This window comes from Oreochromis niloticus, linkage group LG14 (genome assembly GCF_001858045.2).
Source record: "Oreochromis niloticus isolate F11D_XX linkage group LG14, O_niloticus_UMD_NMBU, whole genome shotgun sequence".
NCBI classification, from domain to species: Eukaryota; Metazoa; Chordata; class Actinopteri; order Cichliformes; family Cichlidae; genus Oreochromis; species Oreochromis niloticus.
The window spans coordinates 28,600,766-28,672,854 of record NC_031979.2 but is presented as its reverse complement, the minus strand read 5'-3'; the positions used below and the strand labels follow the sequence as shown (position 1 = coordinate 28,672,854).

At 41.2% G+C, this 72,089-nt stretch overlaps 7 protein-coding genes and 1 pseudogene across 7 annotated transcripts; all 8 read left to right on the top strand.

The window, feature by feature from the left end:
• Positions 1-49: 49 nt before the first annotated feature.
• On the top strand, positions 50-1,000 carry LOC100710087 (odorant receptor 131-2-like). The gene has a single exon (XM_019367233.1). It carries the CDS (start codon positions 50-52, stop codon positions 998-1,000), a length of 951 nt encoding a protein of 316 aa, XP_019222778.1.
• Positions 1,001-6,930: 5,930 nt separating this feature from the next.
• On the top strand, positions 6,931-7,869 carry LOC106096571 (odorant receptor 131-2-like). Its single transcript, XM_013264527.1, has one exon. It carries the CDS (start codon positions 6,931-6,933, stop codon positions 7,867-7,869), a length of 939 nt encoding a protein of 312 aa, XP_013119981.1.
• Positions 7,870-15,138: 7,269 nt separating this feature from the next.
• LOC100709548 (odorant receptor 131-2-like) lies at positions 15,139-16,163 on the top strand. Its single transcript, XM_013264526.3, has one exon. The coding sequence runs from the start codon at positions 15,139-15,141 to the stop codon at positions 16,069-16,071; it is 933 nt and encodes a 310-aa protein (XP_013119980.2). The 3' UTR covers positions 16,072-16,163.
• A 5,563-nt stretch (positions 16,164-21,726) lies between these two features.
• LOC100709280 (odorant receptor 131-2-like) lies at positions 21,727-22,674 on the top strand. Its single transcript, XM_003455921.2, has one exon. The coding sequence runs from the start codon at positions 21,727-21,729 to the stop codon at positions 22,672-22,674; it is 948 nt and encodes a 315-aa protein (XP_003455969.1).
• A 9,907-nt stretch (positions 22,675-32,581) lies between these two features.
• LOC100709009 (odorant receptor 131-2-like) lies at positions 32,582-33,478 on the top strand. Its single transcript, XM_003455920.3, has one exon. The coding sequence runs from the start codon at positions 32,582-32,584 to the stop codon at positions 33,476-33,478; it is 897 nt and encodes a 298-aa protein (XP_003455968.2).
• A 21,767-nt stretch (positions 33,479-55,245) lies between these two features.
• LOC102083332 (odorant receptor 131-2-like) lies at positions 55,246-55,856 on the top strand (annotated as a pseudogene).
• A 5,718-nt stretch (positions 55,857-61,574) lies between these two features.
• LOC100693644 (odorant receptor 131-2-like) lies at positions 61,575-63,370 on the top strand. The gene is made up of 3 exons (XM_013264525.2): positions 61,575-61,663; positions 61,717-61,720; positions 62,498-63,370. Exons 1-3 carry the CDS (start codon positions 61,575-61,577, stop codon positions 63,368-63,370), a joined length of 966 nt encoding a protein of 321 aa, XP_013119979.2.
• A 7,663-nt stretch (positions 63,371-71,033) lies between these two features.
• LOC100693380 (odorant receptor 131-2-like) lies at positions 71,034-71,724 on the top strand. The gene is given in 2 exon segments (XM_025897918.1): positions 71,034-71,677; positions 71,680-71,724. Coding segments are annotated over 2 exon segments (636 nt in total). The 5' UTR covers positions 71,034-71,086.
• Positions 71,725-72,089: the final 365 nt, after the last annotated feature.

Below are 72,089 nucleotides of genomic sequence, written 5' to 3'. Positions count from 1 at the left end.
TTCCTGGATGGCTCTGTCTTCAGAGGCTGAAAAAAGTGTATTTAAACTTATGGCTGACAACAGCTCATTCATTGGTGGTGAATCCTCAGTGCGACAAATCAATGACCAAGTCATCATTGTTCAGGTTTTGGTAGGAATTTTCCTTTGCATCAACACTTTGTTGATCATAACCTTTTTTATGAAGGACACATTTTACAGAACTATGCGCTACATCTTATTTGCTGTCACATTACTGTCTGATTGTCTCATTTTAATTCTGACAAATCTGTTGCTGATCTTGAGCTATTTCCGTTTTTCCATGCAGGTGTTGTTGTGCCTTATTATGTTTGCAGTGTCATCCATGTGTAACTTTGTCACACCATTTACTTTGACAGCAATGACCCTGGAGCGCTATGTGGCCATTTGTATGCCCCTGCGTCATGGAGAGCTTTGCTCCACACGCAGCGCTCTGCAGTGCATCCTCATCATTCACGGCCTCAGCTCTGTGCCCTGTATTTTGATTCTGTCTGTCTTCTTTGCATCTGTATCCTTAAGCTTCTTCAAACCGTACCGGGTTTGCTCTGTGGAGATGTTCATTTTACGTAGTTGGCAGGGTCATCTGAGGTCAGCTATAAGTCAGTTTTACTTCTTGATTATGTGCGTTATCGTTGTTTTCTCCTATATTCAAATAATGAAAGTGGCCAAAGCTGCATCAGGAGAGAACAAAAAGTCAACACATAAAGGGCTCAGAACAGTGGCTCTTCATGCTTTCCAGCTGCTCCTCTGTCTCATCCAGCTGTGGTGCCCATTCATTGAAGCTGCTGTCCTTCAGATTGATTTCATGTTGTTTGTTAATGTACGGTACTTCAATTATATAATGTTTAGTCTTGCTCCTAGATGTCTGAGTCCTCTCATTTATGGCCTCAGAGATGACAAATTTTTCCTTGTATTAAAATATCATGTCCTCTGTCCCTTATACAGGAAAAAAAAACAGTTGGGGTTTCTAACTAACAACAAATGATTCTACTAAAGAACAAGATAGGAACTGAGCTTTAATGTAATGATAAGGAACTAAGCAAGCAGTATATCCTCAGTCCATCAATTTAGTCTCCCAGCACTTTAACTGATTATCATGACACTCACTAATACTTCTATGCAGAATACATTGTTTAACTTTTAACATGTAACTGTACTCCACTGTGGTGAGAAAACCAGTTGATTCATTGGAGTTTTGGTAACATGAAGGCCTCTGGTACCTTAACTTTGTAACTGTTAAAATGTTGCCCAGCATCATTTAATGATGATTTCAACACAAATATTTCAGCGTTTAGAAAACATTCAGACTGTTTGTAGCCTGGATTTAAAAATCACTTTGAACTATATTTCATCCTGTTTAGAATAATTTTGGCCGCATCTTCTCTCCAACAAGATCCTAACTGTGACATCTGTCTGACAACATGATGAATGACTGATCACTTTGTGTTTTAGCTTATAACTAGATTAACACATGGCAAATGCTTCATTGCAGGGGAGCTGGCTGACAACCCGACTTCCTGTCCACAGACTCATAGAGTTAGAAGGATGTAGCTGATACATTTTATTTAGAGATGATAATTATGATTTTCCAATAGTCACTGTCTGTCCTTACACTGATGACTTTTTGACTGTTAAAATGCCATGTTAAATAGAATAATGACTTAACATCTATCTGGGACTTCAGTGTTTGTACAAACATAAACTTCTGCAAATGAATGTGTTCCAACATGTGCTTTAATAATGAATACAAATATAAAGAAAGGTGAGTGTCCGTCAGCTGGTTCAGGAGCGTAGAGCCTAGAGAGAAACTTTTCTTTCTTTTGTTAAAGAAAACACTTCTAGCAAATAGGCTAGGTTACCATGGCAACATGTCTTATCTATCAGTCATGGAATTAATAAGCAACATTTTCTTAATTTTTCCTTCAGTGTATTGGTTCTAATCAGCTGTTTTGCCTTAAGCTATGTGTTCTTTTGTTGATGAAACTTAATCCCACATGTGTGAAATTTAGTCTGTTATCATTTTTTTTTATTCTGACAGCAGCAGTTAGCAACAACAGTATGTCACAAGGGTTTATAGCACAGTTTGTTTTTCTCTAAAGAGATTTAGACTCAAAACAGAAATGTGTTGATAATTAGCTGATCGTCACTGGCTACTAAAGTCCTGTGAAACTCATTAAAAGTGATGATTAAGTGGTTCATCAATTATTTATACAATTCCCCGTGTTGGGCTCTAGAAGTTGTACTATTGAACTATTGCTTCATTTTTATATTTTCTTAAGATGTCAACATAGTTTTTAAAACTATTATCGGCATGCATGTCATAGTTTAATAAATTGAGACTCTCAGAAGTGATTGTGCCAATAAAATGAAGTTCATTGTAGTTGTGCACCAGAATGAAACAAATAATTTCTTTAAATTTTCTTCTATCTTGCAGTAAGTCATGTTTTAGTAGCATTTGCATGTGTGCGTGTCATTCTGCCTGTAATTATGATAGCTTGAAAACTTTTGAGTGAACCTTGATTAAACTTTGACGGGTGTAGAGTGGGATCGTGTTAACAATTCAGTAAAATTTGGACTTCATCCAACAAGGTCTTCAAGGTCAACTTAATGATATATTTGTCAACATTTGAGAAAAGCCTTACAATTTAGAAACTATGATTGTTACAAGTGAGATATGTATTGTCAACATATAGAAAGTTAAAATCTGAAGGTCAAATGATAATAATGTTATATATATGCTATATATGCTGTTGACACCATAAAAGGACATAGGAAAGATAACTGGGGATACTAAATATTTCATTATTTTGGACTTTTGAGCTCTTCTTCATGGTCAAATAAGGTCAAACTTTCACGAGTCACACTTTTATAAAATGTATTTTATCTTTAAAACTATGCTTCAAGTTCTGCTACCTTTGTTTGTATTGAAAACATTTAGGAAATGATACTGGTATACAGTTTTTTTTTCTGTATTTCCTAAAACCGGGAACCCTGTATTTCCTTTACAGTTTATGAGCTGAGTGCACTATTACTATGTATTCTAGATATTTTACTGAAGTCCCTCAGTTGGATTTTTCAATTCATCTTGTCGTCTTTTTTCATGTCGAGCCATGAGACACACTGAGAAACAGATACATCAACTAATAAATGTGCTAGTGAATGGTCATTCTAAATGACTACATTTTTAATAAACAGAGATGAGTAATTGATTGGATTTATTTTGCATTTCATTTTTTAAAAGATTTTTGCATTTTCATATGTCTTTGTAATCTGTGATGATGTCAGGAATGATAATACAGGACCCCAAAAATGAAGTAAAAATGAAGTCCAGGGTTAGGCTAACCATAACCCTAAAGCAAAAGTCCACAGAGGGAAAAATATAGAGCACAATTCAAACTTCTTCAGAGAACAGGAAGCATTTGAGTGGAGGTTAACAGACAATCTGAAAAAGAAAAGGAAATCTTTTATAAATACACACAAGGGAATCATTTGACATGGACATAGCTGGAGAGCAAAGGAGGCAAATATAAATGAAAGACAAGGGAGACAAATAACTACCAAAGTAAAACAGGAAGTGAGAATCAATTATTTGAAACAAAAACACCACAGGTATGACGAGCGTAACTTTGAAGATCCTTAACATGGTTAGGGTGGAAATTCACCTTGTCACAAACCCATTGTTACGAGCAAGTCATACTGAATAATCAATTGGCTGAAAGAAAGAAAAATAACTTCCTGTGAGTGCAGGCAGAGGCCAGCACAAATTCCATTTACATCGTACATGCTTCCTTTAGCCAGTAATATAAGAAGGCAACACATACGTTTTCATTGCTATGCAGATGATATAGAGCTTTATCTATCCATGAAGCCAGATGACACTCACCAATTACTTAGAATACTGGAATGTGTTAAAGACATAAAGGCCTGGATGACCTATTTTTTCCTGCTTCTAAATTCAGATAAAACTGATTTTATTGTACTGTGTCCTAAAAATCTTAACAACATGGTGTCTAACCAGATATTCACTTTAGATGACATAACCTTGGCCTGTTTGACCAGGATATGTCCTTCAGTGCACACATTAAACAAATATGTACAACTGCTTTATTGCATTTGCACAATATTTCTAAAATTAGAAACATCCTGTATCAGTGTGATGCTTATGGTAACTAGTTCATACATTTATTACTTCTAGGCTAGACTACTGGAATTTTCTATTATTAGGTTGTCCTAAAATCTCCCTAAAAATCCTTAAGTTGCTCCAAAATGCTGCAGTGAGAGTAATGACAGGGAACAGAAAGAGAGGGCATATTTCTCCCATGTTGGCTTTTCTTTATTGGCTCGCTGGTATATCCAGAATCATATTTAAAATCCTTCTACTCTCATGTAAGGTCAAAAATAATCATGCCCCATCTTATCTTAAAGACATCATAGTGCTCTATCCCCTGACTAGAGCACTTTGCTCTGAGACTGCTGGTTTACTTTTGGTTCCGAGGCTATTAAAAAGTAGAATGGGTAGTAATAATAATAATAATAATAATGCACTGGATTTATATAGCGCTTTTCAAGGCACCCAAAGCGCTTTACAATGACATTATTCATTCACGCTCACATTCACACACTGGTGGAGGCAAGCTACGGTTGTAGCCACAGCTGCCCTGGGGCAGACTGACAGAAGCGAGGCTGCCATATCGCGCCATCGGCCCCTCTGGCCAACACCAGTAGGCGGTAGGTGAAGTGTCTTGCCCAAGGACACAACGACCAGGACAGAGAGGCCGGGGATTGAACCGGCAACCTTCCAGTTACAGGTGCCCTTCCCAACCCCCTGAGCCACGGTCACCCGTCTTCTGTGGAATGAGCTTCCAGTTTGGATTCGGGAGAAAGACACTCTCTTTAAGATTAGGCTTAAAACTTTTCTTTTGAGAAAGCTTATAGTTAGGGATTGATCAGGTGAACATGTACCCACATTTAGCTACTTTGCAATAGGCCTAGGCTGTTGGGGGGCTTTCCAATTTTGCTTCTTCATTCACAACTTTTCATTCTCTATATGTAGACTGCTTTGCATTCGTGTCATAGTTATTATTCATCTCTGCCTCTCTTCCACATTATGTCTTTTGTGCCTCTTCCTCTCCCAACCCTATGGCAGATGGCTACCTCTTCTTCAGCCTTGTTCTGCCAGAGGTTTCTTCCTGTAAAAAGGGAGTTTTTTCTTGACAGTGTCAAGTGCTTGCTCATCTGATTATTGGGGTTTTTTTGTATTAATACACTTTTTTTTCTTTAAAACATAAAGTGCTTCAAGCTGACTGTTGCGGTGGCATATAAATAAAATCAAATTGAATTAAGGTTTTACTTCATTAACTCCATGTTAAATCCAGAATTGAACTTAAAACGCTTTTTCTCATTTACAAGTAATATGAGTTAGCTAAAATGCATGCTCAATCATCCAGGTAATGAAATCCCCCCAAAATTGCTGTCAGGGTCAGGGTTACTGGGTTGACTCAGTGTTTTCAGTTTGTTCATGTTTCCTGTTTATTTTCCTCATGTTCATGTTTCCTGTTTTATTATGTCAGCCTCGGTCTGTGTGCAATATGTTCTGTTCCACTTCTTGTGTGTGATTAGTCAGGATTCAGTTCAGCTGTGTTCTCACCTGTCCCTCATCACCATTATCACTCTTGTGTATTTAAGTCCTTAGTTTCTCTCTCTCAGTTCATCTTGTCATCATTGATTCCACATGTGTTTTCCAGTTCAGTTCCGTTCAGTCAGTCAGTGTCAGTCTATCTGTTATGTTCTGTTCATAACACCATCCTCAACCTTCACCAACCCATGAGTCCTGCGGTTGGGTCATCTCTTCCTTCTCTCCACACTGTGACGCCCTGACAATTGCAGGTTTGGGGAAACCTGCAGTCAGCTGACACAGAAGAAGTGACTTGGATGAGTGATGAAATGTTTTTTCCCCCTAGAAACACAATGTCCAGATGAACAGAATGTTGTTGGGTGTTTTTTGGGTGATATCAGTTAGTTACCCCAAAGAAGGCACATTTCCAAAAGTAGAATGGGAGGCAGAGGCTTCAGCTATCAGGCTTCTCCCCAGTTCATAAGTCTGGCTTTAGGAGACACATGCTTTCTCTACTTTTATAATTAGGCTTAAAAATTACACTTTTGATAAAGCTTAAAGTTACACGTGGATTAGGTGACCTTGGACCACTCCCAAGTTACTCTGCTATAGGCTCAAGCTGCTGGGGGACATCCAATGAGTGGTTTTCCTTTTTCTCAATACCCTTGTGTTTGCATGGCCCCACTTTTAAATATTGTGTCCTGTAACTTACTTTTTGCCCAGTCTGTTTGTGGGATCTCTGTGGTCTCCATGTTTCTTTCCTCTTTTGTCTTACCCCCTTATTTGCTACAACAGATGGCTACCCCTCTTTAAATCTGGACTGGACCAAGATCTTGTTAAATAAGAGTTCCTTCTCACTAAGTGCTGTTTATAGGGGATCCTATGATTCTTTGGCTCTCTTTCTAATATTTATTTCTAATATTTATTAAACAAAACAGTGATAGCACCAAGCAATAAATTTTGTTAAAATTGTTGTTAAAATTTTCTGTGTGTGAATAGTTTCCATAAACTTATAAAAAAAGCCAAACTTTCAGTGTCAGACACCAACATTTTCCATTAATTAGGTTATCGAATGCCCAATCCAATAGCGAATAGCAATGAGAAATAGTATGCTGTGGTGACGACATTGTGGTACTTCATTTCAGAGTCACATGTACAAATAAACCTTCCAAGAGAGGGAAGCATTCACCAGAAAGCACTGTGTGCCAGAACGCTTTGGTAATTGTCTCTCACTGTGTTTGTTTTCTAATGACAACTCTCTAAGGTTCTTTTTTTTTAATTAATTTACAACATTTAAACTTATGGCTGACAACAGCTCATTCATTGGTGGTGAATCCTCAGTGCGACAAATCAATGACCAAGTCATCATTGTTCAGGTTTTGGTAGGAATTTTCCTTTGCATCAACACTTTGTTGATCATAACCTTTTTTATGAAGGACACATTTTACAGAACTATGCGCTACATCTTATTTGCTGTCACATTACTGTCTGATTGTCTCATTTTAATTCTGACAGATTTGTTGCTGATCTTGAACTATTTTCGTTTATCTATACAATTGTCATTGTGCCTTATTATGTTTGCAGTGTCATCCGTGTGTAACTTTGTCACACCATTTACTTTGACAGCAATGACCCTGGAGCGCTATGTGGCCATTTGTATGCCCCTGCGTCATGGAGAGCTTTGCTCCACACGCAGCGCTCTGCAGTGCATCCTCATCATCCACGGCCTCAGCTCTGTGCCCTGTATTTTGATTCTGTCTGTCTTCTTTGCATCTGTATCCTTAAGCTTCTTCAAACAGTACCAGTTTTGCTTTGGGCAGACGTTCATTATACGTAGTTGGCAGGGTCATCTGAGGTCAGCTATAAGTCAGTTTTACTTCTTGATTATGTGCGTTATCGTTGTTTTCTCCTATATTCGAATAATGAAAGTGGCCAAAGCTGCATCAGGAGAGAACAAAAAGTCAACACATAAAGGGCTCAGAACAGTGGCTCTTCATGCTTTCCAGCTGCTCCTCTGTCTCATCCAGCTGTGGTGCCCATTCATTGAAGATGCTGTCCTTGAGATTAATTTCGTGCTGTACCTTAATGTACGGTACTTCAATTATATAATGTTTAGTCTTGCTCCTAGATGTCTGAGTCCTCTCATTTATGGCCTCAGAGATGACAAATTTTTCCTTGCATTAAAATATCATGTCCTCTGTCCCTTATACAGGAAAAAATCTGTAGCATTTTCCAACTAACAATTAAACACACGATTCCACTAAAGAATAAGCTACTCACTGAGCATTAATGTAATCATAAAGAAGTAAGTAAACAGTATCGTCTCTCAATTTAGTTTCCCAGTGTGGACCTGAGGATCATGACACACACTAATAGTTCTATGCTGAATACAGTAGCTATTAACATATACAGTGGCTTGCAAAAGTATTCGGCCCCCTTGAACTTTTCCACATTTTGTCACATTACAGCCACAAACATGAATCAATTTTATTGGAATTCCACGTGAAAGACCAATACAAAGTGGTGTACACGTGAGAAGTGGAACGAAAATCATACATGATTCCAAACATTTTTTACAAATAAATAACTGCAAAGTGGGGTGTGCGTAATTATTCAGCCCCGAGTCAATACTTTGTAGAACCACCTTTTGCTGCAATTACAGCTGCCAGTCTTTTAGGGTATGTCTCTACCAGCTTTGCACATCTAGAATCTGAAATCCTTGCCCATTCTTCTTTGCAAAACAGCTCCAGCTCAATCAGATTACATGGACAGCGTTTGTGAACAGTAGTTTTCAGATCTTGCCACAGATTCACGTGGAATTCCAATAAAATTGATTCATGTTTGTGGCTGTAATGTGACAAAATGTGGAAAAGTTCAAGGGGGCCGAATACTTTTGCAAGCCACTGTAACTGTAGTTCACTGTGGCATTGGATCTTACGTAACATCAAGGCCTCTGGTACCTTTATGCACTATTTGTCATATACAATGTTTTGTATGGTTCAATGAAATGTTATCGTAAAAGTGAACTCATTTAAATGCCATAGCTGAAATGAAACAAACTGCCAGAGCTGATGTTTGTGAAAGACTTACATAATAAATGATCATTGAGAGGTGCATATATAATAAACATTTGCCAACAAAAACAATATTTTAACATGCAGTATGTAACACACGAGGACCCACACCAAATTCAGATTGTGTTTTCGTTTATTGTATTGTACACGGTGCTTTTTTTTGGCACCCACTCAGGTCTCCAGCTGACTCCTCTCTTTTCTCCAGTCCTGGCGTCACTAAAAAGGGAAAATGTTGATTAGCCAACCTCTCCACCTACTCCATCCGCCTCCCTGGCATTGCCCCTTGAGCCAGCTGCACTACCGCTCCTCTGCAGCACAGCCAAAGACAGACAGAGGGTGCAGGCTTTACAGTTTTAAAATGCTGCCCAGCATCATTAAATGGTGATTTCAAGATACATATTTCAGCATTTGGAACACATTCAGACTGTTTGCAGCCTGCATTTAAAAAGTCACATTAAACTATATTTCATCCTGTTTAGAATCATTTCAGCTTCATCTTTGCTCTTATATTCACATGATCTCCAACAAGATCCTAACTGTGACATCTGTCTGACAACATGATGATTGACTGATCATTTTGTGTTTTAGCTTATAACTAGATAAGGGTTATTAGCTTGACCTTGACCAACATCAAGGCCTCTGTTATATTTATGCCCTGTTTATCATATACAGTGTTTTAAATGGTTCAGTAAAAATGTCAAGTAATTTAATTGCAATTTAAGGACCACCAGTGCACATCGCAAATTAGCTTGTACAGACACATCATTCGCTCTGCTTCATAATGACGACATCTTAGCTAACAACCTCACCTACTGGGTTCAAGTTGTAATTGGCTAAAAATCACTTAGCCTACCAGTGAGAGCAACATTGCTAGCCAGTCAATCTTGTGAAATATGCCCTCAAAGCAAGATTAAAAAATATAATTCTCAGTCTTTATGACAATTTGGATGGAAGCCTGGGGGTTTTTTTGCAACAGAATGATCGTGTATGCCCCCTTTGCCTTCAGAGTGTTGTGTGGCAGACCTTCAGTGCTAAGTATGATCCCCAGATAACAGAACTGGCAAATACAAAGCAGGCGTAGGATCACATTAGCATGTATATCCCCAGATAAAAAATATTAACATATTAACAAACATGTCATAATAGCCCAGTTTATTTTTTCTTATCATTGTTGTGATGAGACCATAAATAGCATTTGCATTTTCTGTTGTATTGTTCTTTTGCTGTTATGGTGTTCTTGTTATGGAATAAAAAAAACTGGCTTTTGAAACTTGCTGATCTGCACTTTGCCAACATCTGTCAACAAATTTAGTTCTATAAAGTTGTTATATATAGTGTGTAACTGTTGATATGCAGCGTTATTAAATTTATTGTTAATGCAAGGGTTGATATGGCACATTGACTTCTGCGGGAATTTTAGATGGCGATCATCGTCAGAAAGGTTGCTGACCCCTGGTATAATGGAATATCGGTGCTGAGTATGTCCTGAAAGTGTGGTTGACAAGGACTGAGCTAAGATCCTGTAGGACTTCCAGATAAGGACAAACTGATGATAGCAAACCAACTGGACATCGTAGCGGCTGACAAGCAGAGGATGATGACCATAGTGATAGATGTTGCTATCATAGCTACATCAGGGAGGAGAAACACAAGAACTTGAGAAATAACAAGGGCTGAGAGAAGTAATAGCGAAGATGTAGAGGGCGAAGGCAACAATGGTCCCCTTGATAATCAGAGCACTCAGGGTCCTGAAACTGGGCGAGTTGCTCCAGGAGATCCCAGGAATGACATCCAAGATCTCTGATTCAATATCTTGGTTGTTGATTGTGTTTTGTTATTTTTCAGTATATGACATTTGTGAATTTTGGCAGCAAAAACAAGCAAGGTCTTGTTCCAGAGAGCAGATTTAGTTTTTAGTACAAGTGATGTAACTGGTCTGTGGACTACTCTTGCTGTTGTTGGTCAACCGGCCAACTGTGAGAAGAGTGAAGAGGTGAAGTGAATGCGTTAAAAACAATGAATCAGTCAATTTGCTGCTGATGCTGTCTGGTGTAATCAGATTTAAACTGCCCAATTAGATTATATCTGTAAAGAAGATGAATAAATGTTGCCTGATAACTTATGGTAAATGGGTGGGAATAAATAAGTGTGCACTTCTTCCCATTTCTTTTCGATATGTAACTGAATCAGAACAGGTGAATATTGAAATGTATTTTTCTTTCCTTTCCTTTCCTTTGCTAAATGTTTATTGTGCTGAAAAACAAAAACAAAAAACAAACAAAAAACACCAGTCAACATCACCTAAACTATTAAATTGTTAAATTACTACAAACATGTTTAAAGTCAAAGTCCATATGTACAGGTCACACACAGGAATTTGAAATTGCAATGCTCCCATGGCCCTCAGTGTACACTAAAACAATATAAAGATAAAATAAAAATCTTATGTCGATCATTGTTTTGATTACAAAGATGATGTCTTATAAAAACTCAAAAATAAATCAACTGTTACTTTTCTTTATCTGTTTTACCATCAAACTTTGTCAAAATCAGCAAGGAATAGCATAAATAATTAATGAACCAATTAACCACAGAAGCTGATTAGCCATAAGAGAACAGTGACGATCAGCTAATGAGCATCAATGTTTTGTTTTCAGTCTAAATCCTTATGGAGAAAAACAAAGTGTGCAACAGTCCCTTGACATCTCCGTGTTACCTGCTACTCTTCAAGTGCAAAGATCAGAAAGTACAGCAAACTAAAATGATTGCATAGGAAACTTCTGGATGCAGAGAGATGTTGCAGTGTCATCATAACAAAATTTAACTGTAAAATGAATGAAAACTTTTTAAAATGCAATTCAACCTTCAAATACATTGTACTTGTATAAGTGAGCATTGTACTATTCTCAATGGAAAAAAGATATCTGTTTAAGCAAAATGGAAAAATCTTAGTGAAAGAACTGAGAATTTCAGTGTAGAATAGTGCTCCTAGTTGTGCTCCTGCAATTAATTACAAATAATGAGTGATAATGACAGACTGTACATGGGCCCAGCAGGCCAGCGGACCCAAACCCAGGAAATTCTTCCAGTGAGGGAATAGTGCTTATCACTGCACTGTTGTGCTGCCAAAACTGGATGTCAACAAATGACTCTCAGAATTAGCAGATTGTGTCACGGCTGGCGAGGCAGGCCGTGTGAAGGTGAAGCGAGGACCCAAGTGCAAGCAGAGGTTGGTATGAGGAGTAAGTTTTTTTAAGGTGGAAATGGCGAGGACAGGGACTAAAAAATAACTAAACTGGGAAAACCTAAATATATGAAACTGAAACCAAAACTCACGAAGTAACATGAAAATCAACACAGGCAGGACCACGGAGGAAACACAGGGAGACTCGGGGTAGACATCACAGACGGACCAGCAACAGACAGGAGAACACACAGGGCTTAAATACTCACAGGAGTAATCATAGGATGGGAGACAGGAGGGGAACACACCTGGGAGAAATCAGGGCTGACAAGACACAGACGTAAAGCTGAGAACACTCACATGACACAGAAACCTTCAGAATAAAAACAGAAGTACAACAGGTATGCACAGACAAGCCGCATAGACACCAGTAGTTTTCCCTCACTCTCACGTCCTCATGTGACGGATTGTTTTCATCTTCATCTAAACTAAGTACTGGTTGACTATTTTCATCCTCTCTCTCGGATTGCTCTGGTTCAAACTGGAAAGGTTGCACAGAAGCCATTTCCAGTGCGCTGCTAACTGTGAACTCGATGCGGTGCAACCATGTGATGTCACTACCCAGAGTGCATTGAGAAGTAAATAAAAATGGCGGCCTACTGGTAAATCGGTTTTATATAAAATGTGCTTAAAAGGAAAACATTTGGCGTATTTTAATACCACATATATGTTATTGAAAGCACAGTGCATATTTTAGCGCAAACATGTGTTAATAGCCGGGGTTCCCTTTAATAGCTTACTTACAACTGGGCTTGTCAGGCACTCTTTTTGGCTGCAGTGGTTATTATTATATTTACATGCTTCCATCTTCCGTTTCTGGTCGGTGACAACATGTACTTTTCAACTCTCCTTTTTCTTCCTCCCTCCTCGCGCTCACAGAAATAAAGGGAGTCCATTCTCCCTGCAGCACGGACTACACTGCTCATGAGGCTACATTCTTTAGGGCTATGCCTGTAACACTCTGCCTATTGCCCTCATATTAAATCTTTTTGAGTAATAATTTAAAAAAAATATTTCGTCACGTCGTTATGTGGCCGCAAGTAGGGATGACATGGGCCGCCAGATGGAGAACCAGGCATTAGAACCTCTTAATGCGTGTTTTGTTTTGGTTTCCACTGGCGTGGATTTACCAAAAATAGAGAGGGCATAGGCTAACATATGAAACAGGAAAAGACCACCGTGTATTTCATGTATGTTTCATCGTTGTATTTTTACTCAGTTGTATATAGCATTTGTATTCTGTTTTTATCTTATTGTATATTTTATTCTATTTTATTCTACTGTATATAGTATTTTATTTTATTCTATTCTGTACAGTTGTGTACTGTATTTATTCTTATTTTATTTTATTCTAATTTTTGCTTCATAACTTTTGCACTGTCCGCTTCCTGCTGTGACAAAACAAATTTCCCACGTGTGGGACTAATAAAGGTTATCTTATCTTATCTATTTCAACAAAGTAACTGTATTCTGAATATCACCTTTTTAAATGGTAACTGTAGCAGAATATAGTTACTCATATTTTGTATTTTACATGTACCGGCATTACGTATTTATTCTGTTACTCCCCAATACTGATCATAGCAGGCTACCAGAACCGATTCTCAATCCTAACTTTCACTAATGCTGTGATGAGTTCTGAAACGGACTGAAACTCTTTAAATAAACCATTTATCTCCACATGAGCAATTAGCTGTTGTATAACTAATCTTTCAAGAGTTTTAGAGATAAAAGGAAAGTTATATTTAGCTAAGACAGCTGGATCAAGTGATTGTTTGTTAAGTAGTGGTTTAATTGCTGCCAGTTTGAATGCCTGTGGTATGTAGAAATAAGTAGAATTAAGTTGATCAAGGTTCATTGAAGGTTGAAGCATTATTTAATGATCCTTGTTGTAGTGGGGTCTAATAGACATGATGGTTTGGAGGAAGTAATTACTAAAGTTAACTTAAAAAGGTCAATCTGTATGTTTTAGGTTTTCTTCAGCATTGTATGTTTCATAATCTTTGTTTCATCATTCTCTATTGGTATCAGTTTTGTGTTATGAGTGTTTGACCTAAGGGTTTTCTTAGAGTCTTTTGTTTTCAGGTTTCATATTTTCTTGTAGTAGCATTTCTTACTTTCAGTTTGTGAATCCCTGCCTCACTTGTGTTTCCGTGTCTGGCTCGGTCTTGTCTCCATGTCTATTAACCTTTCTGTCTTCCAGGTCTTGCCTATGTTTAGTTCTGTCAAGTCTAAATGTCTTAGTCCCAGCCTCAGTGTTTGTTACTTCTTGTTTTATTTTCATACTCCCCTGTTTTGTGTGTGTTATGTTTAGTTTTGCTTCCCCATGTCTCATTAGTTAGATTTTATTCACCTGTGTCTTGTGTTCCACACTGAGTTTTCTCTTTTTAAGGTGCCTTTTTTATACTTTTGTGACTGATAGGTTAGTGTTAAGTAAATCAGAGAATTAACTATTCATTGAGAAAATTATTTGGACTAAATCTAATTAAAAGCCGCTCCAGTCAAGTGCTGAACAATTTAAGAAGTAAATTATTTTTGACTAAATCTATTCGAAGAATGGATTCACACAGTACACACAAAAGAAATGCTTTGCACATTCAGGTAGCATTGTTCTCTTCAATTTTATGTGTGAGGTGTTGTGTTGCCAAACAATAATAATAATTTGTGTTGACAGAGAATAGTTGATGGTCAAACCTGGAGACCTGATATGTGCAGTAGTTTTATATTTTAGTACTTGAATCGAACTGTTGTACAAAATGACTCCCAAATGCTTTTCCTTTGGTGACATCTTCCGGTCGTGACATTCCCTTTTGTGTTACAGTTTCACCTATAAAAATCAGCTTGTGACAGCACACACCTCAGATGTGTTTTACTTACCGCAGGGATGGTTTGGTAAAATGACTCTCTTATGTCTTGTGACTTGCTATCTTTAGGTATTATAGATGTATGTCATTATATTATCAACAAGCACCGTGAATATTTAACTCAATAGATATTCCATTTATAAAAGCTGTGAGGCTGTTTAGGTTGACATCATTTAAACTTTGGTTTAGATAGTGTGTGTGTGGGGAATTTGGTTTTAGAATCTATAACCATATATATAATATTATATGACAAGTTCTTAGAATTTTAGGCCTCTCCACATTTGAAGATATAAAACAACAGAATATTTGCCTAAAAGTGAGAAATACATGGCATCAAATAACTCAGTGATTGGTGGTCAGTTGGCAATAAACAACATCAATAATCGGGTCATCATAGTCCAGGTATTTATCTCAATGTTTCTTTGCATCAACTGTTTGCTAATCACAACATTTTTTATGAAGGATATATTTTACACAACTATGCGTTACATCTTATTTGCTATTGCACTGTTGTCTGATTCACTTTTTTTGCTAATAACTAATGTGTTGCTCATTTTGAATTATTTTAGTTTCACCATACAAGTGTGGTTGTGTGTTATTATATATATTGTTTTGGCTGTGTACACATTTGTCACACCAGTTACTCTGACAGCAATGACCCTGGAGCGTTACGTGGCCATTTGCATTCCCCTCCGTCATGCAGAACTGTGCCGAACACAGAGAGCTCTGCACTTCATCCTGATCATTCATGGTCTGAGCTCTGTTCCCTGCATTGTTATTCTGTCTATTTTCTTTGCATCAGCCATCCCCAGCTTCTATACCCAGAGCAGAATTTGTGCTGTTGAAATGTTCATTTTTCAAAGATGGCAGGATCATCTTAGGTCAGCTATAAGTCAGCTTTATTTCTTGATTATGTCCATCACTATTGTTTTCTCATATGTGCAAATAATGAAAGTGGCCAAAGCTGCATCAGGAGAGAATAAGAAGTCAACATGGAAGGGGCTCAGTACAGTGGTTCTTCATGGTTTCCAGCTGCTGCTGTGTCTTATCCAGCTCTGGTGTCCATTTATAGAGGCTGCTGTCCTGCAGATTGATTTTATGTTATTTATCAATGTGAGGTACTTTAATTACATAACCTTTATTCTTGCTCCCAGATGTTTGAGTCCTCTAATTTATGGCCTCAGGGATGAGATGTTTGTTAATGCACTGAAATACTACGCTCTCTGTGGCTTATATAAGAAACATTCAACAGCTTTTTGATTTATTATGTTCTAATGTATTCCAATAGAAATACTCATAGATTTCCAGTGGTTGAAAGTGGTACTGATAAAGATGGCTATTCCATTCACTCTGCTGGTCTTATACTTAAACTGATGTATAGTATCTGACCCTTTTTATCCTTAAATTGTTTTTAGTTTGGCAACAGTGTAGATTAGGAGCAGTTAAGTTGTTGTAAAAAATTATTTTAATTATTTACTTATTGTAAAATTTATTGTACTCATAATTGTAACTGCTTCGAACAAAAGACATTTAATTGTTACATGTATTTAGTTGTTACAGTAAAAAATGTACTGAAAATAAATCATTGCCATACATGTCCACTGTCCATTGTTTTATTTAACTCCGTGTAGCCTCAGTCTAATGCACTTAAAGTGGCTTTACATTTCTGACTAACAGGCAATACTGAAATGTTACTTATATTGGATGTCTTCTTGTGATTGACACTGTCAGCTTCTGTGAGGAGGTCAGTCATTACTGTGGCAGGTTCAACTAAGAACCAGCATTTAGCTTTCACCCAGTTCCACCAGTCCTGTTTATTAAAAAAGAATCAATTCATTTCTTTAGTGTTGATTATTGTATCTCATTTTTCACATGCCTTTCTGTCCTCTTTAGCCTATCTACAACTGGCCCAAAGGGAAGCAGCTAGGCATTATTCTTACTTCCTATCACTAGGGTTCCATCAAAGTCAGAATAGATTTTAACATTTTATTAATGACATGTGAAGCTTTACATGGGCAGGCTCTTGTGTACATAGTAGACCTGCTCAGATCCGCAGCAGGCCTGTGCAGTCATAAGCTCAGGATCTGTTAATTGTTAAATTATTTTAAATCTGCGGGTGACCACACTTTTCAGGTTTTAGCTCAAACCTTGAAAAAATGCACTTGTTCCTTTAGCCCAGAGGTTCCCAAAGTGTGGGGCCCGCCCCCTAGGGGGGGCGCAGAGCCATTGCGGGGGGGCGCGGTATGAAAAGAAAAAAAGAAAAAAGAGAGCTTGGACAGTGCTAGCATAATGGACAGATTTTTGGACTCCCACACAAACGCAAAGCAGGAGATGAAGCATCGCCAAATATGTTTCCAAACCAACTTCCTTCCAAGCCAAAGACTAGAAAATATGGTGAAGCATATCTTCCCTTTGGCTTCACCTGCACAAGTGCCAAAGTAGGTCTCCCCTGCAAATAGTTTTCTCTGCGTCGGGAGCACGCGCTGGGCTCTTCAAATCACGGCCAAACAGTATCCAACAATGTTGATTTTTAGTTGACAAACACTTCTTGTAATAACTACTCCTGAAATTTTGGACATGTTAACTCATTATACAGTAAAGTTACAGTGGGATACAAATAATATCAGGCTGATCCTGCCACGATTTGTTCCCCCGGTTCAAATCACGGACAAACAGTATCCCACAGCTGTTTTTGTTTTTGAACCCATTTTGCACAGAGAGGCATTTTTTGAAAAATGTATTGATAGCAATGTTGAAAATTATTACACAGGAGAAAAACAACTACACGTAAAATAATTACACCGTGACGCCTCTGCCTTTCTAAATGCAGGGACAGTAACTGCGTGTGTATATGTAAGCGTGTAAAAACTGCAGATAGATTAACAGTAACAGTATTTTGTCTCTATCTGCCATTCTGCAATTCATCTCATGTAAACAATAACGTGGCGCACAGCGTGACGTGAAAAGAGCCACATACCTTTGTCGTTGCATGACGAACTCTGTAATCCTCATCCACACATAAACTTAAAAAAGGAGTTTTAAATAATCTCCGTTTTCGGTGAATCGCAACGCCGTTTACGTGTTGACGAAAGGCCCAAACGCATAGAAACAGCTGAGTTTTCAAAAATACCCGTGTAGGTGTGGACGTAGCGTAAAAGAGTTAGTAATGTATTTTATTACTACCTGTAATTGACCCTGTGCACGAGAAAATGCTAACTTCCTGGTTTGAGACCGGATGTGGGGTTGTACATTTCCGGTAGCTTTACTTTGCAGTAAATCGCTACTGCGAAAATATTCTCTAAAATCATGTCCAAAACTCGAAAATGGAAAGATCGCATTAAGTTACAAAGAGCAGAAGGTGGGAACACAAACCACTGTTGTGTCACAAAAAATCTAATGATCGATTTTGACGTTTAAAGAGTTTCAGTCGATCGGTTGTTTACATCACTCAACACAAGCAGAACTGCATTACTGCAGCAGAAGACACATCGTCCACATTCAGAAGCACATCTCTGTATAGTGATTGTTCTTATGGTTTAAACAGGCAAATGTTCAGCATTCAAACTACAGGTGAACAATAGTCAAACCAGATGTTTCCCCGTTATGTCGATATCAGCTAGTCAAGTACAGACCTACACAGCATAACAAACTGTGAAAAAAGCCACACAAAAAAATGAATGATTGCTGGTAAGGGTTTCTATACATTAGTATGTATGAAGGGTATGTTGTGACTTACCTTCAAAATTACAGTGGTCCCTTGCTATAACGCGGTTCACCTTTCACCTCGCTGTTTCGCGGATTTTTTAGTGCAAGTTTTCATGCTTATTTTTACGTCACATTGTGTCCTGCGTCCTGATCGCTGCAGACCAGTGGTCCCCAACCCCCGGGCCTCGGACCGGTACCGGGCCGCGAGAGTTGAGGCTCAGGTGTGAAATGTATGGTTTTCAGGGTTTTTATCGGTTTTCAGCATTATTTTGTTATCGTTTTTATCGTTAACTCGGTTTTCCTGGGTCTTTTCACGTGTGTTATGAATAAATCTTCTTTTTTTCGGTACCGGCACTAGTTTTATTTTGTTGTATTTATCCGCGACACCTTATTGCCGGTCCGTGAAAATATTGTCGGGCATAAACCGGTCCGTGGCGCAAAAAAGGTTGCATCGCTGCATCAATCGCTAGCAGTGTGACTCTGAAGTGCAGTACTGGATGTCCACGATGTCCACGCATCAAAATATAAAATTGGCTACTTGATTTCACCTATCGCTGGTTATTTTTAGAACATAACACCCGCAATAAACGAGGGACCGCTGAGAAATATAACATTTGAATCCCTTTTCTCTTTTGCTCTGAGGCCCGGGGAAAAATATCGACAAGTCGATGAACATCATTTACAGATATATTGGGTAAATGCCCAAGACATCTATAGAAATGTAAATCGCCGCTTGATTCATTCATTTGCTTAACTTGTTTTGGACCGTAAACAAGGCGCGAATAGGACACTGGAAACAAAGCTCCCCACAGGAGTTTCCGCACCGGAGGTAGCATATGCTAACGTGCACATAGTCAATTTATTGCCGTTTACTTGTATTTGCTTAATTGTTTACTAAATGTTTGAGGTGTGAAATAAACCGCAATGGAGTTTGTAAACAAAATATGGGTGTGTGTGTTTGGAGGATGCATTTGTAGGGGGGGGCGAACATTTTTCTTGTAAAACAAAGGGGGGCCTGGCAAAAAAAAGTTTGGGAACCACTGCTTTAGCCAATCTGGATGGTTGAATCAGTGAAGAAGTCAACATGGAAAGGGCTCAGTACAGTGGTTCTTCATGGTTTCCAGCTGCTGCTGTGTCTTATCCAGCTATGGTATCCAGCGGTCCTCCAGATTGATTTTATGTTATTTATCAATGTGAAGTACTTTAATTACATAACTTTTATTCTTGCTCCAAGATGTTTGAGTCCTCTAATTTATGGCCTCAGGGATGAGATGTTTGTTAATGCACTGAAATACTACGCTCTCTGTGGCTTATAAGAAACATTCAACAGCTTGTTCATTCTGGTTAATATATTCTAATAGACATATTAAGACATTTATAGGGATGCTTGGAGTTGTACTGATAAAACTGGACATTCAGTTCACTTTGCTGGCCTTATATTAAACTGGTGCATAATGACTGACCTTTTTCTTCCTTTGATTGAACAACATTTGTGTGCAAATAAGACATTATACTTAGGTTTCTAACTTCTTTAAACAAACAAACAAAAAACCCATTTAGTTGTTACAATGAAAAAATGTCCGAAAAATAATTGCTGCTGCTCATATTGAATGTGTGTCAGAATGATTAATAGTGCAATGTTCATTTCTGTTTGAAATGTTTTATCGAACTTTGTGTAACATCAGTCAAATGCCATGACATTGGCTTTACATTTTCTGGCGAACAGGCAACAATGCACTGATACTTTGGCACCAAATGGACTTGTATTCTGATTTGTTCCACTATATTCCTCATTTTGCGTTGTGGTGAACCATTTGTAGCATATAAGCTCAGCTATTTTAATAAAATGAAAGTTCATGACCGAAACTTGTTTAACAAGTAAGCCGAATTTACTGTGGCATCTTCTACTCCTCTGCGTGGCCTGTAAACAAAGTGCACGGGAGTTAGCACTTGTGCAATTTTCATCAAACATTTCTATCACAACTAAGGTAAAAGCATTTGGAAACAATGACTTCATAACCTTACAAACTGTTCAAGAATTTCCATCACAGCTAGTGTAAAGGCAATCTATTTTTTCTCAGTACATGCTTTGCAAGTAAAGCGTTATTGATATATAATGAAAAAAGGACTCAGTTTTTGTGCACATGATTTGAATAAACAACAAGATGATAAATTTAGTTAGGAGCACCAGTTATTTCAGTGGACACCATATAGAGTGACCTAACTGCTGTTTTTAATTTTCAGTAAGTTGGCCAGTTTGAACCCATATTATCTGCAACCATATTGTTTACTGATTCCGTTTGATACCTTTGACTTTCTTTTTTGAGGTTTTTACAAAATGCAGGTCAGTAAAAAGGAATTGAGTATCCAAAGAAAAAAATGAAAGTACTTCAGAAAGCCCAGAGAACTGTTGCTTACGACCAAACTAGCAGTACTTCTGATCTTATAAGTCGGGAATCATGAGAAATCTGAATCTTGTGACTGTATTTCATTGAAAAAAAAACTGGCCTGTGTAGCTCCACACAGCTCCAGTCAAGTACTGAACAGCCAGCAGCATTTTTTCAGCATTTTGTTTTTTTTCAAAGAACTGATTCCAGTTATCTGGGACATTTGGGACAGGCACAAGAAATGCTTTACATATTTATAGTGGCAGTGCTGCTTTCTTTTATTAGTTTAGACTATGATAGCTGTGAGGTATTGTGATTTCAAACAATAAATTGTTTCTAAGGAGACAGGTAAGAGTTGATGGACAAATCTAGAGACCAATTACATGCAGTAGTTGTGTATACTTGAATACCCAAATGCATTTCCTTTGGTGACATCTTCCGGTCGTGACATTCCCTTTTGTGTTAGAGTTTCACCTATAAAAATCAGCTTGTGACAGCACACATCTCAGATGTGTTTTACTTACCGCAGGGATGGTTTGGTAAAATGACTCTCTCATGTCTTGTGACTTGTTATCTTTAGGCATTATAGATATATGTCATGTCATATCAACATGCACTGTGAATGTTTAACTCAATAGATATTCCACTTATTTTTACTGTGAGGCTGTTAAATTTGAATTTATTTTAACTTTGGATCAGATACTTTGTGTGAGATTTGATTTTAGAATCTAGAAACCAGACATGCATTCATATATGTAGGTAAATTCTTAAGATCTCTCCATATATGAAGATTTAAAACAATTTGCCTAAAACTAAGGAATATATGGCGTTAAATAACTCAGTAATTGGTGGTCAGTTGGCAATAAACAACATCAATAATCAGGTCATCATAGTCCAGGTATTTATCTCGATGTTTCTTTGCATCAACTGTTTGCTAATCACAACATTTTTTATGAAGGATATTTTTTACACAACTATGCGTTACATCTTATTTGCTATTGCACTGTTGTCTGATTCACTTTTTTTGCTAATAACTAATGTGTTGCTCATTTTGAGTTATTTTAGTTTCACCATACAAGTGTGGTTGTGTGTTATTATATATATTGTTTTGTCTGTGTACACATTTGTCACACCAGTTACTCTGACAGCAATGACCCTGGAGCGTTACGTGGCCATTTGCATTCCCCTCCGTCATGCAGAACTGTGCCGAACACAGAGAGCTCTGCACTTCATCCTGATCATTCATGGTCTGAGCTCTGTTCCCTGCATTGTTATTCTGTCTATTTTCTTTGCATCAGCCATCCCCAGCTTCTATACCCAGAGCAGAATTTGTGCTGTTGAAATGTTCATTTTTCACAGATGGCAGGGACATCTTAGGTCAGCTATAAGTCAGCTGTTTTTCCTGATTATGTCCATCACTATTGTTTTCTCATATGTGCAAATAATGAAAGTGGCCAAAGCTGCATCAGGAGAGAATAAGAAGTCAACATGGAAGGGGCTCAGTACAGTGGTTCTTCATGGTTTCCAGCTGCTGCTGTGTCTTATCCAGCTCTGGTGTCCATTTATAGAGGCTGCTGTCCTGCAGATTGATTTTATGTTATTTATCAATGTGAGGTACTTTAATTACATAACCTTTATTCTTGCTCCCAGATGTTTGAGTCCTCTAATTTATGGCCTCAGGGATGAGATGTTTGTTAATGCACTGAAATACTACGCTCTCTGTGGCTTATATAAGAAACATTCAACAGCTTGTTCATTCATTAGGTTCTAATGATCCACAGATTTCCAGGGATGGTCAGAGTTTTACTGATAAAAACAGACATTCTGTTCACTTTGCTGGTCTTATATTAAACTGGTGCATAATATGACCCTTTTCACCTTTCTATTGTTCTTATTTAAAATTATTTCGATAACAGGCAGCTTGCTTTGTGTTATTGTAGAGTCTTTTGTGGTGATTTTGCACTATATAAATACAACTGGACTGAATTGAAAACGCAGTTCAGACAATAACATTTGTTTGTAAACAAAACATGTTGTACTTGTGATTGTAGCTTCTTTAAACAATAAAAAAATATTTAGAATAGAATAGAATCAACCTTTATTATCCCACAAATGAGAAATTTGGGTGTTACACAGATCTTATAGCAAAGGGAATATAAAATATAGAAGGAAGACACAATGCGGTCCTATATACATAAGCAACTGAAGTTCATATATGCACGTAACAATGTACAGAAATATGTATAAAAATTGTACAGAGATAAAAAAAAATGTTAAACTGTGTTATAGAGTCTGAAAGCTGCTGGTACCATACCTGCGGTAGCACTCCTTCCTACACTGTGGGTGTAAAAGTCTACTGCTGAATGAGCTGCTCAGTGCTCATACAGGTTCATGTAGAGGATGGGAGGTGTTGTCCATGATGGATCTTAGCTTAGACAACATCCTCTCCTCCCCAACCTGCTTGATGGACTTCAGTGGACAGTCCAGGACAGAGCTGGCCCTCTTGACCAGTTTGTTAAGTTTCCCCCTGTCCATCTCTGCCATTCCACAAATCCAGCAGACCACAGCGTAAAAAATAGCAGATGCCACAACAGTGTCGTAAAACTTCCTTAGCAGAGTCCTGTTCACCCCAAAAGATCTCAGCCGCCGTAGCAGGTGGAGATGCGTTAGACCCTTTTTGTAGAGTGCAGTTTTGTTTGTGGACCAGTCCAGTTTGTTACCGAGGTGAACACCCAGGAATTTGTACTCCTCTACCGTTTCAGTGTCCAAACCCTGGATGTTCACTGGTGTAATAGGGGGTGGCTTCTTGCTGAAGTCAATCACCAGTTCCGTCTTGCTGGCACTGATGCGAAGATGGTTCTGTTCGCACTAGCTAAAAAAGTCATTCATGACCCCCCTGTATTCCACTTCGTTTCCCACCAACACCTGACCCACAATTGCGGTGTTGTCTGAGAACTTCTTGAGATGGCAAGTCTCCATGTTATAAGGATAAGAGGGTGAAGAGGAAAGGTGCGAGTACTGTTCCTTGTGAGACCCCCATGCTACAGACTACCACCTCAGACACAGTCCCTCAGCCTCACATACTGGGGTCAACTGGTAAGTAATCAACAATCGGGGGCGACCGTGGCTCTGGGGATTGGGAAGCTCATCTGTAACCGGAAGGTTGCCGGTTCGATCCCCTTGCTCTCTCTGTCCTGGTGGTTGTGTCCTTGGGCAAGACACTTTACCCTACCGCCTACTGGTGATGGCCAGAGGGGCCGATGGTGCGAAAGGCAGCCTCGCTTCTGTCAGTCTGCCCCAGGGCAGCTGTGGCTACAACTGTAGCTTGCCTCCACCAGTGTGTGAATGTGAGAGTGAATGAATAGTGGAATTGTAAAGCGCTTTGGGTGCCTAGAAAAGCGCTATATAAATGCAATCCATTATTATTATTATCCATGAGGGCAGCTGATGGTCCATTCCCGCTCCCTGCAGCTTCCCCCTTAGAACTGAGGGTTGGATTGTGTTGAAGGCACTGGCGAAACAAAAAACCCCCATCATTCTCACAGTGCACCTGGCACTCTCCAGATGAGAGAAGCAGCAGGTAGATGACAGCGTCACGCACTCCGATGTTCGGCTGGTAGGCAAACCTACAGTGGGTCTAGGTCTCTCCCAACTAGTGGGCGAAGGTGGTGAAGTATGATCCTCTCCATGGTCTTCATTAGGTGTGAAGTCAGTGCAAAAGGTCTGAAGTGGTTTAGCTCCTTGGGGTGCATTGTCTTTGGGACTGGCACCATGCAGGAGGTCCTCCACAGAATGGGGACTCTCTCCAGACTGAGACTCAGGTTAAAGATGTATGTGATAACCTCACAAAGTTGATCTGCACAGTCCCTCAGAAGTCTGGAGCTGATTTCATCCAGACCCCTGGCCTTCCTGGATTACATCTTCCTCAACTGACTCCGCACCTGGTCAGGTGTGATGGAGAGGCTGCAGTATAGGGTGTGGGTGGGTGGCTCCTGGTGACTGGCATGGGGGGAGGAGGCAGTAGAGTGGTTGAAGGAAAAGGGGGGCAGGTGAGGTGCATCTGATGTCCTTGGTGCTATGGGGGGTTGCAGAGATGTGTGAAGAGCTCTAGTGGATGGGAGAGGGAAGGGCTTCTGGATCAAACCTTTTTAAAAACTGGTTCAATATGTGAGTGAAGTTGGCCCCCCCACCTTCTTCAAATCTAACAAAAGTGGTATCAAATGTTTGTGCTACGTTTGTGCTGCAAAAATAAAATAATGTCTTGATGTGTGCTTAATCATCCAGGCAAGTAAATCCCAAAAGGTTGATTCTGTTCATCTGGACATTTTCAGTGGGAGAAAATTCTCGTCACTCATCCAAATGACTTCTTCAGTCTCAGCTGACAGTAGGTTTCCCCAACCTTATAAACAGTACATGTACAGTGAAGAGAGATGTTACATCTGTCTTCACTTGCATCCCAGTCAAGGAAGCGTCGGAGGTAGTTCGTAAGAGATTACAGGATCACCCTAACCTCAGCAACAGGACCACTCTCAGCACTGATCAATTGTGTTTGCTTTTGGAAATGTGTCTTTATTCCACCTATTTTGCATAAGGGTCAGTACTACAGGCAGAAACTGTTAGGATGCCTGGGTCGTTGACCCAGGGTCTTTGGGTTTATTATATTATTTATAATTTCTAGTCTTTGGTTTCTTTGAGTTCTGTCTTATGGTTTATGTCTCTGTCTTCTCTAGTTGCTCTGTCTCCCCTGTCAGCTGTATCCCCTTGTCTAGTTCGCGTTTCTGTGTATCCTTAGTTGCTATATCCCCGTGTCCAGTCAGTGTCTGTGTCTGCCCTGGTCCCATGTCTCTGTTCCCTCTGTTGTAGTGCCTGCCTGTGAGTCTGTGTCTGTGTTATGTTTCCTGTTTTATTTTGAAGGTCCATGTCTTATGTTAATATATCTGGTTTTGCTTCCTTGTCTCGTTAGTCCTGATTTGCCCCAGCTGTGTTTCCCTCCTGTTGCCCATTCCCTGATTGCTCCTCTATGTATTTAAGCCCTGTGTTTCAGTTTGTCATTGTCGCGATCTACCGTTTACTATGCTGTGTGTTTCTGTCTGCTTGCCTGAGTTTATTTTGCACTTTGGAAGTTTGTTACTTTGAGTTCAGTATTAAAGCTGTTTTTGAGTTCACCTTTTTGTCTCCGAGAGTCTGCACTTTGGGTCCTCCTTACCACCACTCCTGCCTGCACACAGCCTTAACCTAACAGAAACATGGGTGTGCCATGGGTTGCCCAGTTTCACCCATTGCGGCCAATTTGTGCATGGAGGAGGTGGAAAACCGGGCTTTGTTATCTGTCACGGCAGGTTAAGCCGATGTGTTTGGAAACAGGACCCAAAAGCAGAGCCAGAACTCAACTTAAGCCAAAAGAGAGTAGTAGAGCCCTAATAAAGGCTAAACTGAGAACAGGTTATGACAACTATGAAACTGTGACCAAACTATAAAAGCTATGATGAGACTATGGCGTAGCACAACAGACGACCTGACAATGAAACACAGAAAACAGAGGACTTAAATACACAGGAGGTAATCAGGAGGTAAACATATGGGGAAACAGCTGACTGAAATTAAACATAATGATGTCACAGGGAAGTGAAGCTAACCACAATCACAAAAATGCACCAGACTCTTTCAGAATGTAAATCATGAAATAGAGAAAAATACAATAATCAACAAAATGAAACAAAAATACACAAAAAACTGGGTCTCAGACCCAGTACCGTCATGGTTCCTGGGTAGTTATCCTACACAGGAACACCACCAAGTCATGGTTCTGGTATGTGGATGACACCTGGGTGAAAATCAAATCTCAGGACATACCAAAATTTACAGATCACATTAACTCCACATTCTCCTCCTGAAGGCCCGCAACACTGCCTTCAGGTCAGGAGATGCACACGCCTACAGTACAGCTAGGGCTAAGCTAAAGAGGGGTATCAAAAAAGCCAAACACCATTACAAAAAGAAGGTAGAAGAACACTTCTCCAACTCCAACCCCCGACGCATGTGGCAAGGACTCCAGACCATTACAGACTACAGGACCACCAAACCCTCCCCTGCATCCTCCTTCCTCAACAAGCTCAACAACTTTTATGCTCATTTTGAGCGAGGGAATCCAACAACTACAACCAAAGCAGACGTGGCGCCGGACCACCAACCACTGACTCTCTCCCCCACCGATGTAGGAGCGGTGCTGAGCAGGATTAATGTCCACAAGGCTGCAGGTCCTGATGGCATTCCCGGGCGTGTTCTCAGAGCGTGTTCTGGGGAGTGTGCAGGAGTGCTGACAGACATATTGAACCTGTCCTTGGCCCATGCTGTGGTACCGGCCTGCTTCAAATCCACCTCCATCGTCCCCATACCCAAAAACTCCAACACATCAAGCCTAAACGACTACCGCCCAGTAGCCCTCACCACCATCATTACAAAGTGCTTAGAGCGGCTGGTCCTAGCACACTACAAATCCTGACCCCCCCCCTGACCCCCACCAATTCGCATACCATCAGAAAAAGAGCACAGAGGATGCAGTCTCCAGTCACCTGGACAACAACAACACACACGCCAGAATGCTGTTTATAGACTTCAGTTCAGCGTTCAATACAACCCTCCCCTCACGTGATTGTTCTGTAAATAGTTTGAAATGTTTATTTAAAAATGCATTAGCTGCATTAAAAAAAATAGCTACAAAAAACTTTGTTGTTTGCTAAACTGAGTTACTTTTTGGAAGAAGTAACTATATAATTAATTGCCCAGCATTGGTCATTATATACTATATTTTGCAGACAGAGAGTTACAGGACTCTCTCCCAGACCACAGACTCATACTCATAATACAAGTCAGAGCTTTACGGAAAAAAAAAAGAGAGAAAGAAAGTTGTGTCTTCGAAATTGGAGTTCAAGTTATTTTCAGTTCCAATAGTCTTAAAATACTACACAGGTCAATGACTAGATTTTTTTTTTACATTTTCATTGTAAATGGGTTAAAGTAGTTAATTAAAGGTAGTCTAATATAAATGCAACTGCTGTAATTTGATTTGATTTTAATAAACCATGTAACTTGGATGGATTCGATGCTGGCGTGACCAGCAGGTTTAGGGAAGTCATTTATGGGGTCACATTCTGACCCCACACACACCCACGCACACACACACACACACACACACACACACACACACACACACACACACACATACTTACACAACGCACAGGCAAGGTACTCTTTGGTTGTATGTATACATCATATGTTAATGAACCTATGTATATTCATGTAACCTCAATAAAAGAGCAGTGTTACGAGGGAGCGGACAAGAGCAACTGGTGTCAAGTGGAAGCAATGACACTTGGCTCGGGCCTCCCTTGTATACGAGGGTGTCTTATGCTTTTTGCTGTGTAGCTGAATTGTCTTGAACGTTCCAGCGAATAGGTTTATGCTACAAACCTATCACAGAGAGTCGTGAAAACTGCCCAGCGCATCACCGGAGCACCACTTCCTGCCATACAAAACATCTACCCTTCTTCCTTTTGGGAGGCGCTACAGGAGCCTCCGGACTAAGACCACAAGGTACCGGAACAGCTTCTTCCCTACAGCTGTCAGACTCCTGAACTCCTGACATCTGACCAACATTAAACTCATGGACTGAACATACACATACACACACACAACAGACAAAACAAACAAATGGACAACTGTACCCTCATACACACAACAATTAATCATTATGAATAATAATAATAATAATGATAATAATCATTATGAAGTGCTTGTAATGGTTAGTCATGCATCAAATCATTTGACCTTTACATTTTCATTAATATCTTTAAAACAGCAGCAGCACAAACGACAATTTCTGGTTGACCTCTGATGACCTCTAGAAATTTTTATTAATCTCTTTAAAATGATAGCAGCACAAACAAAAACTTTTGCAGCACAAACCAGCACAAACGTAGCACAAATGTTTGACATCAATTTTGTTTGATTTGGGTGATGTGGGGGGGCTGGTTGACCTTTTGACCTTTACATTTTCATTGATATCTTTAAGACAGAAGCAGCACAAACGACAATCTTTGCAGCACAAACCAGCACAAACGTAGCACAGTTGACTGACATCAATTTTGTTTGATTCCATCAGTGTGGGGGGGCTGGTTGACCTCTGATAACCTCTAGAAATTTTTATTAATATCTTTAAAATGAAAGCGGCACAAACGAACATTTTTGCAGCACAAACGTAGCACAAACATTTGATACCACTTTTGTTAGATGTGAAGAAGGTGGGGGGGGCCAACTTCACTCACATTGGTTCAATCTATTAGCCCAAACCTGACTATCCAGGTCCTCAGGCTCTGGACCCCCTCTGCTCACTGTGCTCCGTCCAGTGATGGTGTTTAGTCCTCTCCACACACCTCTGATGTTGCTCTGCTGGAGCTGCTCCACCAACTTCCTCCTGTAGCTGTCCTTTCCCCTCCTTATCTCTCTCGTTAGCTCCTTCTGGACTCTCCTCATTTCCTCTCTGTCTCCAGATCTGAAAGCCCTCCTTTTCTGCTCCAGCAGAAAAGTGGGCTGCATATTACCTCCCAGTCTGTAGTTTGGAAGCAGTCTTTCAGTGCCATGCTCACCTCTTCACCTCTGAAGAGGTGGGGGGGTTACCATGTGGTGGGGGGTTATTTACACACCAAAATTATGTATGAGGGAACCAGATCGACCAGGTTATGGTCTGAGGGCACCTAGTTGGGAGAGGGGTGATGACCTATATGGATCCTTGGTATTTGCATACAGTAAGTCCGGTGTTTTGTTTTCTCTGGTAAAACAATCCACATACTGGGTGAAAGTAGGAAGAGTTGAGGACAAGGAAACATGATTAAAATCCCCAAGGATGAAAAGGAAAGCTTGGGGGTGTGATGTCTCCAGCTGGGACACTACTGTGTGAATTGTCTTGCATGCTGCTGCCGCATCTGCCGCTGGCAGAATGTAAACAGTTATTGCGATGACTTGCGAGAATTCCCGCAGCAGGTAATACGGTCGGATGCTAACCGTTAACAGCGCCACAGCTCGTGTACAGCACCACTCCTTAACACTGATGTACCCCAATTTACACCATCTCTCGTTCACATACATCACAATCTTTTACTTACTGTTTTACTTTTTTTTCTGACTAACAGACAACACTGCACTCATACTTTGGAATCCAAATGGGCTAATATTTTGATAAGTATTTGCTGAATGACATTCCTCATTCTGCCTTTAGCTAACTTTCCATTTATCTCAAAAAATCTAGAAAGACTATGTGTGAAACAGCTAACTGCTTATCTGCAGAGGAACAGTGCAAGGGGATGGGGCTCCAGGGAATCCAGGGAAACAGGGTAGGTCAGCCACACACTGTGATCTGCTGGTCACTCACAAATGCACTCACAAACTTACTCACGTTCACTTCCAGGGAAGAAGAGGGACGGGTCCAGGAGGTCTATTCACAAAGAGAAACACAGGTTAGACTGAAGACAACACTGATGGAAGAAATGAGCTTAGTTAGAGCCAGGACTACACTGACGAGAGTAGTACAACAATCCAGCGATGAGTAGCACCAATTCGTTGCCCCAAGAAGTTGCAGGAACAGGGAGATAATGAGCAGCAGTGGAGTAGATCAGTGGTCCCCAACCCCTGGGCCCGGTCCGTGAGTCATTTAGTACCGGGCTGCGAGAGTTGAGGCTCAGGTGTGAAATGTATGGTTTTCAGAGGTTTAATCAGTTTTTAGCATTATTTTTTATTAATTTTTATCGTTGACTTGGTTTCCCTGGGTCTTTTTTTTTTTACCGTGTATTATAAATAAATCTTTTTTTGGTACTGGTTTTATTTTGTTTTATTTATCCGCAACACCTTAAAGGCCAGTCCATGATAATATTGTCAGATATAAACCGGTCTGTAACGCAAAAAAAGGTTGGGTACCGCTGGAGTCGATGACTCGCACATGTGTTGGGCCAAGGCAGGAACCCATAACAAGTTCAACCCAGGCAGAGAGGGGTGGAAGAGCGAGAGAGAGAGAGAGAGAGAGAGAGAACAACAACAAAAACAAAAACACAAAAACAATAGTCCAGCTGATGACCCCTGGGAAGGCATCCCTGACCATGACAGTACCACATCATCCCAAAAGAGCACAATGATCTTCCCATATACTGCTGGCTTACTTGTGGCTCCTAGGATATTCAAAAGTAATATGAGAGGCAAAGCCTTAAACTCTCAGGCCCCTCTTCTGCAAAATCAGGACCAGTTCAGATTTTGGAGAGAGACCCCCCTCTACTTTCAAGGTTAGGCTCAAAAGTCTCCATTTTTATAAAGCTTTTAGTTAGAGCTGGAACTACCACATCATCTTCCCATAATTTAGGTACATACTGTGTATTTAAAGATTTAACCTCTTGGGACCCAAACTCTTTCATGGCATGCATTTTTAATTTCTCTTTGCTATTTGGGCTGATTGGGACCTGCTGAATGTAAAAACAAAGAATTACGTGATTTTTTTTACCTGAGTTTTGTTTTGGAGAAAAATGAGATCCACATATGAGGACATTCGCTTTAAATTTCGATAGGACAGTGGCAGTATAATGTGCTCGTAAGTGGATATCAGGCAATTGTAGAGCAAAATTTTGTATTTTGGTCTAGACAACCCAAAATGTGATGTCCACATACGTGGACGCCAGGTCCTAGGCGGTTGATGAAAATATAATAAAATAAAGGTTTCAGTTTCATGCACAAAATTTAAGTAAAACCACAGATAAGTCTATGAAGCTTACTTAATCTTGAGGAGTGAAAGACTTTAATCACATTATTAAAATATGGTAAGGAACATGGAAGCAATATAGTGTGTTGTTGTTCTTTGGAAAGGCCTGTTAATGTTTATTTTGCAAGCCACACTGTTTAGCCATCTTGTTCCCTATTTTAGTTCACATGCTGGAACTTTCTGTTTTAAACTTCTTACTGCAGATGAGACATTATGATTTCTTTTGTGCATGCTGAAGATTTAATTATCCCCCCCCCTTTTTTTTTTTAGGGTAAATTTTTACCTCTTATGAGTGTCGGTGTCCCACATTGATGTATAGTTAATCATTTTGAATATCATGAACCATGACTTTTATTCTAAAGCCACAACGAGGCTGACTTTTGCTTTCTGCTGCCTTACAGTAGACACAAGTCTAGAGTAAAGCTGCAGTAGCAGTAATAGTTGCAGTTGCAAAAGATTACACCTCTGTGGAAAAATATCTCCCAAATGCACAGTGACAAAGAGCTGTTGCTGTCTCTGATTTGATGTTTCACTTTTGCTGTAGTTGGTCTTAAAGATTGTTAATACACAGCCCGTTCTATTGTAGCAGCATACAACACAACAAAGACCATGATTTGTGCACCCAAGCTTTGCAGCCGAGGGGATAATTTGGTAAATTGTGTCTCTTGTGTCCTTGATAGCTGATACTTTTCTGTTAATTTTATGGTTCATATGGCTTTACTGTTTTTAGAGTTCACATTTAAGCTTTCTTCCAACAAACACTGCGGCACTTTATTTTAGACTCCTCAGCAAGACAAAGTTCACTTTTAAATATCTAAGACCTTCGAACATTTCCGTAAAACACAGTATGGTGTTCAATTACTCACTCATTGAAGGAAAAATGCCAGGAACTAAACTCAGTGATCGTGTTATTCTAGTCCAGGTTTTTGTGTCAGTTTTTCTTTTCATCAATGTTCTTCAAATCACAACATTTTTTATGAAGCAGTTTTTCTACACAGTCATGCGGTACATCTTATTTGCTATTACATTGCTATCTGATTGTCTGTTTTTAATAATCACGAATACCACACTTCTTTTAGGCCATTTTACAATCACCATACAAATGTGGTTGTGTGTAATTATATTTATTGTTTTGTCTTTGTATACATTCATCACACCAGTTACTCTAACAGCAATGACCCTGGAACGCTACGTGGCCATTTGCATGCCAATGCGCCACGCAGAGCTGTGCTCTACACAGAGAGCACTGCAATTCATCTTGATCATTCACAGTCTCAGCTCTGTGCCCTGCATTGTTGTTCTTTTCATGTTCTTTGCATCAGCAAACCCCAGCTTCTATTTCCAAGGAAGAGTATGTTCTGCTGAGATGTTAATTATCTACAGATGGCAGGCTCATGTTAGGTCAGCTGTAAGTCAGTTTTACTTCTTGATTATGAGCACTACTATTGTTTTCTCCTATGTTCAAATAATGAGAGTGGCCAAAGCTGCATCAGGAGAGAATAAGAAGTCAACCCATAAAGGCCTCAGAACAGTGGTTCTTCATGGTTTCCAGCTGTTTCTTTGTCTCATTCAGATGTGGTGCCCGATCATAGAAGATGCTGTCTTTCAAATTGACCTAAATGTATTCTCTACTGTTAGGTATTTTAATTATATAACATTTATTCTTGCTCCAAGATGTCTGAGCCCTCTGATCTATGGCCTCAGGGATGAAAAGTTTTTTTATGCACTAAAATACTCAACTCTCAATGGCTTGTTTAAAGTGCAAATATCATTTTAAATTATCAATTTAAGATAATTACATTTGAGATTGTTATGTTGCTAATGCTGCAAAAAAACAAAACATCACCAATAGCATATATCACACATGGGTTTATTGTCTGTTGCACAATTTGTTTAAATGTTTTTTTTTTATTATTTAGTCATTAACTACTCTACATTATCTGGCAGCACAGAAATGTGCTAATCAATAAATGTATGTAATTGATTTTGTACTGATGAGCAAAGTCTTCCCTGTATATTTGCCAAGAATAAATTATATATATACTATGGATGTGTTTCTGTCAGTGATTCCAGGAGCACTCTGTGACACTGAACATTTTAATCAAGAGTAATCACTATCCGTGATAAAGTGCATGCACATTCTCTACTTAAAATTAAAATGTGAAATTGAGTTTAAACACAATTTTAATTTGATCATAATTAAAAGTGTAAACCCATCTAGTTATTTTAACTTCAAATTCTAATGTTTTCCCTACACTGTGGTTCAAACTAACACTAGATGTGATGTTGATAAGGTAATTTAGTCTGACCTACAAGAAGCACGATCTCTAGCCCAAAAATAAATGTTTTCATTTGTGTGTATTGCTTTTTAAAAAAAAGTCTTTCTTGCTAGTGTCGTGAATACACATACGTCTGTGTTTGTATATGGTGCATACTATGATATATACCATACACATTGCGATACCTGTGTGTCCACAATGGGTTTTTCTCTGTATTTATTATTGTGCTATCTACTGTACAATATAAAGCGCCTTGAGGCGACTTTTGTTGTGATTTGGCGCTATATAAATAAAATTGAATTGAATTGAATTGAATGTCCAGCAGTGTCCAGAAGACTCGAGGCAGTCCTCGTTTATTTATAAAGTGTTTCCAAGGAGCCAAATATTTTTGGAATCTTTTGAGGTGGTCTTGAGTAATTGTTCTCCAGGTTCTATGAATGTTTTTCAAAGTTTACAAATAACTTTAAAAAAATCAATTTTAAAAAGTTAACTTTGTCCCTATTTCTTTAATTAAATCTATATAAAAATTCCAGGTATGACACAGCTTGACAGGCTGCAAAGGAGACCGGCTTAGACGTATGTAGGCATATGCACTGAAAAAAAGGGATTGGCCAACTCTTTGATTTACGTAAGCATCTTGCGTGTATTTAACATAAGTGCATCATGCTTTAAAGTTAAGTGTAACTATATAGTGTAGAAACTACATGATATGCAGAGAGGCTAGATTAAATTGTTCATTTCATGTTCGAGTGAAGTAAGTCAATAACTTTCAGTCTCGTGCGCTTTGGATCGTGGTTTCAGGAAGGCATCCATCTCAGTCAAATCGAGCAGCCGCTTCTACTTTTTTTTTGGTATACCGAAAAAAGTAAATTGGGTGGTTGTTACATTAAAAAAGTCTAACTTGTAATTTAAACACAATAATTTCATGTTTCTATGAACATAATTAAATCATGAAGGATCTGTACAAAATTCAACAACTTAATTTGTCCTTGATGAGATGACATGATACAATCTAGTAAGAGTGGTTAGTTGCTGAACTCATGAAATTCACAAGATCGCACGAGATGTCAAACTGCAGGAAAACACTGGAGTTATAAGAGGCAGACAACTACACACACACCACGTGTATGCTATTGCTATTTATTGTGGTTTAACCTGTCAAGGACAAAAATGTACAAAAAACTTCTGCATCAAGCCTTGAAATCATAGCTTTCCTACTTCTGTTAAGTCTGGATTGTTGGCATGGTGGTTAGTGTTGTTGCTTCACAGTAAGAAGATTCTGGGTTCAAATCCACAGTCTGGCTAGTTTCCACTGGTTTCTCTCTGGGTATTCTGGTTTCTTCCCACAGTTAAAAGCCATGCAGTTGTTGGAGTTAGGTTAATTGGTGATTCTAAATTACCTGTCAATGTAAGTGCAAATGGTTGTTTGTGATTGACTGGTGGGCTGTCCAGGGTGTACCCTGCCTTGAAACCTATCACTTCAGCGTTATTTCCCAGCCCCCCTGCAACCAGGATAAAGATAGGAGGATGGTATCCATTGAATTCTTATGGTAACCAGGATCTAGACTTTGTTGAATATTATGTAATATGAAGACAACATGTAGTATTTAAGTGACCAAGTAGTATTGGGGTAAAAGTTATTGAATAGTGTTGAAATAAAATGACAAAATTGTGAAGGATTAAAATATTCCAAGAGCTCAACTTACTTCATCTAAACATGTTTCAATCGCGTTTTATGAACACAAAATGCACATGTTTATTGAATATGAACAAGTTGTGTTGATTGAACTCAATTGTTTAAGTTTCTGCCAAAGCAAAACATTTGTGTGCAACCAATGTCCACTACTGAATCAAGTAAATCCAACATGGCCTTTTTTTCAGTGTGCAGCAGACACTTGGTCAAAGGAGTTTGCAAAGAAAAGCGTCTGGACTTCTTTAAGTTGCTTGAAGACGTTTCACCTCTCATCCGAGAAGCTTCTTCAGTTCTAAGGTCAAATGGCCGAGAGTCCCAGATTTAAACCCAGTGGGAGTATCCCCCCAAGGAGGGACAAAGGACCCCCTGGTGATCCTCTAATCACATGCGCCCAGAATTCAATTGCAGGTGTGCAATTGAATTCTGGTGCGGCGACTCCCATGACGGGGACACCACTCTCTGGGCTCGGACTTGCAGGGAGACCAGAACACCCCCCCCCCCCCACACACACACACACACACACGAGGAAACATTAGATGTTCATACCATACCATACCACCTTTATTTATAAAGCACTTTAACATAAAACCAGAGTTCACAAAGTGCTGTACATGCTAATAGCATAAGTAAAGAAAATTAAAATAAGATAAAATAAATAACTAAAATAAATTAAAAGATGTTAAAACAAATGGAGTCAACCCCTCTAATCAGTGCCAAAGGCTTCAGCGAATAAATATGTTTTAAGAAGACTTTTAAATTCAGAAAGAGAAGAGGCCTGCCTAACATGCATGGGCAGATCATTCCACAACTTTGGAGCAACTACAGCAAAAGCACGATCACCTTTAAATTTATACTTAGTTTTCGGTACCTTCAGGAGCTGCTGATTGGCGGACCTAAGGGAACGGGCAGGTGTATATGGTTGTAGTAACTCCGAGAGGTAGGGGGGGGGGGGGCAGGCCATTAAGAGATTTAAAAACAAATAAGATAATTTTAAAAACAATCCTAAAATGTACAGGTAGCCAGTGGAGTAAAATTAAAATTGGGATAATGTGCTCAGACTTTTTTGTTCCAGTTAAAAGACGTGCTGCAGCATTTTGCACAACCTGCAGGCGCCTAATGGACGCATCACTAACCCCACAATAAAGTGCATTACAATAATCCAGCCTAGAAGTAACAAAGGCATGGATTACTGTCTCAAAAAGCTGTTTCGATAAGATGGGCTTTATTTTGGCTAATTGCCTCAAATGAAAAAAGCTAGATCTTACAACAGCACTGACCTGGCTTTCAAGTTTAAAATTTTTCCTCCATTTTAACTCCCAGATTAGTGATGACTGGTTTAACATACTGTGCCAGCGAACCAAGATCTATAATAGTGGCCTTGGAAGCGCCACCAAAAACCATCACTTCTGTTTTCTGCTCATTAAAATGTAAAAAGTTCAAAGCCATCCAGGCCCTTATTTCATCAAGGCATCTGAGCAGAGGGTCTACTGAGAAGCCATTTATCTTTTTAAGTGGGAAATAAATCTGGGAGTCATCGGCATAACAGTGGAAAGAAATCCCATGTTTCCTGAAAATAGACCCAAGGGGTAGGAGATATAGGGAGAAAAGAAGCGGGCCTAAAACTGAACCCTGTGGGACCCCACATTGAAGAGAAGCAACAGAGGATACAAACTCCCCGAGTTTCACAGAGAAAGTTCGCTCTGCCAAATAGGATCTGAACCACTGTAGTGCGGTACTCCTAACACCCACCAACTGCTCTAAACGGGAAATTAAAATATTATGATCCACTGTATCAAAAGCAGCAGTTAAATCTAACAGCACGATAATAATGCAGTCACCTGAGTCAGTTGCTAAAAACACATCATTAAAAACTCTTAAAAGGGCAGATTCGGTACTATGTAAAGCTTTAAGAAACGGGAAACATGAGGACACATCACTATGGCAGGGCACCCGGTGAGGACAGCGGACCATGACAGTAACCCCCCAGGTCCAGAGGAGAGTGGCTCGAGTGGCCCTCCACATACGCAGACAATGACGGACATGGAAATGGACGGAGGGGACCTCATGCTCCCCCTCGGAGATGGAAGGGAGCCGGGTCTGATAGCCCAGGGATGCCTCAAACGGCGACAGGCCCGTGGCGGAGGATGTCATTGTGTTATGAGCGTATTCCACCCAGGCCAGCTGGGAGCTCCACTGGGACTGATTTGAGGGCACCACACAGCGGAGCATCACCTCCAGCTCCTGACTGGTCCACTCCGTCTGCCCATTAGTCTAAGGGAGAAATCCAGAAGAGAGGCTTACTCCCAGAGACTTGGTCCCAGCAACGAACAGAGCTCCTTCCACACCCGCGATGTAAACTGTGGACCCTGGTCAGACACCACGTCCTGAGGAATGCCGTGCAGGCGGAACACATGGTCGGTCAGCAGCTTAGCAGTCCCTAAAGCGGTCGGCAGCTTGGGCAGGTAGAGCTGGGCGATATAAGATTTTTTCATATCACGATATGTTTTTTTCATTTCAGGCGATAACGATATATATCACGATATAAGCCAAATAACTATATTTGTAAGATTTAAATGTGCCGTTGCTCACAAGTAAAATGTGAAATAATCAGCAGCTTGTTTTAATTTAAATATTTATTTCCCATAATAAGTTCAACAGGGTAGATGTACTTAAGGAACATGAGACTTCAGTTTCAGATAAAGGCAAATATTGTAAACTACACAAAAGGCAGCCGCTAAAGCGTTTAAGTTTCAAAATAGAACAAACAAAACAGACCACTAAATTGTCAATTCCACTTAGAAACAAAATTTTAATTCTAAAAATAAATCTTAGGTCGTTTTACAGAAGAACAGACAAAATTGACTAACTTTTGTCAATATCAAATAAACTGAGAACTAAAAGGAAATTCTCAGGCTACGTCCACACGTACACGGGTATTTTTGAAAACGGAGATTTTCCGTTTTCGTTTTAAAAAATAATCCCGTCCATACGTAAACGCAGACATGAAGGAAAACGCTGCTAGGAACATGCCAAAGCAACAGGTGGCGATATATTCCTAACCGTGTAGAAATGTTGGCCAATCAGAAGTCTAGAAGCCTCGGTAGGAAATAGTAAACAAAGATGGGGCATAGAAACAGAACCGAGTCGTATGTGTGGAGGGACAGTAACTGTGTGTGTGTATATGTAAGCATTTAAACACTGCAGAGAGTACAATTAACAGTAACAGTATTGTAGAAATTCATTTCACCGAAACAATAACGTGGCGCACAGTGTGACGTCAAAAAAAGCGCACACCTTTGACGCTGCGTTTTCTCCGTTTTTCTTGTCCACACGTAAATGCAAAAACGGAGTTTTCGAAAATATCCACCCTGGCAGGCGTTTTTAGAAATCTCCGTTTTCAGTGACTGAAAACGCCGTTTACGTGTGGACGAAAGGTGCAAACGCATAGAAGAATCTGCGTTTTCAAAAATACCCTGGTACGTGTGGACGTAGCATCAATCTCTCCTTGTTGTATAGCTTAGCTTTTCAAACAGTTTTAACAGTTACTTTAGTCTGACAAAAGCCGAATGACGAATTAGCGCTTTCAGTCAGAGATTGAGCATGCACCGCTTTATTGTATATCCAGACTTGCTTTCGGCACAATTTACAGTGCGCGCTACTCTGTTTTTTGTCAGACTTGAAATAGCCGAAATACCTTCACACTACGGAACTTCTGTGGCCCTTCCGTTTGACAGTCTCTCCAGCATTGGAACCATCATCTGTTTTTTCTTCGGTAACCTTCGCTCACGCTCTCGGTTGATTTTTCTGTAGTCGGCAAACTCATTTCCTTCATTACCTGGGCGGCCCGGCTGCAAAAACAAATACACATGTGCGCCTTGGCGCTTGTGCTGTACGTAACAAGTCATGTGACGTGACGCTGCGGCTGTGATTGGTTCGGCTCTGCGCTACTTAATTTGGATTGGCTGTTCTTTTTTTTTTTTTTTTTTTTAAGAGGACAAGAGAGATGAGGTCTATCGCAATAGTTTAATTTTTCTATCGAGAAAAAGTTATTTCGCAATACATATCGTTATCGTTTTATCGCCCAGCTCTATGGGCAGGGCAACGAAATGGGCAGCTTTAGAGAAGCGGTCAACAATAGTGAGAATGACTGTGTTACCTGAAGAAGGGGGCAGTCCAGTAGTTTTCAGTTTTCAGTTTTATTTGTCATATGCAAGTTAGCACAGGGTCAACATCGCAATGAAATGTGTTTGACGAGCAGCGGTCTCTCAGCAGCATGATACAGTAGGAAAAAATATAATAAAATATAATATAATAAAATAAAATAACAAATAGAAAAATAGTAAAGAACAAAATATTAGAGAGACATGGTAAAAGAGAAAAGATGACTAAATATATATGTATCTATAAATATAAATATATGTACACTAGTGATTAAATAAGAAAATCTTGAAAAGAAATATGACGGGAGGGCAGATGGGATATTGCACAGGAATGAGCAGCAGAAAATTACAGTATTGCACTTTTTAAATATAAATATCAATAACAATAAAGTGAAGTGACCAGTGCAGATTAAACAGAGTACTTGTGAAGCTGCAGGGTAGCTTCTGAGTCCTGTGTTGTGTGTGTTTAAGTGTTGTGGTTGATGTGTCGTATGGCTTGGTGGTAAAAACTGTTTTTAAGTCTTGTAGTCCGAGCAGACAGACTCCTGTAACGTCTGCCAGATGGTAACAAGGAGAACAGCTGATGTGCTGGGTGGCTGTGGTCCTTGATGATGCTGTGTGCTTTACGGAGGCATCGCTGGTGATAAATGTCCTGAATGGCAGGAAGCCTCGTGCCAGTGATGTGCTCTGCTGCCTTCACCACCCTCTGTAGTGATTTACGGCTGCTGGCAGAGCAGCTTCCGTACCAAACTGTGATGCAGCTCGTCAGCAAGCTCTCGATTGCACACCTGTAGAAATTTGAGATGATGCTGGCGTTCATGCCAAACCTCCTCAGCCTCCTCAGGAAGTAAAGCCGCTGGCGAGCTTTCCTGATAGCAGTGTCTGTGTGAAGGGTCCAGGAGAAGTCCTCAGTGATGTTGACTCCAAGGAACTTGAAGCTGCTGACCCTTTCGACCTTGACACTGTTGATGTGGATGGGCTGGTGTTCCCTGACTGGTCGTTTCCGGTAGTCCACTATCATTTCTCTAGTTTTGCTGATGTTGAGAGTCAGGTTATTTTCCAGGCACCACTCGTACAGTGCCATCACCTCCTCTCTATAGGCCGTCTCATCATTACCTGTGATGAGGCCTATGATGGTTGTGTCATCAGCAAACTTGATGATGATGTTGGACTCATGTTTAGCAACACAGTCGTGTGTGAACAGGGAATATAGGAGGGGGCTAAGCACACAACCCTGTGGCGTACCTGTGTTAAGGATGAGTGATGAGGAAGTGTGCTTACCAACTCTCACCACCTGGGGCCTGTTTGTGAGGAAGTTTAGAATCCATCTGCAGATTGGTGTTCCCAGCCCAAGGTCGACGAGCTTCGTGGCAAGTTTTGAGGGGATGATGGTGTTAAATGCCGAGCTGTAGTCGATGAAGAGCATTCTTGCATATGTATTCCCTTTCTCCAGGTGAGTGAGGGTGGTGTGTGTTGCCAGGGCGATGGCATCCTCTGTGGCTCTGTCCGATAGGCAAACTGAAGAGGGTCCAGTGTGTCAGGGAGGGAGGAGCAGATGTGACCTTTGACCAGCCGCTCCAGGCACTTCATGATGACGGATGTCAGTGCAACAGGACGGTAGTCATTCAGACAGGAGACCACTGATTTTTTGGGAACGGGAATGATGGTGGATGCTTTGAGGGACGTGGGGACCACTGACTGCCTCAGGGAGAGGTTGAAGATGTTGGTGAACACCTCTGCCAGCTCGTCTGCACACACTCTGAGTAGCCGGCCTGGGATGCCGTCCGGTCCTGGAGCTTTGTGAGGACTGACCTTTTTAAAGGTCCATCTCACAGCTTCTGTTTTCAGAGTTAAAGTTGCAGCCTCACTGTCCTCCCGAGGGTAGAGGATCTGCTCTCTGTTGTCTGCATCAAAACGAGCATAGAAGTTGTTAAGCTCGTCTGCGAGAGATGCAGTGGGCTGGACACTGACTGTGTTGGCCTTCTTGTAGTCAGTGATGCAGCGCAGTCCATTCCACAGTCGCCTGGTGTCAAAGCTGTGGTAGCTGGACTCCATTTTGTCCCTGTAGTCCTTTCTGGCCTTTTTTATGGACTTACGGAGGTCATACCTGGCTGCTTTATATGCATCAGCATCCCCGGAGTTAAAGGCAGAGGTCCGCACTTTTAGCTTGGCGCGAACGTCTTTATTTACCCAGGGTTTCTGATTTGGGTATATGCGGACAGTGGTTTTTGTGATGATATCATCCATGCACTTTCCAATATATCCAATGACAGAGTCTGTGAGTTCATTGATGTTGCCATCAGCTGCATCCACAAATATCTGCCAGTCAGTTGTCTCAAAGCAGTCCTGCAGGACCTCCTCAGCCTCACTTTCAGTAATGAAATTTAGTGCGATGTGTGACCAGGGCCTTTAGGGAACTGGTAGAGGCCTGAGGAGTCCGGCAGGCGGGGAGGTGGAGGCCTTATTCTGGGCACAGGTGGGACAGGCAGCCACAAACCCCTGAATTTCTCGAGCCACAACAAACTTTGCATGAAGGTGCAGATGCAGTTCTTACCGGGGTGGCAGGAGAACTTAGTAGAATGGGCCCACTGGATCACTTGGGCGCACACTGCCATGGGCACATACAGGCAGTGAGGTGGACCTGTACCAGGATCAGGTTCCCCTCTCTGAGCATCTCTGATAAGCCTCTCTAGCTCCCATGAGAGTGACCCAACGATGCAAGCAGCAGGTAAGATGGTCTCGGCCCTCTCAGTGGTAACCCCCGTTTCATGTTTCGGGAGCCTGGACAATAAGTGATAGTCATATTGAAGCAGCTTACAAGGATGCAGCTTACCCCCTGAGCGCTGGGACAGCACCGCTCCAACTCCCGAATCTGATGCATCCACTTCCATGATGAACGGCTTGGAAAGGTCAGGCTGCACTAGGATGGGGGCGGACGCAAACTGCGTCGCCTGAAACACAGCAGGTGCATTTGTGAGGCCGAACGGCATAAACAAATACTCAAAATGGCCGAGGTGAGTATTGAATCCTTGTCTGATTTGGACCAGATGGTAAGCATTTCTGAAGTTCAGTTTCGAGAAAATCGTGCCCCCTGCAACAGCTCAAAAGCAGATGGTAATCTTGTTCAACCCACAATAGTCTATGCACAGCATTAGGGATTTATACTTTTTCTCGACAAAAAAAAAAAAGCCGGCTGCTAACGGGGCAGATTATCCCTGCCGCCAGAGAGTCTGTGATATAGCGCTCCATGGATTCCCATTCCGGTTTAGACAGGCTGTATAACCGACTAGTTGGAAGTGGAGCCCCCGGAAGCAATTCGATTTTGCAATCATACAGCTTGTGAGGCGGAAGTGAAAGGGGTGAGTCCTTCCTGAATACCTCAGCGAGGTCATGATAAACTGAGGGCACAGAGGAGAGATCAGGGACGCAGCCCGCCTCAGAACGTGGTGAGGGAGACGCAGTGGGGGTAGCAGAGCCAAACAGTTTTCATGGCACCAGCGACTCCAGCCAACAACACACCCCTTGGGCCAGTCAATCTGGGGATTGTGTAAGCTCAGCCATGGGAAACCAAGAACAGTGGGGGTCCCCGGGTCATCAAATAGGAAGAAGCTAATTCTTTCAACATAATTTCCAGACAGAGAGAGCTGAATGGGTTGGGTGCGGTGAGCGATGGGGATAAGCCTAGTGCCATTCAACGCGGAAACCTGAAGTGGCTCCACTAGCGGTGTTAAAGGAATCTTTAATTCCTTAGCTAGTGAAAAACTCTGTTCCGCGCCGGAATCAATGAGAGCCAAACACTGATGAGTATGGGTACAGAGAAGGATCTTAGCCGGGCACTTGAGTCCGAGTAGGGCAGCATCTTTAACAGTGCCTGCCAGCATCCCCACGCTTACTGATGGGCACGCCCTTTTGGCCGCACCGGGCATGCATCAGCAAAATGTCCCCTTTTACCACAGAAAAGCACTCACCGACTTGCAGCACTCTCCTCTGATCCGTGGGCGAGAACCAAGCTCGTCCGAGCTGCATCAGCTCCTCCTCCTCGGCCGCTGCCCCCTCTCCAGAACATGGCGTCTCTGAGCCTCCGTCCTCCACGGAACACCTTAATGTTGCCACACTGTCACCATACTGTTGCATATGATCATCCATTTTAATGCACATAGAAATCAAAGCATTGAAAAGCGCCAAATCTGCAACTACAAGCAACTACAAATCTAGAGATCTTTGTAGTTGCTTGCAGGTGGAGGGAGTTGCCAGTCAACTATGGCTTTGATTTTACAGGGGTCTGCCCTCAACTGCTGTTTCTCAAGTATATAACCAAGGAATGAGATGAACTCTTGGGTTCATCGCGAGTAGCAAGGTCATCCTTCACGCATTCATTTAGTTTGCTAACGGTCCCTGAAATATCCCAAATTTGACACTTGAAAAAATTGCAATTTCTTTTTTTAACCTTTTATACAACATAGACACTAGTAGTGTACTTCATTTTTATATAGATACATGACCATTTGGGGAAAAGTTGGTTTGATAACTCAATAGTAATTTTTATGCAATATCATCCTGAGATTATATAAGGACTTAGTAGGGTAGTTTAAATAATGCTGGGCATACACTGTGGAACTTTTGGCCCATTTTGAGCTGATTTTTCAGTCGTGCGACCGTTTTGGGGATCAGCCCGAGTTTCGCTGTCATCGTGTGTCGTGCATCGTGTAGTGTACTGTTAGGATTCCTGGGTCATTGACCCAGCGTTTTCAGTTCATGTTCTGTTTTCACCACTCTGTGTATTTAAGTTCCTCAGTTTTACCACTTCTCTGTCGTGTCATTGATGTTATTGTGATGTTATGTTGTCGGTTCCACCTGCATTCAGTCAGCCAGCCATTCAGTCCTTCAGTCAGTCGGTCCATCATTCGTCCATTCAGTCAGTCGTCCAGCCAGCCAGCCGTTTCCTACTTCTGTTCTGTTTGTTCACTCCATCGACAATAAACACCCACCTTCACCTACCTACCTGTGAGTCCAGCATTTGGGTCCTCCTTCTCTCATCCACGCCTCCACGACACAAACCCCTGACAGAATGACACGACCCCGCGTTGTGGACCCAGCGGACTCGGAACTCTCCGAGCGGCAGGACGCAGCGCTCTCCATTTGGGCGGAGAAGCTCAGGTGGAAACAGCGGCTCTTCTCAGAGAGGGAGCACGTCTTTCAGGGGACTCGTCTGGCTCTGGGCAGGCCTCGGAGACACTGCGGTTCTCCACCTGCTGCCTCACCTGCATCGGAGCATTTGCCGCGGGGAGTGGGCGTCACAGGCCAAGCTTCGGCTGCTCGCTCTCCCGCCGCTCCGCTCCTCGCTCGCCCGCCAGCCGTTTCACTCACCGGCTCTTCCACTTCGCCACGGCACAGCGGCTATGCCTCCCACCTCGGCTCAACGGAGGCTCCCGTGCCAGAGGCTCAGCTGTTCACCCCGCCCGCTTCCTCTTCCCGGAGAAAGCGGCGCACACGCCGTCATAAATTGGACTATTCTCAGCAACTCCCGGTGGTGAGTTCCAGTGATTGTTTTTCACACCCTTCATCCAATTGTTCACTCAAAACGCATAACGGACTCATTTCTGATTCATGGGGAACTTCCCTCCTAGAGGATGAAGTGGACTGGGAAGATTTTTTCTGCTCTGCTCCCCCAAAGACTGTAAATAGTGGTGGCAGAAGGACCAGAATAAAACCCGATAGACCAGTCAGTATCACTCACCCAGTCATTATTTCCACTCCCATCAGTCAGCCTACACCCACACCTGTGCCAGCTCCCAGGAGGAGGGCAGCTGCGACCCAGTCTACCTCCACAACCGCTCCTGTTTCTCGGGTGGGGGTGACTGGTGTCCAGCCACCTCCCGTGCCCGTCCCAGCACCTAGGCTGAGGGCAACCCGAATCCAACCTGACCATCCCAGAGGCCCAGCCGAAGCTCTCCAGCCAGTGCCCTCATGCTCAGGAGGCTCGGAAGAGCTAGCCTGCTCACCAATCAGTCCACCACTTCATCCACCGCCTGATCCAGCCTTTCACGCACTAGCTCTATCCCTGGTTAGGCTAGCTGAGGTGTCCCCTGCTCAGGCACCAGCTTTATTAGCCCAGGCTGTAGCTTTATCTCCCTCACTAGCTCAGTCTATAGCTCAGCCATCAGCCACACCAACCTCAGCTCTGTCGTCAGCTTCGCCTACCTCTGTTCATCCCTTAGCATCCCCACTCCAGTCAGTTCCCTCACCTGCTTTTCAGCCGCCACTCCAGTCAGTTCACACGCCTACTGTTCAGCCTCCAGCCCAGTCAGTTCACACGCCTGCTGTTCAGCGTCCAGCCCAGTCAGTTCACACGCCTGCTGTTCAGCCTCCAGCCCAGTCAGTTCCCTCACCTGCTGTTCAGCTCCCAGTCCAGCCAGTTCCCTCTCCTGCTGTTCAGCTCCCAGTCCAGCCAGTTCACTCTCCGGCTGTTCCGCTCCCAGTCCAGCCAGTTCACTCTCCGGGTGTTCAGCTCCCAGTCCAGCCAGTTCACTCTCCGGGTGTTCAGCTCCCAGTCCAGCCAGTTCACTCTCCTGGTGTTCAGCTCCCAGTCCAGCCAGTTCACTCTCCGGCTGTTCAGCCTCCGGTCCAGTCAGTTAATTCGCCTGCTGTTCAGCCTCCGGTCCAGTCAGTCCAGCCTGCCCCGGTCCAGTCGCCTCCTGTCCAGCCTGCCCCGGTCCAGTCGCCTCCTGTCCACCCTGCTCCGGTCCAGTCGCCTCCTGTCCAGTCGCCTCCTGTCCTCCAGTCCCCTGTAGCTCAGTCTCCTCCTGTCCTCCAGTCCTCTATAGCTCAGTCTCCTGTCCTCCAGTCTTTTTCTGTTCCCCAGTCGCCCGTCCTCCAGCCTGTCCAGTCTGTCGTCCAGTCAGTTCAGTCTGTCGCCCAGCCTTCTGTCGCCCAGCCTTCTGTAGTCCAGTCACTCATTCACCATCCTGTTCAGTTCCCGGACCTGCAGCCACAGCATCCAGAGCCAGCTGTGAGCTCTCCCGCTCCTCAGCCAGGGGCTTCCGCACCCGCTGGCCCTGCCTGTCTCCAGCCAGGGGCTTCCGCACCCGCTGGCCCTGCCTGTCTCCAGCCAGAGGCTTCCGCACCTCCTGGCCCAGCTTCCGAAGGTGTTGCTCCGTCACCGCCGGCTCCCATGCCGTCGCCTGGTCCAGCCTCGGCTTCAGCTTCCGCTTCGCCAGCTTCTGCTTCGCCTGGCCCAGCTTCTGCTTTGCACGGTCCAGCTTCTGCCTCTGCGTTAGCCTCACCTGGTCCTGCGGCTGCCACGCCGTCACCCAGGCCATGTTCTGGACGTCGTCGCCGGCACGGCCGCCCACCGGACCTGCTCAGTGGCCGCCGCCACCTTCCTCGCGGCCGCCCACCAGACCTGCTCAGTGGCCGCCGCCGTCTTCCTCGCGGCCGCCCACCGGACCTGCTCAGTGGCCGCCGCTGTCTTCCTCGCGGCCGCCCACCAGATCGACTCCAGCGTCACCGCCGGCCACGTGGCCGCCCACCGGAACTGTTTCGGCTCAGCCACTGGCCACGTGGCCGCCCACCTGACCTGTCTTTGCCTGGACTCCGTCCCTCCGTCCTGGACCCCTTCCTCCCGCCCTGGTCTGGTTTTCCTTTCTTTCGGCCGTCGGGTGCCGGCCTTTGAGGGGGGGGGTACTGTCAGGATTCCTGGATCATTGACCCAGCGTTTTCAGTTCATGTTCTGTTTTCACCACTCCTGCCATTTCCTGTTTTATTATGTTCAGCTGTGTATTCGCCTGTGTCCAATTATCGTCATCATCCAGTCTGTGTATTTAAGTTCCTCAGTTTTACCACTTCTCTGTCGTGTCATTGATGTTATTGTGATGTTATGTTGTCGGTTCCGCCTGCATTCAGTCAGCCAGCCATTCAGTCCTTCAGTCAGTCGGTCCATCATTCGTTCATTCAGTCAGTCGTCCAGCCAGCCAGCCGTTTCCTACTTTTGTTCTGTTTGTTCACTCCATCAACAATAAACACCCACCTTCACCTACCTACCTGTGAGTCCAGCGTTTGGGTCCTCCTTCTCTCATCCACGCCTCCACGACACAAACCCCTGACAGTGTACATGGGGTAATGAGAAGCGATTGACACCTCACGACCAGCTCCCTATCATCAATCATTTGGTCGTAAGAAAATCAAACCTGGTTGAAATCCTGACGGCCGTCGTGAGGGTATCAACGACAATGCGTGTCTGTGCGAGTGAAAGACAGAGAGGGAGAGCGAGAGAGATTTTGTGTTATAACCAGTGTTGTGTAAGTTACTTTAAATTAGTAAGTTAGTTACATTACTAGTTACTTCTATCAACAGTAACTCAGTTACTTCAAGTTACTCGTTACTTTCAGAGTAACTAGTTACTAGGGAAAGTAACTCTGGTTTTACTCAGAATTCTCTTGTTAATGTGTTGCTTCCGTAACTGGATACCCAGCAAGATTGCCAGTCTTCTAGCTTGCTTACTTGCCACAAGTGCAGTGTGCCACCTACCAATAGGAAAAAATGAAAAAATAATCTGCATATTTCCACGAGAGAAATCCCACGCCTGAACCATCGTTGACCGCCGCCATGATTCTAGCCTACGTCACAGCGTCACGTGCACTTTTTAGATCCAACACGAAAACTGCAGTCGTGGTGCTTTCGATTGTACTCGGAACTCGGAAATTCTGCCTTCCGAGTAGGAAGATATAGGTAACACCAGACTGCAGATGAGCTGCATACAGGGGTGGAGTGGGACAAAAAAGTCGGCCCAGGCCTTTTGACTAGTCACCACACTGGTCATAACCTTCATGTTATGAATGCACAGTGTGAGCACTCAGGTCGCATCAGAGCATCGGGTGTATAGTGTGAGACCCTGCATCGTGACCTACGAACTTCTAACCCTTGTGAGTCAATCGTACAGTTTGAGCAGGAGCTGAATAACGCAACTGAAAAAAATCGCACAGTGTATGCCCAGCATAAGCCAAAAGATGCCCATTACAGAGGACACAAAATTTAGCACCAAGGTGAAGGAAACTCACTGTGCCTTTTAAAAGCAACATGCTCTGCTGAAACTAGAACTTAACAGTTTTATCTCATAAATAATGATTGCATATTTTTGAAATTATGTTATATTTCTCACTGGATTTTTTTACACTATTTTTGTGTAAAAGAAAAACCCATCAAGTTTAAAAAATAAATAAATAAATGAATATATAAAAATCAGCACTCCAGCAGAATTTTCTACTATATAATATTAAGTAGCAAGTGAGTAATAGGAGGACTTAATGAGCAGTGAGGAGGCGATAATGGTCCGTTATGAATATTGATGTGGTGTCTGGTATTCTGGTCACTACTATAAAGTTTCAACATAAAAGACTCTGCAGATCTCAGTGAAGATCTTTGCCTTTAATGTTTTGTCTGTGCAAGGACAATTTTTTCTTGATAGCTGTTCCTAAATAAACACCCTTTTTTAAAGAATTGAAATGCTGTAAAAACAATGTTCTGCTATGTTCTGCTGTTATTCAAATTGCTGGATTTTAATTGTGTTTTAGCTATTTTATATGTACAGAATGGGAGAGAACGTCTCTGTTGCAAGTGGTGAGTCCTTTACATGGGAGACCATTTACAAGTTTGTGATAGTGCAGCTTTTTGTGGTAATTTTTCTATGCATCAATTTGTTGCTCATTGGGACCTTTTTTTCAAAGGAATTCTTCTACACAACCACGCGCTACATGTTTTTTGCTGTTACACTAATGTCTGACAGCTTCATGTTAATCATGTCTAATATCCTGGTCCTCTTGAATTTTTTTCATTTGCCTATCCAATTTTACCAGTGTGTCATTATCTATATTCCATTAGTTATATTCACTTTTGTCACACCAATTACTCTGACAGCAATGACTCTGGAGCGCTATGTGGCCATTTGTATGCCCCTAAGGCACGCAGAGCTGTGCTCCACCTGCAACACTGTGCACATCATAATCATCATTCATGGCCTCAGCTCTGTACCGATGGTAGATGGCGGTTAAAAAGATAGCACAGGTGCCTCTGTTGGCTAGCACTGTTACTTGTCGCATTGAGAGAATAGCAGAGGACATTGAGACACAATTGTTGGAGAAAATTAATACATCACCGTGGTACGCTTTGCAGGTTGACAAGTCTACAGATGTGGATAATAAGGCAATACTGCTTGTTTATGTGCGATACTTTAATCAGGAGGACGTGCATGAGGATATGTTGTGTGCACTATCGTTGACAACCAAAACCACAGCCGGAGGACTATTCAGATCACTGGATGATTATGTATCAGGAAAACTTCAATTACCCCCCATTACCCCCAGGTGAGACCATCTCATTGCAGAGAAACAAGCACAGGGCTCTCATTGACTTAACATTATGGTGAATTAAATACTTTCATACAGAATGGAACGGAATACAGAAACTAAACTGGCAGGCAGATGGATGGAACACACAGCACGAAATGATGGAGATCACGACACAGACAAAGGAAAACATAGGAGCAATCAGGGAATGTGAGACAGGAGGGAAGCACAGCTGGGACAAAGCTAATGAGACAAGGGAAGCAAAACCAGATACATTAACACAGGACATACACTATCAAAATAAAGTAGGAAACAAAAAACACAGTAACGCGAACCTGACACTGAGATAAAGAAATAGAAAAGGCATAACACAGAACACATATAAACAAAACTTAAGATGGAAATCAGGAGATAAAGAACTTGGGGAGCAAGAAAATACAGAAACTAAATAATGGAAATACTAAGTCAAAGAATATAGCATACAAAATCAAAACCACTGGGTCACTAAAACCAGCTACCCTAACACATCGTGTGACATTAAACCAGGCGGTGGCGCAAAAATGGTTGGGGACCGCTAGGATACAGGATACACACACACACACACACACACGGACAGTGCTTTAACTGTTACGACGCACCCACTGTGGCGGGTGTGGCAGTTGCAAGTGAGGCGGGCGAGGCTGCTGTGGAGCCGCTAGCTCCTTTACCTGCTCTTTCCACTACTCCTCCTGTAACCTCTTCTTCTGTAGCTCCTCCTATTCCTACGGTGGGGACGTCAGCTGAGGAGCTCCAGCTGATGCTCCGCATTAAGGAGGTGGAGTTGAGTAATCGCAAGTTGGAGGTGGAGGCGATGCACCTTCGGGTAAGAGCGCTAGAGCTAGAGCGCTAGAGCTAGAACGCCAGCCTCCGCCGCCTCACTTGCAACTGCCACACCCGCCAATAGGCCCCGCTCACCTAAGGCCTCAGCAATAAGCCACTGCAATTCGTCCTTCTTCACCACCACCGGAGCATGCACATCAAAACGGCTGGCAATAAGCAGCAAATCCTCCTTCCTACACTTGTTCAACTGCTGCAAGGTAGGAGTCTTAGCGAACTTATCCAAATCAAACTCCATTTGCAGCCAACAACATAAACCAGCCACCCAACAATAGGCACACAAAGCAACAAACACTCACACGCCTACACGAACCCCACAAAACACAAATGGGCAAGGACGAGCCCCCAATTATGTTTCACACCGGCCTTGGGGGACTGGAGTGCAACACAAGAAAAATAAAGAAGAAGTAAATCACACAGCCACAGCTTTACAATGACTAGCCGTTTTATTAACTTGACAGGTAGTGAGCGTCAGGGAATCAGAACTAGCTTACCTATAGTGAGTCAACCCGCAAAGAAAATACAAACCTCTAACCTGTCTCCCTACCCGAAACAGGAGAAAAAGGTTGTAAAAGAAACGGCTTCCCACCCCTACAGCTACCATGTCCAGACAAATGACTCTCTACACTGTTTTTACTGCAGCCTAGCTCTGTCACACGGCACAAAGGGCCCCAAACGCGCAGCTCACTGGAAACAGCAAGTAGGAGGAGGGGCTGCTGGCCCAGTCAGGTCCCCATTTGTAGCTGGCCTCATTCCCTCTTCCACCAATGGTCAGCCTCCACCTGGAAACTTACATAACACAGACATCAGAGTACAAACAATGCCCCCGCATGGTGTGGCGAGTAACAGCACCACACGGCAACAATGACCTGGGTCATAACACCCACACCTACGTGCACACTCACTCACGTGCACTCACATAGACACACGGGTACGCGCACACACAGGCACTCACGTGCTCGTGCATACACACACAAACGCAGAGTTTGCAGCACACCATGGGGGTTTTATGATGGGGTTGCTTCTATAAAGCTGACTGTAACAAACAAAGCAGTGGAAGATTTGCAGAGGGACACTGGCCTTGCACGTCTTCCCTTCTAGAAGATGCATGCTTAACTGAAGATGAATGAAGATGAATAAAGGTTTTGTGAATTGACTACTGAGTCCGGTGCCGTCTCTGGATGCCTGAGGAATAAAAAAGAACCGGGGTGAAACTGATTTTGCAACATTGGGTACAGATATCAGTTTAAAATCCCCACGTTTACTCTTATGTCTTTATGAGGAAAGGCCCCTACTTATATCATTGAGCTTCTTCACCCTTATTCTCCAAACCGAATATTTAGATCCACTGATAGTGCTCTTCTGGGTACCTCCGTTTGGATCGCGCTTTCTAAACCCGAGCACCAAAACTGTGGAACAGCTTACATCCCCCTCTATGCACCATTGACCATGTGGCTTGTAATGTTCTTGTGTAATATGTTATTTTGTCTTATATATTTTTATATTCCCAGTAAAGCATTTTCTAATAGATTCCTGCCTTAATAAGTGCTATGTAAATAAATTTTACTTACTTTACTGAAAAACTACCCCTGTTAAGGGGTAGTTTGTGTGTTATTACTGTACTAAGGACTGTACTATTACTACAATAACAGTACAAAACCACAACTGGCAGCAAATCTGACACTTGAAAGAATAGTAATTTCTGAAGTGAGACTATCAACCTGCTATACAGAATAGATACTAGCAGAGTATTTCAACCCTTCATATAAATAACCCTTTAGGGTTTTCACAGAAAAAGCACAGCTATGGCAAGTGTAATTTCTTATGAGGGGTAAAAGTTGGTTTGATAGCTCAATAGTAAACTTACACTTTTGTGCAATATCCTCATGAGAACTGAATAAAAAGGGGCCATCCAAACACATGAAATTACATTGGAAAGGCCAGGATTGTGACCGTGGGGAAGTGGGGAATGAGGACCCAAATGCTGGACTCTTTATGCTGAACAGTGTGTTTATTTATAGTGCAGTAAGAATAAATCCCTGTGCGCTACTCTGACTCCCGTGTTGTGTCTTCTCCCAAAAAGTCCGTGTTCTGTGCTCCCTGCTCTCTGCTCCCGTGTCTCTGCACTCCCCATGCTTGTTGCTGTTTGGGGTAGCACACTCCTCATGGAGTCTCACACAATAATCCCACACCGGACGGAGTTCCATCACACTCTTAAATAGTTCCCCCGACGAGCCTCATCAGCATCAGGTGCATGGCATGGTCTTCAGGTGTGGCCAGCCCTCTAGCAGGGCCACAGCCACCAGGCCTCCAGCTGCCTGTCACCCAGCGCTCAGGAAACAACCACACCCATAGACACACCCACACACACCTGCCTATACCTACAACGTGGAACCTAGACAGCAGCACAGTGCAGCTAAAACACATAATGATAATAATAATAATAATAATAATAATAATGATGATATTGAGTCCACACTGCTTAAGGACCCTGGGTCGCTGACAAGGATGTGCTCCAGTAGTGTATTTCAAATAAGTCAAAAGATATAGACCAATAACAAATGTCCATTACAGAGGATATAAATGAAAAGTCTGGGCCTCAGGGATCATGAAGATTTAGTGCATCTGCAAGGTGGAAGTCACTTTGCCTTGTAAATGCAACATCTACTGCTGTTTTCTCAACTGAACTTAGCTGTTATGTGAAGGCTGATGTGCAGGCAGGAGTGGTGGTAAGGAGGACCCAATGTGCAGACACTCAGAGGCAAACGCTACCTCAAAAAACTCAGCTGTAATGCTGGATGGTAGAAATCAGAAACCTAACTGAATCGAGAACAAACTAAGCATCAAACTAGTTGACAGGCAAAACATACAGCATGGTAGACAGTAGATCGCAACACGGACAGAGGAAAACACAGGGCTTAAATGCACAGAGGGAGCAATCACTAGATGAAAGACAGGAGGAAAACACAGCTGGGAAGAATCAGAGCTAACGAGACAAGGGAAGCAAATCCAGAAACATTAAACTGTGACATGGACTTTCCAAGTAAAAACAGGAAACATAACACAGAGACATGGACTTGACAAGGGGATACAGCTGACAGGGGAGACAGAGCAACTACAGAACACAGAGACCACAAGACAGAGAACTCTAACAAAGAAACCAAAAGACTAGAAATCATAAATCATACCAAAATCAAAGTTCAATAATAATGAAAACTCAAAACTCTGGGTCGACGACCCAGGTCTCCTAACATCTTTTTATAAAAAGTTCCCACTTCTCTCTTGCTCTTCTGAGGTTGATCTACCTGTTTCAAAATATACGTGGCCCATTTCCAATTCTTATTTAAATCCTGTTAATTTTCACTCACAGCATACATTTTTTATTTATTAATGCTATTAAACCAGAACTTAAAAATGTAATCTATTAAATAACCATAGCATATTTATGGAATTATGTTAAATTTGTCACTGGATTTTTACAGTCTTCTTATGTAAAAAAAAAACAAACAAGTTTCTTAAAAGAATTATTATAAATTTAGTACTAGCAGTGTTTTCTTATATGTAATATTATCTAGCCAGGAGGACTTAATGAGCATTAAGGAGGTGTCAATGGTATGTAATGAATATTGATGTGGTGTCTGGTGTTCTCGTCACTCCTATAAAGTTTCAACATAAAAGACTGCAGATCTCAGTGAAGACCTTTGTCTTCAGTGTTTTGTCTGTGCGAAGAGGATTTTTTTCTTGATAGCTGTTCCTAAAATAACACCCTTTTTCATATTGAAATGCTTTATAAACGATGTTCTGCTATGTTCTGCTGTTATTCAAATTGCTGAATTTAATTGTGTTTTAGCTGTTTTATATATACAGAATGGGAGAGAACGTCTCTGTTGCAAGTGGTGAGTCCTTTACATGGGAGACCATTTACAAGTTTGTGATAGTGCAGCTTTTTGTGGTAATTTTTCTATGCATCAATTTTTTGCTCATTGGGACCTTTTTTTCAAAGGAATTCTTCTACACAACCATGCGCTACATGTTTTTTGCTGTTACACTAATGTCTGACAGCTTCATGTTAATCATATCTAATATCCTGGTCCTCTGGAATTTTTTTTAGTTTGCCTATCCAATTTTACCAGTGTGTCATTATCTATATTCCAGCGGTTATATTCACTTTTGTCACACCCATTACTCTGACAGCAATGACTCTGGAGCGCTATGTGGCCATTTGTATGCCCCTAAGGCACGCAGAGCTGTGCTCCACCCGCAACACTGTGCACATCATAGTCATCATTCATGGCCTCAGCTCTGTACCGATCACAATTGTTCTCTCTGTTTTTTTGCATCAACTATGGGTAGTGTATTTATGAAATTCAAGATATGCACCATGGATATGTTTAACATATTCAAATGGCACAATTACTTTAAATTAGCTGTGTATCAGTTCTACTTCTTAATCATGTCTATCACCATCTTTTTTTCCTACATTGCAATAGTGAAAGTTGCCAAAGCTGCATCTGGCGAGAATAAAAAGTCAACATGGAAAGGGCTCAGAACAGTGGCCCTTCATGGATTCCAGCTGCTTCTATGTCTAATCCAGCTGTGGTGTCCATTCATAGAATCTGCTATGCTTGAGATTAATTTACAGTTATTTAAAGATGTGAGATACTTTAATTATCTAACATTTAGTATCGCCCCAAGATGTCTGAGTCCTCTCATTTATGGCCTTAGGGATGAAAATTTTTTTGGTGCATTGAAGCGTAATGTCCGTTTTGGGTTTTCTTACGCAAAAATCCAAAGAAATTCTAACTGATGATATCAGCAGCCACTTTTACTTTTTAATCATATGTTATAGTTTTTCTCCTAATTTTTAAACACAAGTAGTCATTCTTAAAGCACTATCTCTGAATGCACATTTTCTGCTTTTCAGTAAGCTTGTAATTTCTAGAAACTGTATGTGATGTGAATAGAATTTTATGTCCTTGATCACCTTTGCTCTCTCTCAGCATGCATATTTTTATATAACATTTTCAGAAGCATTAAAACCTTTCCCCTATTTTGGTATCAAAAATGCAATGTATCTGGAATATACATTGATGACATTTAAATAGATCTGTGATTGCCTGTTTTTCTCTGTGTTTACTAAATGTATAGCAAAACTTTGCCACAGGTATTTTTTATTTCATATTCTCATTATATAACTGTATAATTCTCATTATACATTATGATATAAAGAGAATAATTTTTTGTGTGTTATTTATCCTCCTAGGACCTGGCGTCCACATATGTGGACATCACATTTTGGGTTATTTAGACCAAAATACTTAATTTTGCTCTACATAGGCCTGATATCCACTTATGCGGACATTATACTGCTACTGTTCTATCGGAACTTTAAACGAATATCCTCATATGTGGCTCTCATTTTTCTTAGAAACAAAAATCAGGTAAAAAAAAAAAAAGGTAATTCTTTGTTTTTACATTCATCAGGTGCCCAAATATCAAAGAGAAATAAAAAAAAATGCATGCCGTGGAAGAGTTCGGGTCTTAGGAGGTTAAACAAAAATAGCTTTTGTTTGGATGAGGCATATATAGTTCTGCTTGGTTAGGTGTAAAGTTTCATAATTCTACAGATACTCAGACAAAAGTAGTTATATATACTGATAGTGAATTAAGACAAAATATGTTACTCTTTACAGTCTTTTATATCATTATATAGTATGGGTATTTAAGAACAGCAAATTAATATTGACAGTTACAGTAAGCTACAGCACTAGCAGAGGGCAATATTTTATTCAAGTCAACAGGAAAAAAAATCATGGAAAACATTTAAAGAAACATTATGAACATGTTTACATTTAAATGCATATCAGTCACTTAGCTTAATCGTTTCCGGCATAGAAGAAGCCTGGAATGGTCACTTGTTGTTGGCTTTGAAAATGTTATATTCTGCGGGACTGCAACTTAAGCATGCATGTCCATGTCATGCTTAGGAGAGGCAAAGTTTGACATCCACACCGTGGGCTGGTGTGTCTGTTCTACACAGAAGTGTTCCATACAAAACAACTGTTCAAAAAAGACTTATTGGTAAATAAATTTTAAATATGATCACCCTCACCCAAGCTGAGCATGTTAGGTGAACTAAGTGAATTAGGTATAGAAATAAATATATCACATATAGTCCTCACAGCCTAATGCCTCGCTAATAAAACTATCATGAAATGAAAATAAAAAAATGCTTTGCGTATCACTTTAATTTTCTTTATTATTTAATAAAAAAAACATGCATTAGTTTGGAGAGAATGTTTGCCTCCTCAAAAAGAAAACAACTGGATTTATTCCATTTATGAATTTGAATGGATCCTATTCCATTGGTGGTGGTTATGGTGGGCGGGGATGCTGTAGTCTCGTCTTCCTGTGTGTGTTGCAGGTGGCTGGGGGTGGTCTCTAGGACTATGGTTGTCTTTTGGCTTCCTAGGAGCTGGAGAGCTGCTGGTTGCATTTTTCAGGGTAGGGGTGGGGGTTGGGGGGTTACAATGCCACAAAGCCCAAAATTGGTATGGACATTCACATGGCTTTGCTGGCTATACTGTATATCTATATATCTGTCCCTCCTTTTTAATTACACTATCATCAGTACAACTCACAACACATCACCATACACACAAGTTCCAGTCAAATCGTCACTGCTGTCTCAATTTTACCTTCACCTTAGACATTAATTTTTTTTGAGGGAGGTGTGGATGAGTACTGTTGACTGCTGTCAGTTGCTCGTGTCACATTTGTCCCCTCAATTTTACTAGCACTCTAGTTATCACCCAGTCAAACTCATACACTCACATACACCAACACATGCACCCAATAGGACACCTTTAACCCTGACGAGAGGGGAGAGGAGCAGCCAGATCTTCCACACCCCTGTTTCCTTCAACCTGTTTGGTTGGATGGTGGTTTGGAGCTGGGGTGACTGTGTCTGGTTGTATGGCTGGGCCTGGGTCTGGGGCTAAGTGGGAGACTGAGTCTAACCCCTGTGGACATTGTTATGGACAGTGGGATGGGTGGAGGAGATTTCTCCTTCTTTAGGCATATCTCAAGAGATAGATTGAGTTAATTATGACTCAGAGTTCAGGGGTTTGAGCCAAGGCTTCTCTCGTTGCCAAATGGCCACTGATGCATTCATATGTGTCAGTGTATGTAGCTGAATAACGGCTATTTGAGTAGGTGATTGCTTTTTGAGTGCTTAGTCAGAGTAGAAGAGTGCTACATAAGTACCTGTCCATTTATTGTATTGTATGTGTGAAGTTATCATAACAGAGGATTTGGATATCAGGCTGTACAGGGCAGTTGTGCAAACCAGTTCAGTTTGCTTTTGGCTGTTTATTCTTGTCTGCTGGGTGCAGCTGGGTCTGGTAGTTTCATGGCTGATTATACATTTATATGTTCTACATCTTATTAAAACTCCAACCCCTATGCACACTCGCACATAAGTAGGAGTGCAAACCTTTTCTTTTAACACCTTTCCCTGATTAGGTTATGGAGGCAGGTAAGAGGTCTGAGGTTTGTTTTGGGTTTTTGTGGTGGTAGATATGTTAGTTGGGCTCTTTTTTCCTACAGTTTTTAGTTTCTTGTTTTGGCTGTGGCCACACTGCCTGTGTTTTACCTCAAGAGATAAACAAATCTGTTTGGACCGCAAAATCTCAGGGCAGAAATTGTCCTTCCTTGGAAAAAGGGAGAAGGGGAGCCATGCTTATGATTTGTTTTAGTTTCCCCTATGCTGAGTCATAAGAATTAACTTGAGGGTAGATTCCTAATCATTAAATTATCTATACTTAACAAAAAGCTATTTATTGTAAGTATATATGGGCCAAATGTTGATGATTCCTCATTCTTTCACGTTTTTTTTTTTCTTGGGGTGACCTCACCTACCTACGTCCACACCTACACGGGTGTTGGTGAAAATGCAGCTGTTTCTATACGTTTGGACCTTTTGTCCACACGTAAACAGAGATTTTTTAAAACTCCGTTTTTGCAATGAAAATCTTATTGCCTCTCATTCCCATATGAATCGTCTGATCTGGACCAAATTTCTTGCATATGATAAGGCCCCGCCCCTGAACATATTTCAACTGCCATATTTGACATCTGGGAGAGCGCCACCTAGTGGGAACAGGAAATGTCATGTTTTACACTTTGGGGTATAGTATAGAGTTGGGTGACCCTAGCAGCCTAAAATTTCTCCAGGAAAGCCTTGAGGAGTTGGTCTTGGGTTACAGTGAAAAGTGTGACTTTTCAGCAAAGGGTGTGACCACAGCAGCATGGCGAACACTGATGTCTCGCCATGAAGAAAGAAATTAGTATAACTCAGAGAAATCCAGTCTGATCACTACCAAACTTTACAGGCATCATGACAGGCCCGCCCTGAACAGATTGATATGCCCATTGTCAGGAATAGTCAGAGCACCACCCAGTGGGAACAGGAAATGTCATATTTTATACTTTGACATGCCTGCTGATGACTGCTTTTCACAGGTTCATCAGATCCACCTCAAAAGCGGTGAATATTAACACCAGTCCTTCATGATGCTTCAGTGAGAAAATTGTGAGTTTAAATTGAACGGCGCACCCTGGTGGCAAGGCAGTTCCTTCCATAACTCTTCTACCCCACTGCAATCTGGAAATTAAATATTTAGGTATTAATGTCTCTCCTAAACTTGCAGATTTAATTAAATGAAAGGAATTAAATACTTGGAAGATATGTTAGAAGGAACAGACTTTGTTCCATTTGACAGACTAGTTATACAGGGTGGGCCATTTATATGGATACACCGTAATAAAATGGGAATGGTTGGTCATTGCAGCAGATTTCAATACAAACTGTCATTAGTGACAGTTTTCTTGCGTCCACATTTTGGCAAATCCAACACTGAACCAGTTTCACGAAACTTAGCAAGCAGTTTGCTAACTGTAGCATGGGAGATGGGTGGTCTCGTAGGGTGTCTTGCATTGCAATCTGCTGCAATGACCCGGTTACTTCGTTCACCAGATATCAACACAATTTCAATCCGCTCCTCACGTGTTAACCTCTTCGACATGTCAATGGCTGTGAACAAAGAGAAACTTGTAAATAACTCATGAAAGAATAAAGTTAAGTTGAAACCAAGCACACCATTGTTTTTCTTGTGACATTACCAATAAGTTTGATGTGTCACATGGCCCTCTTCCTATTGAAAAAACAAAAGTTGTATCCAAGATGGCCGACTTCTAAATGGCCACCATGGTAACCACCCATCTTGAGGAGTTTGCCCCCTCACATATACTAATGTGCCACAAACAGGACTTTAATATCACCAACCATTCCCATTTTATTACAGTGTATCCATATAAATGGCCCACCCTGTACAATATGGAATCAACAAGAAAAGTTTTTTAGAATATCAGAATAAAGTTAAATCCATTGTAAAACAGAAATTTAAACCCAGTCAAGTTGAATTACAAACACCACCAAGTGTGGTACAATTTCATACTCTTAAAACCCCTATATTATTGTCTAAAATATACAGAATACTTTCTAAAATAGATGAATCAATATCCCTTCCTATTGCAAAATGGGAAGCAGATTTATCAGTCAGTTTATCCAAAACCTCTGGTCTCAGGTATGCTTAAAAACCTTTCAACTGATTAGAAATCCCAGTCTGCAATTAATACAATACAAAATACTGCATAGAGTGCACTACAAAGGTCATCAAATGTTCAAGATGGGCTTTACGTATTCTAACAACTGCTCACACTGTCAAGGCAATAGACCTGACAACTACATCCACAATCTCTGGTTCTGTCCACCTGTTCAAAGGTTTTGGCGCAGGATATGTGAAGTCTTATCAAAGTGTCTGAAATGTACACATTCCAGCCTCTCCTCTAGTTTGCTTGTTGGGCAACTTGAATGATGTCACTAAAGAGATGAATACAGCCCACATGGTTCTCGCCGCCCTATGCATTGCCAAGAAAACGGTCCTCATAAACAGGAAATATAAAAATAATCTCAATCCTAACCATTATAGAGACCGTCTGATAGATCACATCTTGATACAGCCTCTACCACCACATTAGATCAGTCCCACTGGGCTCCTTTGATCGGCTCCATCACCTAGTGGGGGGGTCGTGGTTTTGTCCTGCCTTTGCTAGTGTTGGGGAGGGTGTGGGCTTGGGACATTATCCCTGAAGGGCGCCGCCTGGGGCCTGTGGTCATGTCCTAGTTGGGGCTCTCGTGGCTCTTGGGTGTTTTCCTGGTGGCTGCGTGCAGCAGGGCTGGGGGAAGGTTTGTACTGGCATACGTGGGTCACTGGCCTGGTAGCCTAGCTGCCCCTGGGTGGTCCAGGGCGGGCTTGGGGTTCTGAGGGTGCTCCACCTTCAGGCTGGGGCTCTGCCTGGGCCCTGGGGCTCAGGTCCTGATTGGTGTGTCACTGGGGTTGTTGGTGGGTGCATGCACGGGGGCCTAGCCCTGGAGCAGGGGGCCTCTGGTGCACCAGCGGAAATGGGGGCCCCTTCAACTGGCGGGGAGGTTGTCACATCCTTCCAGGAGGTCTCTGCTCTCCAGGAGTCAAGCCTGCAGGTGGCGGAGAGGTACGGGAGAGGTGGAGAATGAACTTAACCTGGGTGTCTATTGTCTTATGTAGTCTGGTAGCTGATTGGATGATGGGTTAGGTGTAATTTCCTCTGCGGTGGGGTTGGTTGGGTCGTCCTGGGCTCTGCGGGGCTTGGTGGTAGTGCTGCTGCGGGCCCTCTGGTTGTTTGTTTTCTTTTTTCTTCTTTTAACAGGTGATACAACAGATTTTCTCAGTCTTCTCCTACTGTCCCCCTTTCCACCTGTTTTTCTTTCTCCTTTTCTTTCTTTCTCTTTCTCCTTTACTGTCTAATGGTCTGTCCAATTTGTAATAACTTAACATAAAATAAAATAAAATAAAATAAACAGTAATAATATAGATGAATTAAGTGCACCAGTATGGCATTGCCATATTTTCTCCACTTGAAAAAATAAATCCGTTGGGCATCTTTCCTGGCCTTCAGAAAACAATTCTGATTACTAAAGCATGGAACGGGACAGGCAACAAGAAAAAAAAAACTCTCTTGAGTGCTCCATCTATCAATATTGTGGCATCAAGGGGAATGGGTGTGAAAGGAAGATGACGACACTGCGTAGCAAGGTTTTGTGTGATCGTTGTTCTCGAAGGCTGTAACCATTAAAATAATGATGCACAGTCATCTGTCAGACAACTTCAGCAGTCCAACAGAAGATATTTGGCTACAGAAGACAGTAGAAGATTTCTTTGCTGCACTTAATTTTTGGTTTTGGTTTTTTTTTTAAAAATTCATTTAATAATGACACTTTCTCAACTCTGAGAAGTGCTTCAGTTCTATATGGCAGATAACAATTCAGTGAATAATGTTTTTTTGCAGCGACCTAATGACCGGATGATTATTGTGCAGATTCTGGTAATAATTTTTCTTTGTATTAACATGTTGCTCATCCTGACTTTTATAAAAAAAGAATCATTTCACACATCTGCACGCTACATCTTATTTTCTGTAACATTACTGTCGGACAGCCTTTTGTTATTCGTGAGTGATATCCTGGTAATCTTAACCTATTTTCAATTTACAATACCAGTGTGGTTGTGTATAATCCTCACTATTTTTGTGGTTATGTATACTTTTGTCACACCAGTTACTCTGACAGCAATGACTCTGGAGCGCTATGTGGCCATTTGTATGCCCCTGCGTCATGGACAGCTGTGCTCCACACGCAGCACTATGTACTGTATCCTGATCATTCATGTTCTCAGCTCTGCCCCTTGTATAATTATTCTGTCCATGTTCTTTGCTTTTGCCTCACTTAAGTTCTACAAGCAATCCATGATATGTAGTGTAGAGGCATTTACTCTTTACAGATGGCAGGATCATGTTCGATCAGCTGTGTTTCAATTTTATTTCTTGATTATGGGCATCACTATTGCTTACTCATATGTTCAAATAATGAAAGTGGCCAAAGCTGCATCAGGAGATAAAAAGAAGTTGACACATAAGGGGCTTAAAACAGTGATCCTTCATGCTTTCCAGTTGTTGCTCTGTCTCATTCAGCTGTGGTGCCCATTCATTGAAACCGCAGTGCTTCAGATTGATTTCAGGTTGTTTATAAATGTCAGATATTCTAACTACATTATGTTTAGTATTGCTCCAAGGTGCCTGAGTCCTCTGATCTATGGCCTCAGGGATGAAAATTTTTTTCTTGTACTGAAAAGTCTTATGCCTACTTCATCCTGTTCAAAATAAACATAATTTGAGTTACATCAGAAATATAAACGCTGCCATTCATATTTCCTCAGACCATACAGGAAATGACTGCTTCAATATGCAAGAATAATTTTATGTAAATAATGATTAATTTTAAATTATTAGTAGTTTTGCAACTTGATTTCCTGTATATGTTCAGTGATACTATATTGTCATGCATTTAAACAAAACTCTGCAGTTACATGTCACTTTTCAGGTGCAGTTTACACATAAGTTTAAAATGAGAAAATAAAATTTAAATAAATGTTCTAGCTGTCAACCCCATTTATAGAAAACACAGTCCTTCAGATTCATTTTAATTTACTTCAGAATTTCAGATGTTTTAATTATGTATTATTTAGTATAGTTCCAAGGGGTCTGAGTCCTCTCATTTATGGACTCAGGAATGAAAAATTCTTTTTTGCACTTAAAAATCTTTTGCTTACTTCATCATGTTCAAAAGAAACCTAATTTGACATGCTATATCAATTATAATTATAATGTTGACATTTATTGTTAAACAAAGCATTCATTCATTTTGATCATATTGATTATTTATTAGTCTTTATCTTTCCCCCATTTGAAGAGGTGGTTTTGTGTTTACCTGTTGTGTATGTCACGAGTTGTTTTACTGTAAAAAGAGGAAACCTTTATACATTTGACTTTTCAATCAGAAACTATTTGTCAGGGACAATTTACCCTTTTAAATAAATGAATGAATTTAAAAATATCTAAATAAGGATGTGATCTGGTAGTCTTTTGTAACTGTATAGCCATATTCCAGTTGAATCAGTAACACACAATACCCACATCTATGTTCATAACAATGCTCACTTTTTAAAAAAAAAATATTTATCTTTTTTTAATTTACTATTTTATGATATAATTATTTATTTTCAGTTACAGAAAGGAAAATCACATTTATCGCTCAATATGTTCCCAACTGCGATTAGATGCTCAGATAGCTATAGCCTCTGGGGTGGTTCTTTCCCTTAAGCCAGTTTTTTTTAATTAAATAACCAATTATCATTTAGGTTTTTCAGTAATTATTCAGTAAAGTATTAGTTTACTTGTGGTATGTAATAATCTGAGTTTAAAAATAAAATAAAACTGATTTTGGTTTTGACTGAAGGCAGCATGGTGGCACGGTGGTTAGCACTGTCGCCTCACAGCAAGAAGGTCCTGAGTTCAGTTCAATTCTACCATCAGGCTGGGGGTCTGTCTGTGTGGAGTTCTCCCCGTGTTTGCGTGGGTTCTCTCCTGGTACTCTGGCTTCCTCCCACAGTCCAAAGACTTGCAATTAGTGGGGATAGTTTAATTGGAAACTCTAAACTGCCCATAGATGTGAATGTGAGTGCAAATGGTTGTCTGTGTCTGTGTGTTAGCTCTGCCTCAGACTGGCGACCTGTCTAGGGTGTACCCTGCCTCTTGCCCTAAGACAACTGGGAAAGGCTCCATCTCACCGGCGACACTGGCGCTGTCACTTGGTGTCTTGGTGTTCGCTGGTGTTTGTTCTCTCTGTGATAGAGTATCACTTCCTGTTCCTGCTCAAACACAGTGGGTTTTTTTGAGGAGCTTATCTGCTTAGCGATTTATTTAAAAAGTTTAGATACATTCTTTCTTCATAGCATAATCTTCACGTGCTTCATCCGAAGCACACTCTCTGTGTACTCACTCCCTAATTTATAGCCAAATTATTCACTCACTGTGTCTTTACTGTTTTGCTAGCTTAGCTTAGCTTAGCTTGTAGCCAACTCGCTAGCAGCATGGCCTCTTCACCTGTCCCTCCTGCACTTTCCTGCTCATTGTGTCAGATGTTTAGTTACTCCTCGGCCTCCTTTAGCAGTAGTGATACTTGTAACAAATGTAGCATATTTGCAGCTCTGGAGGCCAGGATTACTGAATTGGAGACTCGGCTTCGCACCCTTCATTCACCCGTAGCTAGCCAGGCCCCTGTAGCTGGTGCAGCCGAAGATAGCGTAGGCCCCGCTAGCTGTTGCCCGGCAGACCCCAAGCAGCTGGGGAAAGAGGGCAGATGGGTGACGGTGAGGAGGAAGCATAGTCTTAAACAGAAGCCCCAGGTACACCACCAACCTGTTCATGTGTCTAACCGTTTTACCCCACTCGGCGACACACCCGCCAGAGGTCAAACTCTGGTAATTGGTGATTCTGCTCTCAGACATATGAAGCTAGAGACACTGCCAACCATAGTCAATTGTCTTCCAGGGGCCAGAGCAGGCGACATTGAGGGAAATTTAAAACTGCTGGCTAAGGGTAAACGGAAATTCAGTAAAATCATAATTCACGTCGGCAGTAATGACACCCGGTTACGCCAACTGGAGGTCACTAAAATCAATATTGAATCGGTGTGAAACTTTGTCAAAACAATGTAGTCCTCTGTAGTTTTCTCTGGGTCCCTCCCCAATCTGACCAGGAGTGACATGTTTAGCCACATGTTCTCCTTAAATTGCTGGCTGTCTGAGTGGTGTCCAAAAAACGATGTGGGCTTCATAGATAATTGGCAAACCTTCTGGAGGAAACCTGGACAATAAATATGGACAAATTTATTAAACCCCCCAAAATATGACTATCTAGAGTTGGGACCAGGAAGCAGAGTTGCAGTCTTGCACGCCTCTCTCCAGCTTCTCTCCTCCTGTTACCCCCCTCAAAAACCCATCTCCATGAGACTGTGTCAGCTCCCAAACAGACAAAAAATAAACTAAAAACCAGCAACAAACAACTTAAACATAAAAAATCACAAAGAAAGAACAATACAGTAAAAATATTAGGTCTCTCTCCTCCAAGTCTCTGTTAGTACATGACTTAATAATTGATCAACAAATTGATTTACTCTGCCTTACAGAAACCTGGTTGCAGCAGGATGATTATGTTAGTTTAAATGAGTCAACACCCCCGAGTCATTCTAACTACCAGAAATCTGGAAGCACAGGCAGAGGGGGCGGTGTGGCAGCAATTTTTCCACACCAGCCTATTAATCAACGAAAGACCAAGACAGACTTTTAATTCATGTGAAAGCCTGATGCTTAGCCTTGCCCACCCCAGATGTAAAACTCAAAAACCAGTCTTATTTGTTATCATCTATCGTCCACCTGGGCCTTACACAGAGTTTCTGTCTGATTTCTCAGACTTTTTATCTGATTTAGTGCTCAGCTCAGGTAAAATAATTATTGTGGGTGATTTTAACATTAATGTAGATGCAAAAAATGACAGCCTCAACATGGCATTTAATCTGTTATTAGACTCAAGTGGCTTTTCTCAAAATGTAAAAGAACCCACCCACCACTTCAATCACACTCTTGATCTTGTTTTAACATATGGCATAGAAACTGAACATTTAACAGTGTTTCCTGAAAACCCTCTCTTGTCTGATCATTTCCTAATAACACTTACATTTACGATAATTGATTACACAGCAGTGGGGAGTAGACTTCATCACAGTAGATGTCTTTCTGAAAACGCTGTAACTAAGTTTAAGAATATAATCCACCCACTGTTATCATCTTCAATGCCCTGTACCAACACAGAGCAGAGCAGCTACCTGAACGCTACACCAACAGAGGTCGATCATCTTGGTAATAATTTTATCTCCTCACTACGTACGTAAAAATTACCAATAATCATCCCACAGATGTAACATTATCTACAGCTACTTTCAGTACCATTGATATTCCTTTAGACTCTTTTTCTCCAATTGATCTTTCTGAGTTAACTTCAATAATTACTTCCTCCAGCACTTTGTGATGTTTTATCTAGAAAGGTGCTATATAAGTAAAGTTTTACTTACTTACTTAACTTCAGTAACTGCTTCCTCCAAACCATCAACGTGATATATGATCAACTTATCTCTAATAATCAGCTATGTAACACAGGCCTTCAAGCTGGCAGTAGTTAAACCATTGCTTAAAAAGCCAGGTCTTGACTTAATTGTCTTAGCTAATTATAGGCCAATCTCCAACCTTCCTTTCATATTAAAAATCCCTGAAAGAGTAGTTGTCAAAAAGCTAACAGATCATCTGCAGAGGAATGGCTTATTTGAAGAGTTTCACCTCTGTCAGTGCGCCCCAGGGTGGCTGTGGCTACAACGTAGCTTACCATCACCAGTGTGTGAATGTGTGTGTGAATGGGTGAATGACTGGATATGTAAAGCGCTTTGGGGTCCTTAGGGACCATAGAGGCGCTATATAAATACAGGCCATTTACCATTTACCATTTCAGTCAGGTTTCAGAACTCATCACAGCACAGAAAAAGCTTTAGTGAAGGTTACAAATGATCTTCTTATGGTCTCTGACAGTGTACTTCTTTGTGTGCTTGTCCTATTAGACCTCAGTGCAGCTTTCGATACTGTTGGCCATAATATTCTATTAGCGCGATCAGAGCACGCTGTAGGTATTAAAGGTACTGCGCTGCAGTGGTTTGTATCATATCTATCTAATAGACTCCAATTTGTTCATGTAAATGGAGAGTCCTCTTCACACACTAAGGTCAATTATGGTGTTCCACAGGGTTCAGTCCTAGGACCAATTCTCTTTACATTATACATGCTTCCCTTAGGCAGTATCATTAGAAGACATAGTATACATTTTCACTGCTATGCTGATGACACCCAACTCTATCTGTCCATGAAGCCAGATAACACACACCAATTAGTTAAACTGCAGGAATGTCTTAAAGACATAAAGACCTGGATTGCCGCTAACTTTCTGCTTCTTAATTCAGATAAAACTGAGGTTATTGTACTCAGCCCTGAAAATCTTAGAATTATGGTATCTAACCAGATTCTTACTCTGGATGGCATTACCTTGGCCTCCAGTAACAATGGGAGGAACCTTGGAGTGATTTTTGACCAAGATATGTCCTTCAATGCACATATTAAACAAATATGTAAGACTGCTTTCTTCCATCTGTGCAACATCTCTAAAGTAACAAATATCCTGTCTCAGAGTGACGCTGAAAAACTAGTTCATGCATTTATTACTTCCAGGCTGGACTACTGTAATTCATTATTATCAGGATGTCCTAAAAACTCTCTGAAAAGCCTTCAGTTAATCCAAAATGCTGCAGCAAGAGTCCTGACAGGGACTAGAAAGAGAGAGCATATTTCTCCAGCACAGGCTTCCCTTCATTGGCTTCCTGTTAAATCCAGAATTGAATTCAAAATCCTGCTCCTCACATACAAGGTCTTAAATAATCAGGCCCCATCTTATCTTAATGACCTTGTAGAACTATATCACGCTATTAGAGCACTTTGCTCTCGCATGGCAGGCTTACTTGTTGTTCCTAGAGTATTTCAAAGTAGAATGGGAGGGAGAGCCTTCAGTTTTCAGGCCCCTCTTCTGTGGAACCAGCTTCCAGTTTGGATTCAGGAGACAGACACTATCTCTACTTTTCCGCTTAGATTAGGCTTAAAACTTTCCTTTTTGCTAAAGCATATAGTTAGGGCTGGACCAGGTGACCCTGAAGCCTCCCTTAGTTGTGCTGCAATAGCCGTAGGCTGCCGGGGGATTCCCATGATGCATTGAGTTTTTCCTTTCCAGTCACCTTTTTCACTCACTATGTGTTAATAGACCTATCTGCGTTGAATCATACCTGTTATTAACCTCTGTCTCTCTTCCACATCACGTCTTTATCCTGTCTTCCTTCTCTCACCCCAACCGGTTGCAGCAGATGGCCCCGTCCCTCCCTGAGCCTGGTTCTGCCGGAGGTTTCTTCCTGTTAAAAGGGAGTTTTTCCTTCCCACTGTCGCCAAAGTGCTTGCTCATAGGGGGTCATATGATTGTTGGGTTTTTCTCTCTATCTATTATTGTACGATCTACTGTGCAATATAAAGCGCCTTGAGGCGACTGCTGTTGTGATTTGGCGCTATATAAATAAAATTGAATTGAATTGAATTGAAAAAGGATAAGTAGAAGTGGATGGATGGATTTTGACTGATTTACAGTAAAACTGCAGTCTTACCATTTAGCTTGATATTATACCAAGCTAATATCAGCCTTTGCTAATAATGATGGTTCTCTTAAAGCTATAGCACAGATGTTTTACTCTTTGCCTAAAATAATAGAGTTCATAGTAATGGTTTCAACTGAAAAAGATGCAGGATTGGACACCAGGTTTATAATGAATGAAGTTTCATCAATAAAGGCATACACCCATATACATATATTTAATAACCCCAGTAACAACATGCTAGTTCATAGCATCTCACAATTTACTCATAGCTTGTCTTCCTAGTCTCCACTTCATTCATGTTTCCTAGTATGTCACAGTTTGTTCTTAGTTCACATTCACTGTATTTCACAGTTCATGTTCTTATCCTTTTGTACCTTCATGCCACTGTAAATAAAACCCTTGTTCACGTCAAAGTTCTGTTTCTTGGCTTGAATTTGTTTTTGGGTCCACTCCACATTCTGGCTTCCAGCTGTGACAGTTACCCACTTTTCATTAACTGCTTTAGCAAGACAAAATACAACAAAAATTGATATGTGCACTTAAAAGAGGGAATAGTGAGGAAAAATGCCTGAAGAAAAAACAATACATTTTCCATCTGACTTCTCTTCTCCGTTTTGAATTGTAAGTTATTAGCAAATTCTTTTACCTATATTAGCCACAAATGGGACCATTAAGTCTCTGCTGGGTGGGTTACAGATGAGCTGAAGTAGCCACATATCTTTAAAACACACCTAGCATCAGTAAACCTAACAACTGGTCAATCTATGTGTGATCAGTTTTAGGATATAAATGTCTAATGTTTTTCAAGTCTTTCTTACATGTGTTATGCACTTGTCTCTATACAGTTTAATATAATCAAAGGCAGAAAAAAAATACAAAACTCTGCTATTTTAAACTTTCTCATTTATGGTAAATTAAGAGACAATGCTTAGTAAAGAAAGGACAGTTTTCACTTAACTGAATGCCTCACAAACAGACCTAGTACCTGTCACAGTCACATCACTTTAGGAGTTTTTAAGACATAGAGCCAAAATAATGGGATGTAGTCTTACTTGTTGCACTAACTACAGGTAATTGCCTCCTCAGCAAACAACAACTTTTCAATTCTTTTAGGTCAGTTATGTTGAGTTTACTACAAAGTCTCCTGAGTATACCAGCAATTACCTATTTAGAGGCATCGATACTGAGGAGAATGGGTGCTAGGGGACGATGACAACACAGTACAGGGAAGTTTCATGTGTTATTGTTATTCTTAGTTGCTGTAAGCTACAAATTAATGATGCAGTCATTTCTCAGAAAACTGCAGGGAACGCAGGAAAAGACGTTTGGCTCTGGAACAGAATGGAAGGTTTCTCCACTGGATTTGATTTTGAACTTTGATTTTTAAAAGGACAATCTTACATTTATTAACAAAACTTTATTTAACTCTTAGAAGTACTTCAAACACATGTTTCTTCTCTATGGCAGGTAACAACTCAGTAAATGATGTTTTATTGCAGCGACCAGTCGATGACCGGGTCATTATCGTACAGATCCTGGTAATAATTTTCCTTTGCATCAACATGTTGCTCATCATGATCTTTATTAAAAAGGAATCCTTTCACACATCTGCACGCTACATCTTGTTTTTTGTAACACTGCTGTCAGACAGTGTTTTGTTATTGGTGTCAGATGTTTTGCTTATATTGACCCATTTTGAATTCACAATACAAGTGTGGTTGTGTATAATCCTCACTATTTTTGTGGTTATGTATAGTTTTGTCACACCGGTTACTCTGACAGCAATGACTCTGGAGCGCTATGTGGCCATTTGTATGCCCCTGCGTCATGGACAGCTGTGCTCCACACGCAGCACTATGTACTGTATCCTGATCATTCATGGTGTCAGCTTTGGTCCTTGTATAATTATTCTGTCCATGTTCTTTGCTTCTGCCTCACTTAACTTCTACAAGCAATCCATGATATGTAGTGTAGAGGCATTTACTCTTTACAGATGGCAGGATCATGTTCGATCAGCTGTGTTTCAATTTTATTTCTTGATTATGGGCATCACTATTGCATACTCATATGTTCAAATAATGAAAGTGGCCAAAGCTGCATCAGGAGAGAAAAAGAAGTTGACACATAAGGGGCTTAAAACAGTGATCCTTCATGCTTTCCAGTTGTTGCTCTGTCTCATTCAGCTGTGGTGCCCATTCATTGAAACTGCAGTGCTTCAGATTGATTTGAGGTTATTTGTAAATGTCAGATATTCTAACTACATTATGTTCAATATTGCTCCAAGGTGCCTGAGTCCTCTGATCTATGGCCTCAGGGATGAAAATTTTTTTCTTGTACTAAAAAGTCTTATGCCTACTTCATCCTGTTCAAAATAAACATAATTTGAGTTACATCAGAAATATAAATGCTGCCATTCATATTTCCTCAGACCATACAGGAAATGACTGCTTCAATATGCAAGAATAATTTTATGTAAATAATGATTAATTTTAAATTATTCGTAGTTTTGCAACTTGCTTTCCTGTATATGTTCAGTGCTGCTATATTGTTATGCATTTAAACAAAACTCTGCAGTTACATGTCACTTTTCAGGTGCAGTTTACACATATGTTTAAAATGAGAAAACAAAATCTAAATAAATGTTAAGTGTACCTACACAATTTGTCCAAGGGATTTTTTTTCCTTGATAGAAGATGATTCACTTTCTCAGAATGAATTGTAGAGTTTTTTATGATGTTGCAGCTTGATTGA

Coding starts and splice junctions, on each gene's coding strand:
- LOC106096571 (XM_013264527.1), top strand. CDS start 6,931: ATGGCTGACAACAGCTCATTCATTGGTGGTGAATCCTCAGTGCGACAA.
- LOC100693644 (XM_013264525.2), top strand. CDS start 61,575: ATGGGGGCCCCTTCAACTGGCGGGGAGGTTGTCACATCCTTCCAGGAG.
- LOC100710087 (XM_019367233.1), top strand. CDS start 50: ATGGCTGACAACAGCTCATTCATTGGTGGTGAATCCTCAGTGCGACAA.
- LOC100709009 (XM_003455920.3), top strand. CDS start 32,582: ATGCCAGGAACTAAACTCAGTGATCGTGTTATTCTAGTCCAGGTTTTT.
- LOC100709280 (XM_003455921.2), top strand. CDS start 21,727: ATGGCGTTAAATAACTCAGTAATTGGTGGTCAGTTGGCAATAAACAAC.
- LOC100709548 (XM_013264526.3), top strand. CDS start 15,139: ATGGCATCAAATAACTCAGTGATTGGTGGTCAGTTGGCAATAAACAAC.